Source organism: Nuphar pumila, chromosome 11 (assembly GCF_984573655.1).
Source record: "Nuphar pumila chromosome 11, dmNupPumi1.hap1.1, whole genome shotgun sequence".
In the NCBI taxonomy this organism is placed as follows: Eukaryota; Viridiplantae; Streptophyta; class Magnoliopsida; order Nymphaeales; family Nymphaeaceae; genus Nuphar; species Nuphar pumila.
The window spans coordinates 98,304,657-98,365,604 of NC_143259.1; the positions used below are offsets into that span (position 1 = coordinate 98,304,657).

The following is a 60,948-nucleotide window of genomic DNA, read 5'->3' on the forward strand; positions in this document are numbered from 1 at the left end:
AGGGTCAGCAACTCTCAGAAGTTTAATCATATCTTTGCTTAACATGTACTCCAGAACTTGCTCAAGGGATTGTTCCAGAGCAGTGAATTGGTGGTCATAACCCCATTCTTTATGCTTTATCTTCTCCTTCTGCTTGGTCGGAACTGGCTTGTCATTTTGTTTGAAGGGTTCCTCTCGCTGACCTGTTTGCTTGTTCTTGTTATCCTTGCTGCTACTGCCCCCAGAGTTAGCTGAGAAGGTATAGTTTGCCCTCTTTTTGAGGTCTTGACCGCTCTTGATGAGAGTGATGCCTTCATAATTCTCATTGGCCATCCCCATCTCGAGCCACTCAACTCGTTCAATAATCTCTATGAATGAGCTTGATGGGTAAGTGGAAATAAGGCTCTTGAGAGGTTGAGAGAAATTGTTCAAGATAACTTGGAGTGCGTGCTCTTCTGAAATGGGGGTTCTCATTTTATTACATGTGTCTCTCCATCTGCGAATGAAATCTACGGCCTTTTCTTTGTCCTCTTGTTTCAGGTTGTATAAGTGATTGAGGGTTGGCAGTGCCTCAGTGTTGAACATGAACCGCTCCACAAACAAGTTAACGTCCTTGTCAAAATCTTGCAGCTCAAGAGGGTTGATATGCTCTGCGTACCACTTAGCTGCTACACCTTCCAAACTGCGAGGAAAGAACAAGAAGAGGGCCCGATTGTCTTCACTGAACCTGGCACATTCTGCGAAAACCATGGCGAGATGAGCCTTTGGGTTGCTGAAACCATCAAACTTAATAAACTTTCGGGGGAGGTCTTCCAAGCTGTTGTCCCCATCTAGACCGAGGTAGAAATTTTGTCTAGTATATGTTTTCTTTCCCTTATCTCGAATCTGCAGATCTTTGACCATCTTAGTCAATACTTGAATCGAATCTTCTGCCGGGACCCCATCTTTAGGCTTGTTGACTGATTCAGGTTCTTCTGTCACCTTCTTGGGTTGTCGCAGATGTTTTGGGACGAACATGAACTGCTCTTCTTCGGAGTCCTCGTCTGCCAATTTTGTACCCTTTGAGGTGTTGTCCTGCTGAACTTTCTTCTTGTTGATCTTGACATGTTTCTTTACTGGCTTTCTCTTGATTTTGTTTTTAAAGGATGTTTTCTTTGAACCTGCCCCAGTTTGTTCGGACATCATTTTTGCCATCATCTTTTGAAAGATCTTATACATCGCCGGGTCAACATCATCTTCCTTTGAATCATGTTTTTGGGACAACCTGGAAGAGTTCATTTCTTCCACTTCGCTGTCATTGTGCTGCTGAGCTGCCCTTCTTCCTGCTCTCGTTTGAACCATGATGAAATGTTGATGCTTTCTGTAGAATAAAGGAAAGATTAAAACTCGAGGAGTTTTTGGGAAAAAAAGACTATGAAGGAGATATTTAAAAGGTTCTGAGAAGAGATCTCTTTGATAAAAAGGGATCTTGGATGGGAAGATAGAATTTAAAAGGACATATTTTTGAAAAATGAATGACAAGACCTGAATATTTTGAAAAAACAGACAGGATAAGAAGAATTGAATAAATCAGAAAAAGGAAAAAGAAAAATACGCCTGAACTTTGAAAGATAGAGAATGTCTAGGGTTTAAGAATTTTATGAAAGAATAAAGAAATAAGAAATATACAATCCTGGATTTTGAGAAAATAAAAGAATTTTTGTGAAATAAACATCCAGGGTTTTGAAAAATAAGAATTTTCAAGATAATATCTACAAAAGAATCAATTTATGCAAGCAATAATGCACAAAATAGCACTCCCTAGAAGCTGACTCTAAATGCAATATTTGAAAAGGCTCGTAGAACCTTAATCCTAACTCTAAGGTTTAGATCATCTGATTCCGATCAACATACGCCGATATACTCAAGCCGAAGCTCGAAGTACGTGGCATAGAAGTATTTCTCCAGTTCTAAGGTAATGGCTTCCCAACATCCTTGAGCACCTACCGATATACCTCGGACTATGGCCCTTAGGTACGTGGTAGGGGGGCGCGAACCCAAATAAGTGGTCCAGTTGTGAGGCTCTCTCTCAAACTATGGTTCAGTGAGACAGCCCAGCAACGTGAAGACCGGGACAATATAGGTAGGGAGGTTTTCAAAAATATGTTCAACATGCAAGAAATCAGATGGCTCTAATGCAAGTCCTAAAGAGATAGATTTAAAATGAAGAGAAGCATACACTTGCATACATTGTTTACATTCAATCCCTAAAATTGATGAGAGTTGTATTTCAGACCTAAGTCTAATGTGAACATGGAATAATCTCCTCAATATGGTCCTACCAAACCATACTTAGATCATATATGCAATGATGTCAGCTTAGGACCGAGTCTAGTCTCCTAAGGTTTGCATGGAAATGAAGCTGACATTTGTAGAATAAAGACTTAGATAATATCAAAGCAAAGCAAAAGGCAAAAATCCGACCGGACGAAGACGAGTCCTATCTCGATCGCAAAATCTGTGATCATCGCAAAATTTTTCTTCTCTCAGTTTCTCTCTCTTCCTTATATTTTCCTTTCCAACCTCTATTTTCCCCTTTTGAAGGGGAAAAATAAAAGACAAAAAGAAAGAGAGAAGAGAGAGGAACTCTTTTAAGGTCTCACTTGACCTTAATTTTGAAAATAGTTAAGAAAATAACTCGCCTCCGTTTTTGAAATATTTGCGGGAAAAATTGGGAGATGGGATTCGCTCGTCAGTACGAGGTTTGACCGTTCCTGGCGCCTTTACCATAGGTAATCAAACCAAGGGTCAAATTTGTGCCTTTTTGCTTTGCTAGCAGATTATCTAAGAATTTATTCTAAGTCTAAATGCACAAAGAATCATGCTTGTGCAATGCAAAGATGTTTGCTCTTTTGAAAAGAATGATTTTGGAAATCTGAGATTTTTCAAGTGATGATGGAATAAAGAAATGATTTCTGAATAGTTGAATCTAACTTTAGAACTTGAGATAGATCAGAAAAGATATTTTGAAGTTCTAAGTCTTTGAAATAATCAAAGTTTTGGGAAAATAAATTTTGTCTTTAAAAAGAATGATTTTGAAGCCGAGATAATAAGGTAAAGGAAGGAAGTTTCAACGTCAGAAATGGACTTTGGAATCTAGATTTAGGAGAGGAGATGAATTTTGGAATGGAATTGAATTCTATATTTGAAATTTGAGATCAGAATGAGATTTGAGAGATCCAAATTGAGTTTGAAGATAGAATTGGTTTCAAGAAGGCCAGATGTGTTTTGAATAGTGGATTTTTGGTTTCTGTGAATCAAAGAATAGGTTTGGATTTAAAATCGGGCATCCTAAATGGATTTGGATCTGAAGTCTGAGATCCAAAAGTGGAGATTGCATTTGGAAATCTGGATCCAAGTTGGGATTGGGTTCTAACTTTGGATTCGGATTTTGAAAGTCCAAATAGGACTTTTGAAGATGGGTCTGGGTTTTGAAAACCCAGATTGAATTTAAAACTTAGGAAGAATCGAATTTTGAGATTCAGAATCAATCTCAAACTTTGATTTTGAATTTGAAGATAAGAAAATAAACTTGATTTTGAATCAGAAGATGAATCAGAAACTTCAAAGTTAAATTGAACCTTGAAGTTTGAATTTTGATTTGGAAATTGAAGTTTTGAATATAACATGAATTGGAAATTTGAAAGTCAATTTGGACTTTGAATTTTGAAAATGAGATAGAATTTGAATGTGAATCTGTAAATAAGGATTGATTTGAAGAAGATACTCAAAACCAGTTGGAGTTTTGAAAGGGAATTTTTGAAAATATGATGCAATTCAATCCTATATGATGAATGAATTTAGAGAACTTAAAATTGGATTTTGAAAAAGCATATTTCATTCTTTAAATAAATGTAAATAAGATTGAGGATATAATACATTCCTGACTATGGTCATTGAGTGTATTATATAATAATCTATATTTAAATTCAGATGAAGAATGAAATATATTTTGGTGCTTTTATAAAGCTTAAAATGAAATTAACTCTCAATATATCCTGACTATGGCCATTGATATATATTTTGAGTTAATTTTAAATTAAACTCTAATAAAAGAAGAAAATATTTAAAAATATAATGATTTTTAGAAAGAGATCCAGTATGGATCCAATGTTATTCCATAAAAGATGAAAACCATAAGTTTTGTTCGCATCCTGACTATGGCCATTGATGTAAATCATCAACTTAGGATTTAATCGCCTTTTATTAGAATGGTGCACGCGCCATTCGTATTCCCATTTATGAATTTTCAGAAATAAAGGAGAATAATGAAACAAGCCATTTATGATATTTACAATACTCATTCACTTTATTTAATATAAGGAATGAAAAGAACTCTCATCATATCTGACTATTACAATTCTTAAGTTGAAATTGAAATGATAAAATCCTAATCTAAGAGAGGGAATTAGCATTTTTTACACATTTCCTGCGAGACATTGAATTAACAATAAAGCAAAAGAAAGTGTAACATACAAAAAATATCATGTAAGGTGTCCAAATGCTTATAATTAGGTAGGGTACTTATCTTAGATATATATGGAGTATCATATGGATACACAACTAGATGGAATATCTAAGTAAGCGCAAAGTTATATTAAATGCATGGGCAAGATTAATATCAATGAATAGTGCATTATGATAACCATAAGGGAAAAACTTTTTACAATAAATCTGCATAAATGAATTCACCAACGAATGATGCCTATTTTCCTAACTCCAGGAGACATATTATCTAACAGTTATATGGGTTCACACTTGATTTTTACATGCATGGGGGTCTAACTGCCTAATCCCTACTGTATGGTGTTCTCATGTTTGAACAGCAAATGTGATGGTGATGCAGAGATGGTATTATGTGACAGATGGAGGTTCTAAGTGTTGAAAAGGGGTGTAATGAAATGGAAGGCTGGTGCGGCTGTGCCATTAGCAGGTGGTGTTGGGGATGCTAGAGCAAGAGAGAAATAAGATCGACTGTGTATGGGCTGGAAATGGTGAAGTGCGGGAAGTAGTGGGATTCATACAGGAAATAACATGGATGTGATGGGACTGTGTAGATGCTATAAGTATCTAAGTACTGGAAGTATGAATGGCAAAGAGAAGGATATTGTGTAAAGGATGCCACAATGATATGAATGATATGGTATATATGCAGATAATGACTTGAAAAGAGGGTGAATATCCTATGATATGCAAGATATACAATATTGAATCAAAAACCTAATCAAGACATAAATCTTACAGTATCTTAAGATCTAATTTCAAACCGATAACTCAATATATTTTACAGTAAAATCAGGAATTGATATGTTCACATGGTAAATGAGCTGATACAAATACTTAAGGTATGAAATTACAAATCTCCTTAGGCTAAAACCTGATAAGAGAGAAAAATGAAAGAAATTACTTATATCTAGGGCATAGGAATGATATTATACCATAGGCAAGACACTTATGTGAAATCAAAACTTGAGGCTGGATCAACATTTTGCAGTAAACCGAGTTATGATTCTGAACAATCATGTCAGACTGTAGTTGAGTAGTTAGTTCTGACCAGATTAAGTCTTGTTAGTTCATCTCTAGACTAATTGCGATTTTTCCAAGATGGTTGATGGTTACGTCCATTGACTTTGAAGGGGAAGGTGTTGAAGGTGGGCCTTGGAATATGCTATACATAGTGAATGTTGTGCTACTAATAGTGTTCTGACTCCATAATTCTGGACAACGCAAAATAGGAACAACATCCTGATTTTAAGAGAGATAAAACCCCTCCTATATCATGGTCCAAGAGACCTAGCTGTAATGGGATTCCTATAGCAAGAGGGCCCCTGTATTTTCAGGTGATAAAATGCACATGACACAGGTTTCAATCTGAATATTGACAACAACTATACTATGATCTTAAACATCCAAATTTAGCACAGTAATTCAGATCAAACTGCCACAGCACAAAAAAAAACTTGATGAGCTACTCTCTGCAGCAGGTCGAACTCTGCAAATAGATCCATGTTGAGTAAAATGGTGAGTAATGAAATAAATACTTAAACATGGAACCTTCTCTGGCCTTAAAAATTTTGTTTCTACCTTCTATTGGGCTATAGCTCGAAGGCTTTGGTGTTTCTACTGATGTTGCAGCACCAAATAAATGTAATTGATTCTCTAAAGCTTGCAGTTACGTCATTCATGTGGAACATATATCACCATCAAAATTTTCTCCTCTTTTTTTTTAGGCATAAGTTGCTCACTGGAAATGTATTATAACAGAAAAATCCAGGCTAGATTTTGTGCTTCAATGGGTATTATTGATGGAACTTTAATAGCATATATAGATTGTTGGAGAACTTAGTAGGGCTTACACAAGCAGATTTCAAAGAAAAAAAATTACTGAATTATGTTGAAGAGTAGGTGATGTGTGTGCTGGAATGTGAACATGAATGACATGATGGTAAGCTGCTGCAAGTAATGCCTTATAAGCAAAATGAGATATAAATACTTAAACAGAATATGCAGACGCTACTCTATCTTGGTGTGCAGGGGATTTTCTCAGCATGATGTTCACTACATGAATTGCAGATGGATGATCTTAAATCAAACAGACACATGACTGGGGCAGAGACTCTAGCATATAAGGTAACTTGTCTCACATGGTAATTAACATAACTACATATGCGATAGGGAAATGACCTTTCTATAGTAAAACAACAAATGAAATTGTCAGGAAATATCTATGAAGAACTGTGATGAAGTGAGAATGTTGAACTACTTTGATTCTAAAAGAGGAGATGTTTGAGACAGTAAAATGGGACAATAAAGAAAAGAACAATTGCTTGAATGTACACGACAAATACCTCAAGCTGACATCATATAACCACCTCTCTTTTTTTTTTGGAGATCGACTTCAATATGTGATCTCAGCAAATTGAATCCCCTTTTCTAACACTAGCTATAAATGACCATCAACAGTCTGATGCAGGATTTTGATACAAACTTATTGATAAAAAAAAAGATATATAAAGTAAAAGGAAATGTTGGATCATACACCATGAGTTGGAGATTCAAAACAAACTACAAAAGAAGAAAAAGAGACCATCAATTGAAAGAGAAATTGAAATCACATAAAATGTAGCAAAACGTATGATGAAATATACCTTATGTCTTAACCTTGGTGATAGAACAATGTTGGTCAAAGGCGTTAAGGTTTTTTTCTTCTTCTTTTTTTTTCTTTTTCTCTTTTTTTTTTTTGCAACAAGTATCATCGAAGTCACTAAAAGATAGAGTGATGATACGAATATGTATTCAGGGAATAGGGGTTAAATCCACATCAGGACAGGGGTAATAGAGAGAGATATACAACGGAAAATAGAAAACCCAAAAGAAAACATACAATTACAGAAATAAAATGTGGAATCTGAAAGAATTCCATTCATTTTCGCACGATGTGTGGCCCGATAAAAATAATAATAAATGAGGAGCTCAAAATTTACAAAGGGGAAATGGAAGAAGCTCTTACCGGATTACTTGAAACTTTTGCAGCGAGATATACTCTTTTCCGTCGGTTGGGGAAAAGATCAGGGAAGAGATCAATATGCACAGAAAAGGGAGTGTAATCGTTCAGAAGCCGATTGCTACAGAGGGAGTGATAGACCTCCTTCTTTTGAGTAGGCATAACCAGAGGAAGACAGAAGAAGAGGGGGGAAACGAGGAGAAGAAACAGAAGAGGAAGAAGAAGGATCCAGAATATGCGTATGGAGGGGTGAAAACGGTTCAGTTTAGGGTTCCCCTACGTGATTCCTTTAAAGATGGAGGAGAAGGGTCTGGAGGATCGAAGTTTGTTAGAGATGAGTGGAGGAGGAAGTGGGTGCGCGATGGAGGATCGACAGGGCCTGCGAGAGGGTAAGCATATGAGAGAAAGAGGGAAGAGAGAAAGGGAGGGTTTGGAAGAAAAGGAAGATGGGTTTTGTGAAAGTTCGAGAAGGAGGGGAAGGAAACTTATTCGCCGAATTTTTTTCAAAATTCGAAAACGAGGCTTTTTTCAACATTTTTTTCTAAAAAGGGTTTTGAGTAAAACAAAAGGAGTTCAAGCCAACACACATTTTTTTTTTATTAAAAACTTATTTTGAGAGAAATTCTAAAGATATGAGAAAATACGAGAAAAACCTAAGGATTTTCAAAGGATGGGATCCAGACGGGTTTTTGAAGTATTTTTTACAAAATATTTGTTTTAAAATTGTAAGGATTTTCTGAAAATGAGGTTTTTGAGAAATACTGGGTTAAATTTGGGAATTGTTTTTCAGAAATGGATTTGGGTCCGGAAATTTTGACAAAACATTAGATTTCAGATTTTTAAATTGAGATTGGACCTTGAATTGAGAAAGACCTCTGAGAAAATATAAGGAATTCGATTTATTTTTTTGAAGAATAAGAGACTTGGATTCACAAATTGGATCCGAATATCAAATCTGGATCCAGAATTGGGTCAGATCCGGACATTGAGCATGGATTTCAGTGAATCTGAGAAATAAATGGAATTTTTGTTAAAAATTGACCCAATTATTCAGATAACGGAGGTCAGGGGTAAAGAAGGAATTTTTGGATTTTTTTGGAAAAATTGGGGTGTTCACAATCCTACTAGCGTAATAAATGATGTTAGACCTTTGTTCTATCTTCTGGCCAAGAATTGCTCCAACTGCATAATCAGACGCATCGCACATGATCTCAAATGGCACTACCAATCAGGAGAATGAAGGATGGGAGTTGTGGTCAAGGCCTCCTTTAGAGACATAAATGCTTTTAGATAGGCATCATAAAAAAACAAACGGTTGGTCTTTCGATAGCATGTTGCACAATGGTCTAGAAATCCTACTGAAATCTTTGATGAACCGTTGATAGAATCCTGCAAGCCCTAGGAATAAGTGCACCTGCTGCACAGAGGTAGGTGGAGATAATCTAGCAATGGACTCCACTTTGGCCTTGTCGACCTCAATCCCTTTCTCGGACACGATATGTCCAAGAACAATCCCCTGCTGAACCATGAAATGACTCTTCTCTCAACTAAGCACAAGATTTGTTTCCCTACAACTTTTTAGCACTCGGGATAGCTTTTGGAGACAATCATCAAAGGAAGAGCTATAGACCGAAAAATCATCCATAAAAATCTCAAGGACGTCATCCATCATATGCGAGAAGATCGCCATCATGCACAGCTAAAATATTGTCGGGGCATTGCAGATCCCGAACGGCATTCTTTTATAAGCAAAGGTGTCATGTGAGCAGATGAATGTCGTCTTCTCCTAGTCTTCAGGATGAATGGCCAACTGATTGTATTCTGAATAACCATCCAGGAAACAAAAATGTTGCTGGCCTGCGAGTCTCTCCAAGATTTGGTCGATGAACGGCAATGGGAAGTGATCCTTTCTAGTTGCATTGTTCAACTTCCTATAATTAATGCATACTCGTCATACTATGGTAGTCCTCATGGGGATGCTTTCTCCTTTCTTATTCAACTCCACGGTGAGCCCAGACTTCTTGGGGACAACCTGGGTGGGGCTCACCCACTGACTTTCGGAGTTGGGAGATATGATCCCTGCGTCCAACCATTTAACTACATCCTTCTTCACCACCTCATTCATGTGGGGATTCAGCCTCCTTTGTGCCTCTCTTGAGGGTTTAGCACCCTCATCCATGATAATTCTATGCATGCAAAAGGAAGGGTTTATCCCCTTCAGATTTGCCACTGACCATTCATTCACCTTTTTATGCCCATGCATGACCTGCAAAAGTTGACACTCTTGAGTGTTAGTCAGGTTTATGGAAATGATGATGGGGAGAGTTTGATCCTTGCCTAAAAAGGCATACTTGAGTGAGGTCGGTAAGGGCTTCAACTCTAGCTCGAGTGGACTCTCAATGAAAGGTCGGGTTGGCTTTCTACCAGCTCTAAAAGTGGTTCGAAATGCCATGTCCAACTCAGCTCACCTGGCTGACTATCCATCAATCTACCTCGAGTGATTCATCAACCTCCTCCTGAGATGGATCACTCAACGACCAAACATGCTCCGCTTCTACAAGGTCCTGAATGAAATCGACCTCGAAAGAAGCCTCATCGTCGGAAGGCTCCATCGCGGCATAAAAAATATTCAGCCTCATCTTTCTATTGCTGAATGAGACATCCATAGCGCCTATGCAGCAATTAATACATGCATTGGCGGTGGTCAGGAAGGGGCATCCTAAAATGATGGGGGTCTGTCGCATATCATCCACTCCCTCCATATCCAAGATAATGAAGTCAACAGAGAAGTAGAAGTCTTCCACCTTCACTAGAACATCTTCAAGAATCCCTTGCAGGACCTTGATTGATCTATTTGTAAGTTGCAGAGTCAGAGGTGTCGGCTTCATCTCTTTTAGTCTGAAATTGTCATAAAAGAAACTTGGCAAGATGTTGACACTTGCCCAAAGGTCAAGCAAAGCATGCTAGACAGTGATGTTTCCTATGACACACAAAATAATAGGAGTCCCTAGGTCCTTGAGTTTTGGTGGGGTTTGGTGCTGCAACACCGCACTCACCTGCTCCGTCAAATAAATCTTCTTTGGCACTTGGGACCTCAACTTTCTCTTCTTCATACAAATCTTTTTTAGGAACTTTGTGTATGCAGGGACTTGCTGGATGGCGGCAAGCAATGGGAGGTTTATCTGGACGTGCTTGAATATCTCAAGCATCTCTTACATGTTCACTTCCTATTTGCTCAACGACTTCGGTCTCTCTATCGCCTCAGAAAAGGGGGGCTTTGAGAATATAGGACTTTGAAAGCTCAGATGTGAGAGCCCTCTCACTTTTTTAAGGTAGGGCAATAGGGATCGGTTGCTTTTCACTTGGTCTATCGCTTTCTTCTGCAGCCTCCCTCGCTCTGTATTGCTTCTCATTCCTAAGGGTTATGACTACTTGAGTCTGCTCTTAATGGGCATCTATCATGTGCAGGCCATGCATCGGCTCCTTACCCCTAGGATTGACCACTGGTTGGCTAGGTAATGCCCCCTCACTCTGCCTGCTAAGCGCCTCGGTGAGTTATCACATTTGAGTCTCAAGTTTCGTAATGGAATGCGTATGAAAACTCAGGTTCGCCTTGAGATTCGAGAAGGCCTGCAACATCTTGTCCTCGAGGGACTGGCTAGAAGAAGGCTCCTGGGACTGGGGCTGACTATAGGAAGGCTGGGCTGAAGGGTAGCTCACTCTCTAAAAACTAGACACATAACCACCTTGACTGAGTTGGTTTTAGGAAGGGTTGGGGAGTTGGGTTTGTGGATCTCTCCACGAGAAATTGGGATGGTTTCGCCAACCTAAGTTATAGGTACTGAAATATGGATTGGGTGCAGGCCTATCAAAACTTTGTGCTATCTGAGCTTGTTCCTGGACAAACTCAGGATACTATGGTGCCATGAGGCAGTCAACAACATGGTGTGCAGGGCTAGCACACAACGCACACACCTGTAGGGCTGGAGAGGGACCCGACATCAGCTGATCCAATTTTTGGGACAGCTGGTCAACCTTGTTTTACAACTCAAGGTGCATCCTTGTCTCGAATATACCAGCCTTCTTCGTGCCATCCTGCATAGGTGTGGCCCTCTTGGATCGTGAAGCAGAAGCATGGTGCATCAAGTTCTCGCTTAGGGTCTCAAAAAGAGCCCATGCTTCATATTTACTCTTGAGCATAAAAGTGCCCCCACAAGCAACGTCAACCATTTGACGGTTCTTCTCACTGAGACCGTCATAAAAATATTGCACCAGTTGTCAGCGAGGCACCTGGTGGTAGAGACACTTCTAGAGAAGATCTTTTATTCTCTCCCACGTCTCATGAAACATCTCTCCCTCGATATGCGAAAAGCTGATGATGACTTTTCGATATTGGTTTATCTTACCAATTAAAAAATATTTCTTCAGGAAATCCCTTTACATATGTTCCCAAGTGGTAATTTAACTATATTGAGAGCCTTCAACCAGTGCTTGGCTTTATCCTTGAGGGAGAAGGGGAACAACGTTAACCTTAATGCATCATCGCCGAAATTATTGATCTGCACCGTAGAGTAGATCTCGAGGAATTCATTGAGACGATAGTATGGGTCTTCGTTGCTAAAGCCATAGAATGAGGGTAACATTTGGATGACACTAGCCTTTATCTCAAAATGGTTCGCTCCTACATCAGGTCTCGTGATGCAGGAAGCGGGAGTGTATGTGTTGGGCATGAAGTACTCCCTAAGAGGACGGATCAACTGTTGATCTTCAGCCATGGGGTCGAATCTGCGGGCTCTCCTAATAAGGGATTCTAAGTCCTTAATAAACTCAGCAAGCTCGAGGTCAAGTGAGTGTCGCCCGTGCATATATCAGAGGGTAGACCGATGCAACAACCGTCCTAAGATACTAGTTTTCTACCTACCTAACGTGTAAAGCGGCCAAACCACAGCAAACCATAAAATAGGTAAAAATAATAACTAGAAAGTAGTAAACAAGCACCACGCACTTGATAACTAGAAAGTAGTAAACAAGCACCACGCACTTGCACCCAACATATATTATGAAAAAAAAATAAACTATGAGCACGGTACCAATCGTGCGCAGTCACCTCTAAGGGTATCCTAATCGGTGGGCTATGCAGAAAAGGTAAGTTGGTATCTAGGGTTTGCAAACAACGTGGTTCTAAACCTAAATGCATAAAAGAAACTACACAATCCTAGTTAATGAATAGGGAAAAAGAAACTAAATAGTCCTAAGTAAAGACAAAAAAGAAACTAGCAACCTATCAAAACACGAACAAACACTTGGCAAAAAAGCGAATACTCGTATTAATTGTCGTTCCCCGCCAACGGCGCCAAAAATTTGGTGTGAGTTTTATGAAAACGCTTTTTAAAATAATATTTTTAATCAAAATCAAGTGAAAGCTAGACACCAGAAATATAAAAATTGGCTCGCACGAGTGGTGGAGTTCGAGTCGATCTCAGAGAACGGAAAATACTTTGTATTCAAGCAAACAATCTAACTACGCTTTGTTGCCTTGAAAAATAAAAAAGTTAATTAAATAAAATAACTAAGAGAGTGTTGCCCTACGCAGAGGGCTTAAACAAATAAATAAAGTGCCTTATTACAACCCCAAATGAATTGAATTGAATAAAATAAAGCCTAATCTAAAAATAAAAGAAAAGGTCTTCAGTGCTTTGAGTTTTGTTGTCCCTTCTTGATTGATTTGCTTCCCTTGATTCTTAAGTTGAACACTTTTGTATGGTTTGCTAAAGGGCTCTCTGACGGTTTGAGGGGACCTCAGAGGGTATTTTGAGGGCACAAAAGGGGCTCTACCGCACGTTCCAATGCTTCTATGCAAAACACAAAAACAAAACAAAGCAGTACGAATAGAAATCTATGAGAAAATCAAAGGTGAAAATGAAGAAAAATCATTAAAAAAAACATGAACCAATCAACATGAACTAAACTATTTTATGAACTAACTAATAACTAATTGAAAACAACTAACACTAAAAGACAAAATAGCTAAACAAACTTAACTAACTATAATTCAAGAAAGCAAACATAACAAACTAAGCTTAACTAATTCAAGAACTCAAGAACTTAAGAAACTAAGACAAACTAAAAAAATCAAGAAATTACCCAGCTGAACTAATTGATTAAACTATTGTTAACAAATTACTAAAGAAAGCAATTAACTAAAACAAAAAAAATCGGCTGATCAAGAATTAATTGGAACTAACTATCAATGAATTTGCATGATAAAAAAAACTAACTACTCATGCATGACACTAACCTACGTAAAGCAATGACTCACCTAAACACCAAAAAAATCTGTTGAAAGTCAACAGCAAGGATTCGGCTGATAAAAAAAACTAGCATGCAATTCTAATGCAAACATATAACACAAAAAAATTAATATTATAACTAAGGCTAAAAATGTTAATGGAAAGCAACTAATAAACAAGGCGCGGCTGGACTAATAGACAAAAGATAAAAATCAGCTAAGGCATATGTTGTTGCATTAAGATCAACAAAAGAAATTGAAACGTGGTGATTAAAAAAACTAACAAAGACTTTTCATTAAAGAACAAAAGTTGTTGAACCTAAATGTAAAAAAAATAAAAATGTTGAACCACTGATAAAACTGAATGGACAATTAATATCCTGTAGTGAACAGAACCCGACTAAAAAAAACTAATAAGAACACCTAAGAAAAAATGTTAGCTGCTAAACTGCTCTTTACTGAATTTTTTTTTTTTCTTTTGAATCTAATAGTTAATCTAGCTAGGCTAAACTAATCTAATCTAGTCAAGAATCAAGAAAGCAAAATACAAATCCTATATTAAAAATAACGATTTTCTCAAATCTAGATTTTTCTATTCATAAATCAAGAAACGTCTAGACTATCATAAATGAACTATATATATATATATATATATATATATATATATATATATATATATTATTTTTATTTATTTTCAGATGCAAACATGAAATAAACTAGATGAAATATGCAGTTGATGCGATGATCTACAAAACTATATGCGATGCAATGCTTTATGCGATGCAAAACCTAAGATCTATGGTGAAAAGAGAGAAAGAAATGACCTATCACGGATCGCCTCCGATGGAAGGGTTGAGAAGAGAAGATGGTCAATTCAGCTGCATTCACACTACCCTGACGAAGAGGAAGAAGTTTTCGATGATGAAAGAGTTCGAAGCTTGAAGAAAATGGGGAAGAAGAAGAAGGGAAGAACAAGGAGAGAAATAAATTGGCAAAAGAGCGAGAGAGGGCAAGGGAGAGAGAGAAGAGAAGGGCAAGAAAGAGTGGGCATGAACTCTAATCTGAAAAAAAGTTTTTCAGTCCTTGAACATAACTATTTATATTAAAATATTAGGTTAAACATATTTTTCAAAAAGAGTCTGATAGTTTTTCAATAATTTCTAAAAAGGGTCTTGAAAAACATGTTTCCTAAAACACACATTCCTAAACTAATTAAAACTTTTACTTAAACTTTTCTAAACTAATTCAAACATTAAGTAAAAATTCCTAAACTAAATAAAACATTGAAAAACGCAAGGCAAGCTTTGAAAAACATGATTTTCTGATAAATTCAATTTTAATGCAGTTTCTCAAAACTAACGATAAAAATGGGTTCTTAAAGCGATTTTAGCATGGATCATGTATAAAATAAGATGAATAAAATGCCAAATGTATGCATGATCAATGGGTTTTCGGTTCTGACTCAAAACATAAAAGTTATAGGGTTGTATCTCAACTTTCCAACGACTATAAAAACACAAGTTTTTTTAAACTATTCTGTAAAAAAATAGTCACATATTTGGGAGGAAGTTCGCATATAAAAGGAAGTCCATATGTGCGAAGGGTAAAAGGGGTTTTTTTAAATATAGATATTTGTGATTTTGGATATGGTGAGAATATCAAAAGTTTTATTGTTTTTAAGAAAATGCATCAAATTAGTTATACAGTATGGTCATTTTTCATTTAATTTATTTATTTGATACAAGGCTATTTAGAAAAGCATTCACACGAGGCTTAGTAACAACTTGTAATTTGTTTTTATCTATTTGCACTATATCAAATGAGAGAGCGAGAGAGAGCTCGATGTATGCAATATTTCCTATTTGGAAAGGTATTTATTAATTTTGTCCCAGAAAATTTATGTGTCATGTAACACATCCTTTTTTAATACATATATATATATATATGCCTAAAGAAATTTATAATTTCATTAAAGAAATGCATGATATTGTATCACCCCCAAAAATCTAACATTTAAAACTTGTCCATCTTTAAGAATTTAGAGAAAAAAAATTAATGTTATTTTGTTATATAAATAAAACATAACTTCCTAAAAGCAATGAGTTGACGAGATTATCAACGACTGTGTTTCAACTATACCAAATACTAGAGGCACCGCATGAGCACAAACGTGGGTGTATTATTATGCTACTAGCATCAGGTCCAGTACGATACCACTCATAGACATAACCCGATTGGATTTTATTATATAAGAGAAGTTATAATAAAAATAAAAAATTTTAATGCAAAAATGAATTTTCTCAAACTAGTTATGACCTTGGGCGAAGTCACAGAAGAATAATAAAGAAATGTAATTGTATGTGGAATCTTCAAACCGCATACATAATCAAGGAGTTAACATTCATAATGTTCTATCATTATAAAATATTAAAGTTTATCAGTTTTTATTTGTCCAAAAAAAATAAGTAACAAAGACTTAAGCTCCCAACATATCGTAATAGGTAATAGTGACATCCACGATGATACAGCTTGACCAGTCCTAGCTGTAAATATTGTTGGGCATTAATTCAACTTGCCCAGTAGAAACACCAATACCCAACTTGAAAAAAGCATATCAAGCATTCAAAAGTAAAGATATGATGTATCAATCAGCATTTATCAAGTGATGGTCAAAGGAAAAATGTCCCTTAATTCATACATTCAAGCATTCATATATTATGCACACAATAGGCATTTCATCACTAGTATGTCATTTAGCATGTGCATTTTTCATCATAAGAATCTTCAACATACACCATAAAGCTTATTTCATATGCATTCAAAACATACAAGTTCATAACATCTCATCTCATATGTAATCGAAATGTACAAGTTACTGCATTTTATATCATATGCATTCAAGACATACCAGTCATAGCTTCATCTCATACGCATTCAAGACATATCAGTCAGAGCATCGTCTCACATGCATTCATTTATTTCCATAGTAAGAAATAAGCCAATCTCATGACCAAAACAACGTGAATCCCATGCATATACATCTTAATGCATTCAGCCACTTCCTTGGCACAATAAACAAGTCAAACACATTACCAAACCAACATGTCTTTTTCATTCACATTTATGCTCATATGCAATAGTATTATTAAACATAAGCACACCACATGCCTATATCATATTATCCATGCATATGACAAAAGTGTTTCAAACTTGCTAATGCATTGTTTCTCTTTATTAAAATAAAACCCATCAAGTACAAATGCGGGTGTTCACAACCAATACAATTGTGAATACAAAGTGATAACACACCCTTGGCTGGGAGAAGTGCATATAGTTACTGTATCCTTTCAGGACCAAACCCAGATACATTGCAGGGTGACAAACAAATCGGTATGCATGCCTAACTCTGTAGATATTATGGCACTACCACCTAGGACACATTGATAGTCCAATCCCCTAACCTACATAAGATAGAGACAAAGACCCCTCTAACCCTCATCAATTCCAAGAAGCTTCTTTTGAGTTAGATGGCTACGATATTGACTCCTACCTTCCAAAGATACTTGCCAATCTTTCCATTATTGAGCTCATGCTTATTTCAACCATGCATCAAGAGGTGGTGGACTATAACTTGAGGAAAGCTAAGCCTCTTACCACAACAAAGATTGACAGCTTTGTGGGGGGTTTCTTTCACTAGAAAAGTAGTCCTCGCATTCACACTTGGTTCAAGGAATCTATCAATAAAACAAGAATTTTCAGCTCTATCCTATTTATGTAGCAAAAACATTGATGACTAAGTAAAGCACAGTCAAGGCCCATGTGATCATGGTTTTGAAAGAAGAAGAAATCCTTTTTGCTGAAAGAATTTCAAGTAGAGAGATTCAAAAAAAGACTAATGCAATACTTAAAGCAACAGTTTAATTTATTGTGTTGAATACAAGCAATTTTTTTATAAAACTATAAAATGGCATTTTCCTTTCAACTTATCTTTTTTCACTCCTCGTTTGGAAAAGACAAGAAAAATTTAAACATCGTCTAGAATTTCTTTTAGACTTGAACCCAACAAGAATGGATTGCTTTATTGTTCAATGGCTTTGGACTTGTGCCTTATAGCCGGTCTATCATATAGACAAAAAAAATACTAATATTACCACAGTTAGAATGGAGATAGCTTCCAATCTACCTATAGTAGAAAACCTTTTCTCTAAAACCTCGTTTTCAATGAAAGAAGGGTGTAGAAGAAAGGCCACGAGAGTGAAGGTCCCAACACGTCCTGTTAGAATCAGGGTTGAGGCATATGTTAGGTTACTTAGAAAAGGATAGGTGGGTAGGTCACGTAATCTGCTTTTAATAGTTTTGTCATTCGAGTTTGAACTTCATTATTCATTATTTTTCTTTGATTTTGAGCTATTAGTAAGGTGGGGGGGTTCATGGTTGGGGTAACCAATGGAGTCTAGCCGGGTAATTGGAGGTACCAAACTAGATATGTTTCCTGCCATGGAGATGACCCCTCTGAAGACTTAGGGGTCTAAGTAAGTAGACCAATGGGTATAATTAGGGGTGTTGGATCGGGTTTGGTTCAGACCCAGGTGGAACCAGACTTGGACCAGATTTTCGGGTATGGTATTGGGTTCGGTCGGGTCTACTATAAGAGAAACCATACCCGGACCCGATAAGAACTAGATGAACCAGACCCGGACCATACCTGGTAAAATAATATTTTTTATCATTTTTACATTGAAAACTGTGGGTCTTAATCGGAACTCAGGTCGATCCTGGATCTAGTATAAAATTTCACAAACTATACCTAGGTCCATGTATTAATCGGACCTTCAGGTCTGGCCCAGGTCTTAATCTGGTTTTATTATTTGTCACCATATCCGGACCCTATAGGTTTTGGTATGGATCAGGTCTGGGTAAACCCGACCCGTTGACACCCCTAGGTATAATGGCTCAAAAGAGTGAAAGGGAATTTTTTTTGTCATGACCATTCAATACTTAATTGGAACTATTCCAACTAAGAACTAGCAGGATAACGTTTTTTACTGACCTGATATTACCAAATAAGAATGAAATAGTGCCTGATGCAGGAAAGGGCTTGCTTATGAGTGGATCATTGATTCCTCTAGAAAAAAAATCCTAACTATTTACCTCACTATTATCTATCTGTTACTGGAATGTAATTTAATGAGTATAAGAAATGGGGTACTAATAAATCGGAACTCAATATATCGAGGTGGAAACCAAGTGAGTTTAAAGAGCACCTTGATTCTGAGAATCCAAATTGTAAGATAGACGGATGGGTTAGCCTTTACCTAGCTGAGTTATATTAAGAAAATTTTCAATAAGATTAATCACCTCATTTTGTACCTACTCCAACTCTATTTAGTCCCAAAGTCCCAAAAAAATAGTTATTGAGCCAAAAGAAAATCAAGATGGTGGTTGATGAAGGAGAGTAGGAAGCATTCTTTCTACCTGGATGCAATGTAGGCTTGTTCAAACCAACAAAGGAATATATGGAACTAGAGCAACAATGAAGAGTACCCAACTGGAAGGAGAGAACCATTAATTACCTATAGCAATAGGGGATGACTTATTTTTAATGACAAAGAGGAACAAGGCCTAAGCCAGTCCCCCAACAAACAAGAGCTTAGAAGAATGGATTGAGACATATAAATGGAGAATTCAGTATGCAATTTGTGCAAGATAAAGAGATCTTACTAATTAGTAATTGAATTCCCCATGCCTTGCCAGATAAAAAAAATGAGATAAGGATCCTTCCATGGGGAATTAGATCCTACTCTTTGTCTTCCCCTCTTTGCAGGAGGTTGAGAGATGAATCAATATCATCCAAGCATTCCCTAATGGTTCTATTCCCAATTGGGGCTAGGACCCTAAAAAATAAATGCCAAAATAGATATAGCACTTAATATCATGTTTGTGAAGCCAAAATAATGAAATTTATAACATTTTTAATTTAAAGTATATATGTATAAAATGTTTATTTTAGCCTTTATAAAATAAAAAGTTTCGCTGTGTTATTTTACAATTAGTTTAGTAATTTTATGCAAATTTTTTTGTTTTAAAACTAATGCTATAGGATTTGGCTCCCTCAAGTTATACTGAAGAGCCAAACGTCATGTTATTTAAGGATAAATCGAGACCTCTAAGATCAATTCTACAAGAACTTAATTTTATAAATGTGTGGGAATTAGTAATCATAGAGAAATGATACCAACCTGTGTGAAATGGTTGATATGGACTGCCATCCAACATGTTTGGAAAGGTGGAAATGGTAAATTCGTGGAAGTAGGGAGCCGGCCATTGTCCGCCATTTCCTCCTTTTTCTCTATTTTGATTTCTTTTACAAAGAGAAGGTATTTGTCAACTTCTTTTCTATGAAAGATTTCAGCTGAAATGGAAACAGCCAGTAAATAAGGGCATAAATCTTGCTATTTACCGACACTCTTGTTAATCTATTTGCTATATATATATATATATAGAGAGAGAGAGAGATATTATTCTATATGAACAAAGAGATGTCTCCAAACAAGATGGAGAATCGAAGAGAATTCTGTTAAGGATTCAAGCTATCCAACTTTCTTTGATTTCCCTATCTTGTTTGGAGGCAACTTTGTATTCATATAAAATGAGAGGAAGAATAGTGATAAAAATATGTAAGGTAAGATACTAGTGAAAAGTTTCTCATTTTCAATCGAAATCCTTCTCTGAGAAAGATTTGACTAATACTTCCTCTCGAGGAGTCAAAAATAGGAAAAAAAATAAATAAATCGTGGATGTGGATCCAGTCTTTACTTTTGCAAGTCTGTTTGTTCCTCCTTCCTAAACAGGGTTGGATGGTAATTCATGTCAGCCATTTGTCTTTGATTGTCATGTTTTTTTTAATGCAAAAACATGATTTAGTAACAGTCACGACCACAACTAAAGCTTATTTTTGCATGTCTTTTGCACAAATTGTATGCTCGAATGTTACAACCTTTCATGTATATATATATATAGAGAGAGAGAGAGAGAGATTGGCAGCTGCTCACACGCTAAGTGCTAAATGAGCATGCTACATGGGTTTTCCAGTCTTTTTTATTTTATTTATAAATTCTGACCCTACAGATATGATGTATGTACTTGATTTTATAGGGATCAGCTGTTGAAGAGTTCTATTGGGACACATGGGTGGATTTTTATAAGGTTCGAAAAATCAATGGTCCAAAGTTTCCAAATATCATTTTTTTCCTCAAAAAGACATGATCCAGGTGTATATATATATATATATACAAAGAGAGAGAAACAAGTAACAGTGGAGATGCTTCTCTGCTGCTGATCACGCAAATATCAACGGCATAGCATTGTTGTTTTGCAAAAAAACACATTTATATCACCACTGCTAAATGTGTGTTTTTCTGCCCAACACATTAGCGGCAATTGTGACCGCCGCTAATGTGCCTATTTTTCGCAAAATAGATGTGCAAGGCATGTCCAATGTGTTGTTCGAAGCTACTCGTTTCTCTTTTTATGTGTGTGTGTGCATGCTAATCTCGTGTGTTCCAAACCCTTTATTGAAACGCTTTTTTTTAGCTTTTTTTTTTTTTGCATATACAACCCTTCATATATCATTTACATGTTTTGTTATTGACCCTTTGATCATGTTTTTTCAATGTGTATGTAGGATCAACATCCTACAATATACTAAATTTTGAATCATCAGAAAATGCATTTGTACATCAAAACATATATTCCAAATATGATTTCTATTATTTTGATCATGTTAAACACATCCATGGGGTCAGATTTGTTCAAAATGGCCTTCTGTATGACTTTCAACTGAGGAATTTGTAACCTATAAAGGAAGCGTCTGGCCCCCTATCTCTTTTGTATATATATATATATGAAAAATGATCATATTACTCTTGAGAATAATGGTATTTTATAGTGTCCATAAGTTATAGCAATAATCTTAACATACCCACCCACTCATTTGTGAGTAGATTTGTAAGCTTCGTGAAGATTTTACCTTTTCAGTGGAAACAGTTTTGCGACTGTTGATATAGCATATCTAGCAACATTCTTTTGTGGAAGTAACATTCCTCTTTCAGGAATGCATCAGCAACATTTCTTTTTTTTAAGCAATAATTCATTTTTGAAAGCAATGTTCTTTTTTTTTTAACAATGACGTCATCAGTGACTTTTTTTAAAGTGATACTCTCAAATAAAAGTTTATAATAGTCAATTTAAGGCTTCCAAATAGAACCTTTGGTGAGTGATGCGTCTCTTTAGGTCATCGTCGTTAAAAAGTTAAACCATTTAGTAGTTAGCATCTCTTGTAATGACATTGTCAGTGACACTCATTTCTAAGGACTTAACCATGATTTTGATGTTAGCCATCACCAATGGTGACGACCATCGATGATAATTGTTATACGACACTTCTCTTTAGGTCATCCTTAATTAGGTTGCTAGCAAAAAGGAAGTATCCTTGTTGAAAAGAAGTGTCATTGACAGTGTTGTTGTAAGAGGAGTGTCACCTACCAATTACTAGTGACAGTAACCACCAATAGTGATGGTGAGTATTGAGGACATTGAAAATTCCTTCAAAAACGAGTGTCACTTTTAGAAAAGGAGTGTCGCTGGTAGTTATTGCCGAAAAAAGAGTATCACTTTCAAAGAGTGTCACTAAAAAACTGTCATTGATAGTGTTTTTAAAAAAAGTGTCACATCCAAAAATAAAATAGCTTCTAAAAAAATAATGTCGCTAATGATGTTATTCCTTAAAGATGAGTGTTGCTTCCAGAAAAGAAGTGTTGCTTACAACGACAGTCATAAAGCAGTATCCAACAGAAGGGTAAAATGTTACAAAACCTACTAATCCACCCATAATGGAGCAAGTGAGCATGCGAGAAATATTGCTAATATTGTGGACACACTATAGAATATCATTGTTTTCAAGGATAGTACAATCAAAGAATATATATATATATAGTCACTAAAATATTAGAAGTAAAAATATAAGAACTAATATGTGAACCATAATTTTCATGGACTTTTTTTATTTTCTCTTAATCTAACCATGCTGACGTAATAAAATTTTAAGAACCTGATTGAATCATCCGATTTTGATGCACGAGATTTTTTTAAGGCTTTAAAATCACTGGCTCATAATCTTCATAAATATTCAAGCATTCAAAAATAATATTTTTCATCAAAAATACACAATCCAATGATTGATTCCAAGCAAATTCACCGTGCCAATCCCATCCACATGGTTGGATTTGCTAAAAAAAGTGTTGAAAATGCCCATATTTTTAGTTCTGATATATATATATATATACCCTTATTGCCTCTTTTTGTTAGGTTACTGTCAGGATCATTAAAACCTCATAGTTTTTGGGTTTATTTACTGAAAACAAGTTTTGTTTTAAATTGATCTAATGTAAAAATGTGATTATATATATATATGGGCACTTTTATGGTGGTACAGAATTGATTTACCTAAATCTAAGCTCCAAAAGCAAAATATCACCATTGGATCATTTTTAGCATATTCTATTTATTATTTTCATGTGTTAAAGTGGACTCAAATATAATGAATCGTAACATTTTTAAACCACCCTTGTTTTCATAAATTATAAGCTGATGATTTTTTACCCACTAAAAATGAAATTTTATGGTTTATATTATACATGATAAAACATCATGATACAAAAGCTATATATAGTGGAATGCTTAGGTGATGTCCCTTCAACTTTGGTGACATTCACAAGTTGATCCTACCAATGAACCGAGCCCTTGTGGGCCGTAGGTGCATTTCCTCTCACATGAAAAAAAAGACTAAAAGATGAGACCTTACATAAAAATTTCTCCCTCAAAACCGCAGTGTTCCAGCAACAGTTGGATCCAACTCCGAGGCAACACGAGTCCACCCGCATCAAACGTTCTAACCCCATCCACGCGCATAGGCCCTTCGGAATTCCGATCTCCCCCCTCCTCCTCATCCTCTGCATTCAATGCCGGCGGTGTCGATGCTCAACAACGTTTCCATCTCCATCTCTGACGACGATTCCGGCGAAGATGCCGGAAAGATGAAGGTCCGAGTGAAGAGGAAGCGGAAGAAACCCGGCGCCCGTGGAGGGATCGTCCGGCGAACGCTAGCGAAGATCTTCCGGTGGAAGATGGCGATCCTCCTCTCCTTGATCGTCTCGTTGCTCCTCTTCGAATGGTGGAGGATGGCGGAGGCGCCGGACGTAACGGAGCCGAGATCAGAAGTCTCCTCCTTCTCCTCGTCCTCCGTGGAGAAAGAGTCGGCGGGAAACCTCAATCGGATGGACATGCCGACGCGATCCGTCAACGGAACCAGAGAGCGTAACTCTTTCTCTCTCTCTCTCTCAATTGCTTGTTTTCTAAGAATTGTTGATGAAATTTTTTCTCAATTGCTTCTTTTAAGTATTTATACCAAATCTTTAGAGAGTTTCATCGTCGCAACTTAAGTGCAGCTTTCATCCCAAATTGCATCTTTTTAAGAAATTTTAATGGACCTCGGTCGAAATTTGCTTATTTTATAAGAAACTTTGATGAAAATCTGTAGAATGTTTCAATCTTTGTCGGGAAAGAAACCGACTTGTGGAAAATTGGTCTTATTTAGAAAGTTAAAATGTTGATTCTTTTGCTGTATTTCATGTGAGACAGGATTAGAGTTCTTGTTTTTCGATTTGTCTTTTTGTCTAATTGGCTTGAGGTTCTGCATTTAGCATGTAATCGGAGTTTCCGAAGCTTTTGATTTTTTAAGTACTTGATGTGAATCGGTATACCAAATGCTTGATGCATGTTCTGTTATTTAGCTGGATCAGTAAATTTAGGTGCTTCGGTGTTTCACCAATGGTGGTTTTCCGTGTTGAATCACGTCTAAGATGTGTATACTTCGTTCTTCTTGTAGCCAGGTTGATAAATGTGTCTACTCTTTGATCATAACTGTTGTCCCGCTTGTAGTGACTTTTTATCAATGGATCACATGACCCTCCTAACTTGAGGGGTTTGAAGGCCTAGCTTTATACACCTTATTGCTTAGCTGCCTCAGACAATGTAGGTCATGCTTGTACCTACTCCTAGAAGCATATGATATTCAGAGCTTAGTGTACTTAAAGAGGGAAATGTGAGCTAATCATTGTAACCACGAATATTATCTTTGGATTGCATAAATGGGCTATTATCCTGATGGTTTGGGAGCATAGTTGCCTGCATGGGTTTTTCTGGCTTACTGGTTTGGTACCTTGATGTATCTCATCCTTTTGCTTACTCTTGCATTTATAAGGTCTACCTAGTCATAGTATTGCGTATTGTTGCCAACATTACCAGACGAAATAGGTTCCTAATTTCATTTATGAAGTCAAAGTAGGAAGTAGGGTTGCCCTTGTGTTACATTAGCAATCAAGTTTCTTATTTGTTACGAATACGGATGACAGATAGAATACACATACACATAATATTTGAATTCAAGTGGTTGACTGCCACTTTTTGTGTGGGCTTATCAAATTTTAGGAAACTATTATTTATATTTGTAAGATCAGAAGTACTTGATACAATAGAATATTAAAGAAGTGCTTTATGAATAAGATGATACAAGTATTTCCCTAGCAGTCTTCTTCGAGTTGTGCATGAGGTATCATCGTGGAAAACTTTAGTAACATGTTTTGCTTTTGCTCTATGACCATAGAAATGGAATACTTGAATTTGGTTTTGAGCCTTAAAATGTCTAGTGTCAGGTTATGTTTTTTATCATCAACAGTTTCTCTCACTAGGTGTTAATTGATTTAGGATGCTATAAAAGGCTGCATGTGTGCAAAATAATAATAACAATAACAACTAATGCAAGTTTGACAAAAAAAAATTGCATAAACATAAGTATACACAACTTGTATGGTTAGGCAAGTCTTAAATGACTTGCACATGTGCAAGTTCACATATGTGCAAGTGATAATTTATAATTTAAAAAAAAGATGTCTTGTCAACTTTTGCATTTTATGCAAGTAAAGGATAAAATTAAAGTCTTTTTTCACTTTAACTTGACCATGCAAGTCCCAAGCCCAGCTTCAAATATAAGAGTAAAAGTAAAAGTTTTTATTGGCAGGTTGCACTTAAAATCAGCCTCAGCTTGAAAGTTCATGCACGTGAAAGTAAAAATAGAAGTATTTACTAGCATTTGAAACATTCAAATATCCAAACTAACTCTCAACTCGCACTGTCTATGTAAGTTGTAGTTGAAGTAAATGGGCAAATGGTTTTTACTTGCACCTACATTGTGCAAAACTCAAATTTAACCTACTTGCACATTCCATGCAAGTTGCACGAGAAGTAAATGGGTAAATGTTTTTTACTTTCATCTACATTGTGCAAAACTCAAATTTAACCTACTTGCACATTCCATGAAAGTTGCACGCAAACATAACTTCCAACTTTTAAGTATCTACCCATTCTTCTGTAACAATGTCCACATCCCAGGAAGTTCTTATAAGTCAAACACATAAGTGATAAAAGCAGCTTCACATTTTAAATGGCAATCTCTTAAGTCACAGGGACTCGGCAAACTGGGTGCTGCACCCGCGTCGACGCGCCGTGGGTGCAGCACCCGATGAGGTCAATGGGACCCTAGGTGCGGTCAATGCACCCAGGGTCATTTGTGTCCATTTTTTGAACAAAAAAAAATGCTCCCAAGTTTGTCGGCAAGCAGGGTACCCGCAGGAGGGTCGAGAGAGAAGGAGAAGAGAGAAGAAGACTCGGGAGAAGGGGGGTTTACCTGAGAAGGTCGTGGAGGGCGCTGAAGTCGTCGGCAAACAAGGTGCCCGCGGGAGGGCGGTTGGCTATCGAAAAAATGTCGTGAGAGAGAGAGGGAGAAACGAGCGGTGGGGCTCGTCGGGGTTTCGGTGGCTGAGGGATCTCGAGGCGTAGGGAAACCGAGGGGGAGGAGAGGGTAACAGAGAGAGGGAGAGGGACGAGCACAGGGGGGGGATAAGCTATCAGTCGGCGCTCCGGCGAGCCGTCAGCCGGTGGCTGGAGGTCGGACGGGAGGAGAGACCAGGGCAAGCGGCGGAGGTGGGGAGGGTTTTCTCGAATGAGAAAACCCTAACCCCTTTGTTGCTTTACAAAAGCACGGGGATGGGGTATCCAGTTTGGGTCGGGTCCAGACCCGACCCGGATCCGACTCAATTTTTTTTAATTCATGGGTTTTACAGGGGTAGGGTTTTCCGAAACATCACGATCACTTGGATTTATTTTTTATTTCAAATTAATCTGATGGTTTGATTAGAGAATGAGGGAGATAAAAGAATTCATAAAAAATATGATGGGGTAAGTTAACTATTAAAACATAAAAAATTTATCTATATATATATATATATATAATTTTTTATATTTTTGCCGCACCCCCGCACCCAAGTTTTTTGAAAGTGCCGCACCCGCACCCATGTGACATAGACAATCTCACAATGAAGTAGCACCCATTATAGAAGATATTTCATCATGGCGAAGTTCTAAATTTGAGGATCACATAGTCGTAATTTCTATAAATATAAGCGGTATGAAGCACCAAAATCAATATAAAAATTAGGAAAAGGGAGAAAGTCTGCTAAAAAGAATTTGTGAATGCAAGGGAGATGAAGATACAAGTTTAGATACTCAAAAAATCCTCTTTTCCTACTCTCCCTCTCTTTCTCTTTCTCTTTCTCTTTCTCTTCTCGCTTTGTAGAAGAGAAAGTTATAATTGTAGGCCTTGAGAATCAGAGGCATTTGCAAAGGCACGTCAAGATTAAAAAATTTCAAAGTTGCATTTTATCTCTAGTCTTTTCTTTAGTAGAGATAAAAAAATTTAACAACCTTCTTAGACTCTCTTAGTTGGAAACCATCAGTCTCTCATCTCTTTAAGAGCTTCAAGTATGATGTGAAAAATCAAATGTCCAAAAGTCATGTTTGTGTTGATAAACCAACTAAATGTCATCTACACTTCTCATGCTTTGACTTATGAGGGTTCTTCTACTCATGGTAGAGCAAAAGCTACATCAACAATTTTTTGGCAGCAAAGAAGGTTTGTTTTTAAAACCAACCACTTCTTTAAGGAAAATAATGCCAAAAAGCCCTTTTCCTTATCCAAAGAAAGGGATGTCAAAAGACTTCCATGAAAGCAGGATTTGTACATGCTCCTTCTCCAAACAAAACATTGCCAAAGGTCTGCCATGAGAGTGGGATGCCAAAAAGACTCCTCTCTTTCTCTAAAGAAAGGGATGCCAAAAGATTCTCATAAAAACAATATACTTAAAGACTTTTCTCACTCACCAAATAATTGGCTCTTATAAGTGTGAGATATTGAAAGACTACATGATGCAAGTATCAATAAAAGTCTTCTACTTATGCTTTTACTTGCATAGAACATACATGTTGAGGTTGGATTTAGGTGGAAGTGTCAGTGAAAGGTTTCTACTTTTATTTTCACTTGCATTTGAAGTTGGGCTTCAGACTTTCACAATGTAAGTTGAAGTAAAAAAAGATTTTACTTTTATCCATACTTGCATGGGACACGCATATTGGCAAGATTTTTTTTGTCATTATGAATTTCTCACTTGCCCATGCGCAAGTTAATTTGAAGTTGCATATGTGTAACTGTGTGAGTGATTTAGAACTTGTTCGACCGTGCAAGTTGTTTATACTTGCGTTTATTAAAATAAATTCTGATCATACTTGCATTTGTACATGTAAACCTTTATCAAGTTAATTTAAAGTTTATTAATTGTTTTTACTTTAATCGGAACTTTTTATTCATACAGTTATTAGCTATTGTCATAGAACCACCGAACTTTCCTGTTATTACATTCAACCATCTGCTTTTTCTTATGCATTTTGATACCTGCTTAAGGCATAAAGTTAACTTTTTATCCTTTTTTGATAAAAGATCTCATCTTATATTATTTTGTTAAACCTAAATATTGAGCATGCAGTGTGTCTTTGGAACTAGGGATGTCAATGGATCAGATTTTTCTGATATCAAATCTAATATCATTTAGTCAGATCTGGTAAGCTGAAACCATATACGGTTATAACTGGATGCAGAATGTTTTTTATTTTTTTCTACCGAATCCAACAGATATCCGGATTTGATGGATATCCGAATCCGATTACATGTAAAAATGTGGATTTGGTATGAGTTTTTCACCACCCGAGATTGAATCCAAATCCAATTCTGTTTAGGCAACATCCTATTAGTTGGGTTTGGTGTTGGCCACATCCAACCCAAAACTGAACCTTTACTCACCTATTTGGAACAAAGATGAATGCAACAAAGTTAATGTAGATCTGCAAGTGCAGATATCTTACCAGCCATCATTTGTGAAGCAAGACCATAAGTGAATTGTCTTGTTCATTTTGTGGATGCCATTTCTCTTTTAAAAAGAAAAAAAGAGGGGTATTTTCGAGAACCCCTTACCCCTTCATAAATGAAAACGGGTGGGGCCAAGGGGTTCTTGAAAATACCACCTCTCTCTCTTTCTCTCTCTTTAAAAGGAAAGGAGAGGGGTAATTTCAAGAACCTGGCACCTTCATAAATGAAAAAGGTAGGTAAAGGTAGGTCTCTCTGAAAAAACTTTTCATTTCCCCTCATTTTTTTTTGAAAATTACACAAACACCAAAAATATGGTTTTTAAAATTTTTCATTCCCCTCCTCTTTTTTTTGAAAATTACATATAGACCTTAATATGGATCCACATATGATCCAGACCCAAACCTTATATAATATATATATATATAGATGTGTCCCCGTACCTTTATTTTTTGAAATTGCTATGCTGTACGCTCCGTACCCATACCCGGACCCAGACCTGCACCCAGGTGACATAGCCTTTTCCCATCTGACTCCAAATCCACAACAAACAACAACAACAACTACGCCTTCATCCCAAAACAATTGGGGTCAGCGATATGAACCAAAAAAGAAATTCATTTAGGGTCTTCCACATGAATCCTTTTCCTCCAATCATTTCTATCCAATGCCATGTCCTCGGTGAGGTTCAAAGCATTCATATCCTTTCCTATCATCTCCATCCAAGTCTTCCTAGGCCTACCCCGACCTCTTTTAACTAATATATTTTTCCATTTCTCCAACCTTCTAAGTGGAGCATCATTAGGCCTTCGCCGAATATGTCCAAACCACCGTAAACGATTCTCTCGCATCTTATTTTCAATGGGTGCAACACCTACCTTCTTATGTATCTCCTCGTTCCGAATCTTATCTTTTATAGTATTTCCACACATCCATCTAAGCATCTGCATCTCAGCTACACTCATTTTTTGAATATGATGTCTCTTGGCAGCCCAACATTCCGTACCATATAGTAAAGCGGGTCTAATAGTCGTCCTATAAAACTTTCCCTTCAATCGCAATGGCATTCTACGATCGCACAGCACTCCAGTTGCACTTTTTCATTTCATCCACCCAACCTTTATCCTATGATTTACATCTTCATCAATTTCTCCATACTTTTGAATGATAAATCCCAAATATTTGAAACAATCATCCACAGGTATTTCTTGCTCACCAAGCTTCACTACACTCTCATCACTACTTCGTTGCTTACTAAACCGACATTCCATATATTCTGTCTTACTCTTACTCAACTTACAACGTCTTGCTTCCAATGTCTGTCTCCATAATTCTAACTTAGCATTAACCCCAGCTCTAGACTCATCAATCAAAACAATATCATCAGCAAACAACATACACCACGGTACATTTTCTTGAATTGATCTCGTAAGCTCATCCATCACTATCGCAAATAGGAAAGGGCTTAAAGCAGATCCTTGATGTAACCCAACCGTTATTGGAAAATTGGTTGTCACCCCTCCACAAGTGCGGACATTGGTTACTACTCCTTCATACATATCTTTAATTATACTAATGTACTTGAGAGAAACACCTTTCTTCATCATTGTCCACCAGAGAACGTCCCTAGGTACTCTATCGTATGCCTTCTCTAAATCAATAAAAACCATATGCAAATCTTTGTTCCTCTCTCTATATCTTTCACTAAGTTGTCTAAGAAGATGTATAGCTTCCATAGTTGATCTTCCAGGCATAAAACCAAATTGATTCTCCGATATCATGACAACCTTCCTCAACCTAGACTCAATCACCCTCTCCCAAAGTTTCATAGTATGACTCATGAGTTTTATACCACGATAGTTTGTGCAATCTTGTATATCACCCTTATTCTTATATAAAGGCACCAAAGTACTCTTCCTCCACTCATTAGGCATCTTATTTGTTCGCCAAATCAAGTTAAAAAGATTTGTCAACCATTCTAAACCTTTCTCTCCCAAGCATTTCCAAGCCTCGATAGGTATACCATCTGGGCCAACTGCCCTTCTTGATTTCATTTTCTTCAAAGCCTCTGCAATTTCTTTCTTTTGAATCTTGCGCATGAAGTCACGATTAATCTCATGAAAAGGAATGGAGAAGTCTCCAAGATCTTGAGCATGACTATCATTAAATAGCTTATCAAAATAATCTTTCCATCTCTCCTTAATCTCCTCATCTTTGACTAAAACCCTTTGTGTTTCATCTTTGATACATCTAACCATACCCAAATCCTTCGATTTCCTATCTCTCATCTTTGCAAGCCTATAAATATCCTTCTCGCCTTCTTTGGTATCCAACTTGTCATAAACCTCCTTATATACCTTAGCCCTCGCGTTTCGAACTACTTTTTTAGCTTCCTTCTTTGCTATCATATACTTCTCCAAATTCTCATTATCCCGACTCTTACTTAGATTTCTATAACACTCTCTTTTAACCTTAATAGCTAATTTGACATCCTCGTTCCACCATGATGTATCCTTACCTAGTGGTGCACCGCCTTTAGACTCACCCAATACCTCCTTAGCCACTTTTCTCATGTCACCCGCTATCTTATTCCACATTGATTCTGAATCCTCCTCGAGACACCAATCAGCTTCCTTAACTACCTGCTCTGCAAACATTCCTTGTTTAGCTCCTTTCAGTGCCCACCACTTAATTCTAGGATCTATCCTATGTCTATCCCTTTTGCGGTATTGTCTAATTCTAAGATCTAAAATTAAGACTCTATGTTGTGCAGCTACACTTTCTTCCGGTATAACCTTACAATCGATGCAACAACCCCTATCTCTCTTTCTAAGTAGGAAAAAATCTATCTGACTCGTATTAACCCCACTTTTAAATGTTACTAGGTGAGACTCCCTCTTCCTAAACCAAGTGTTTGCTAAGATCATATCATAGGACAAACAAAAATCTAAAATCCTTTCTCCACTTTCATTTCTTTCTCCTATACCATAGCCTCCATGGATACTCTCAAATCCATCCCTACTAATGCCTACATGTCCATTAAGGTCACCGCCGATGAAAAGCTTTTCTCCATAAGATATCCCTTGTACTACTCCATCTAAATCTTCCCAAAATTGATGCTTAATGGAATCATCTAAACCTACTTGAGGTGCATAAACCAGAGTTACCAGTCAAGGAAGCGGGAGCGGGAAGCGATACGGGAAGCGGGAAGCGAGGCACTTTCAAAAATTTAGGAAGCGGGGAAGCGTGGGACCACTTAGAAGAAAATTCTGAACCGTCTCGGAAACGACCTAGGAAGCGAACCGGAAGCGAGGGGAAGCGAAAAAAAATGAAAAAAATGGGGGAAGCGAGGGGGAAGCGAGGGGGAAGCGTGGGGGAAACGTGGGGGAAGCGCGCTTCCCATTTATGGGAAGCGCGTTTCCCATAAAAGGGGGACGCGCTTCCCATAAAAGGGAAGCGCGCTTCCCAAAAAAGGGGGACGCTTCCCCTCACGCTTCGGAAGCGCGACGTTTCGCGCTTCCGAACCGCGCTTCGGGGAAGCGCGCTTCCCCTTTTGCCTAGGCGCTTCCGGTAACTCTGGCATAAACACTAATAATATTAATAATATCCGTACCTAACACTAATTTAATAAGTAAAATTCTATCACCCTTTCTACGGACCTCAACTACATTATCTATAAACTGACGACTCATAACAATCCCTACGCCATTCCTATTCCTATTTATTCCTGTATACCAAATCTTATATCCCCAAGGTTCTATCACTTTAGCTTTCTCACCTACCCATTTGGTCTCTTGAAGACATAAAATATCAATCTTTCTCCTACACATAACATCTACTAACTCTACCAACTTACCAGTTAAAGACCCTATGTTCCAAGTGGCTAACCTAATTTTATGGTCTTGGACTAACTTCTTTACCCCCACCCGTCCAACAAAGTGAGGGAACCCTTGCCTATTTGACACCACACCCGGGCGCCGGTGTGACGCGTCGCTTCTGGGCGACGACCTAGCAACCCTTGCCCATTTATCACTGCCTCCGGGCCTAGAGAGTACAGCGCGTCGCTCAGTAGGGAACGCCCCAACGAAATTCTCATATTGGTTCATTTTCATAGGATATGACAAAGTTTTTATGCTGGCTGTCACAGGCCTACCGCAACCCTCCTCCTTTATTCGGGCTTGGGACCGGCAGTGTATAACTAAACAGTTATACACAGGTGGAGTTATCTGACTCCAAATCCAAATAGGTAATATTCTCGGTAAGATTCAGTAATGCCTACATCTAATCTAAACTAAATCTTACCTGTTTGCATGCCTATTTTTAAAAGAATCATGTAGTAAGTCCTCTGGCTGGAGTTTGAAGTGTACACAACTGGGAAACATTGATTTGCAGAAAACCATTTACATATACAGAGATCAATGAAAAATCTTGTGCATATGTTTGGACTGTCATGATGTCTTTCTTTTTTATTTTTTCACTTTAAATGAAGGTTTTTGATTGCCCTTCATGCAATATTGGACATTTCAAATGTCCTTAATAGACGGGCTCACAGATGTGGTGTTCTTCATCCAGTTATGAAAAGGCATGTTGCTGATCATCCGTTTTAGTGTTTGTTCTTAGAGAGAAACTGGAAATAAACTATTGACACTAAGAATGATAGTGCTACTAACTATTGTTTTAGTAACAAGATGCCTTGGAGTTCGTACTGGTTGTGTGTTGTGAATGCAAGAGAGACAGAGGGCCAAGAAAGAGAGGACATCCCATCAGATTAGGGTTCTCGTTCTTATATATTAAGGTATTTTACTTTGTACAAAAATGCCCTTAGCATACATAACTTATACAAACATATCCTGTTATAACTTGAATAACTGAAATACCCTTACACAATTACATATTGCCTATTCTTAACACTCCCTCTCAAACTGTACATGGTTTTGAACCATGGACAGTTTGCCCTTCAAGAACTAATGCCTTTGAACCAAAAGTGACTTGGTAAATAAATCATCCATTTGCTTTGCACTAGTGACAAATACACGCTGAATATCTTTATCCTCAACCTTCTCACGAACAAAATATTGGTCCAGCTTCACATGCTTTATCTGAACCATGGACAGTTTGGCCTTCAATTACCAATGCCTTTGAACCGATAGTGGCTTTGTGAATTAATCAACAATTTGTTTCTCACTAGTGACAAATACGAGCTGAATCTCTTTATCCTCTACCTTCTCATGAAAAAAATGTTGGTTCAGCTCCACATGCTTCATCTTTTCATGTTGAATAAGGTTAGTGGAAATAGTTATAGCACTTCCATTATCACAAAGATATAAGACGATACCCCAGATATACCTAGTAACCTATCACCGACCTTCTGGTATTAAGGTCTCCTGCCCATTCAGCATCAGAGTATGTCACAATAATAATTTGTGCATGTTTGGGAATATGACTCCCTCTATTATACACTATACACTAAGCCATCTGACATAATACCTTTAATGTACTCCAGAATCCTTTTAACTGCTTTCATATGACTTTGCCTGGGTGTGTGCATATACTAGGATACCTGATTGACTGTGTAGAGAAGATCAGGTTTGGTGAAAGTCATATACTGCGGAGCTCCCGCTATACTTGTGAACTTCTCAGGCTGCGTAAGCAATGAGTCGTCATCTTGTTTCTCTTGTAATTTTACGCTTTGGACCATAGGAATTTTGGCAGGTTTACATTGTAATATTCCACTTCGCCGGAGAAGATCACGAGCATATTTGCACTGTATGAGACACAGAGAATCACTCCTTTGGTCAACCTGAACTCCTAAGAAATATCTTAGAAATCCTAGGTCCTTCATGTGAAACGATCATGCAAAATCTTTTTCAGCTGTTGTATTCCGGATACATCGCTCTCTGTTGTGGTGATGTCATCTACATAAACCAACATAATAGTCATACCTCTATTATCATGGTGAAAAAATAATGAATAATCACAATGGATTCTTGTGAACCCTAGAGATTTAATCCCATTGTTGAAAGTCTCAAACCATGCTTTGGATGCATGCTTTAAACCATAAATAGCCTTGTTCAATTTCAGGATTGTACTTCAGGTGTTCCCTTTTGGATAATCAGGAGGGTGCTCAATGTAAACCTCTTCATATAGATCTTTGTGAAGAAATGCATTCTTCACATCAAGCAGATACGGAGGCCATCTGTGAGCAGCTGTAAGAGATAGCACCACTCTTATAGTACCCATTCAAACAACAAGACTGAGTTTCATCAAACTTCAACCCATGTTCCTGTGTACATCTTTTAGCAACTAAATGTGCCTTGAACCTTTCTACACTCCCATCAGATTTGTGCTTGATTTCGTATGCTCATCTACAACCCACAATATTCTTTTTTGGAGGCCTATCTACTAGTATCCAAGTGTTTCACTCATGCAATACCTTGATCTCCTCATTCATAGCTTCTACCCATCACAGATTTTGACTGGATTCTCTGTAACTCGTAGGTTCTTTTTCATTCTCAATGGTTGTATCAAACACATTAAAATCTAATGAGAAAGTTTCATAACTAACAAACTGATCCAGTGAATGTTTCACTGTTGATGACTTTGTTATCTGTGCGAGAAGGTCAGCTGCAACAATGCCTGGGTTTTCTGGTGTACTAGGCTGCATATTTTCAGCCAAAGGAGGTATAGCAACACACATATCAGTCTCTCTAATTGTTGCCTTGTGACGTCTACTATACACGAGTTCAAATTAAGGGGATGTAGTAGACTTTGGTGGCTGCATATGAAAAGAATCAGATTCAGCTTGAGGCACTTCAAATGCATTGACCTGTCCTGCTAGAGAAACCATATTATGCTGCATGAAAGTAGACCTACTGGTCCTGAAATATTGTCTCTGGTAGCATGAGTAGATAGCAAAAAAAAGTATGAACAATTTCCGGGCGAATGTGATCTGAATTGCTACTGCAGCCTGCTGCCTTGTTCTTATCAAAAACATCTCGGGATTTGACATGCCTTTGAGAATCATGATCAAAACACCTATATCCCTTATGCTCATCATCATAATCAACAAATTGACACATTTGAGCTTTTGGAGACATCTCAAAGAGTTTTAAGAACAAGAGCATCACACACAGCCAAAAACTCTCATGCGACAGTAGTCTGGATTCTCCCCAAATAACAAAAAATGTAGAGTACAATGTTGTCAGAATCGTATCGTACCCTGAATGATTTTCGAGACGATTCAGGGAATCAACCAATTCTGATTTTGAACCAAATTGAGCTGAATCGGCTAATTTTTAACCAGAAGATGATGCATGTTAATAAACAAAAAATTTTAACCCTTTTTTAAAAAATTAAAAGATAAACCGATTCAGCTCGTTTGGTATCATTTTTTACCGATGTGGTATAACCCATCCAATTCAGGCTGATTCGCTACGATACTGACAACATTGGTGGTGTATACTCATTTAAGCTCGTTAGAAGCATGTGGTTGATGGGAAAAACCATAGTATGAAATGCCTTTGTCCACAGGACAGTTCTAAGATTCTGCCATCATTGTGAGAAGTGGTGTTTGCATTCCACAACACCATTTTGTTCAGGTGTCCTTGGGCAGGACATCTCATGCTAGATTCCATTATCATGAAGATATTGTTTCAATACATGGATGCGTATTTACTACCACCATCACTCTTGAGGGTAAGAATCTTACAAAAAAAAAAGATTTTCAACATAATTATTGGAACGTTGGAAAATAGAAAATACCTTATCTTTATATTTAAGAAAAAAAATCCAAGTATATTTGCTGAAATCATCTATAAAAGTAACATAACACCAAGATTTAGAAAGGAGAGAACGGGCGCAGGACCCCAAAAGATCAGTATGAATCAACTCAAAAGGGAACGAAGATTTTTTATTAGATGTTCCAAAAGAGAGCTCATGGCTCTTACAAATATAACAGAAAGAAAAAAGAAAGGGTTTTTTTGGAAATCATGTTCTTTAGATAAACAAGATTCTTACTACACAAGACACTAAGAAAATTACAATTGCAATGACCAAGTTTTTTAAGTGACAACTCGGTCTCTTTATTCTGACTCTCCACACTAGAGATCAAAACTGGACTGAAAGACAATGACGGATGTTGGAATCCATTGATGACATAGAGGTTCCAACATCTCTTTTCCTCAATGAAAATCTGATTGATGTGAAGTTCCTTCACAGAAACAGAAGATGGGGTGAAAGAAATGTAAGACTTAGACTGATCACATAACCAGAAAACCAAAATGAGATTACGTTGAATACCAAGAACAAGAAAAGTATTGGAAAGATATATTTTTTCTGAATTTGTGTGAACAACAGTTGTTCTTGCATGAGTGAAGGGGGTATATTTTTCATCACCAGTGACTATTCTACCCATGCCATGATAAGGAACAACATTGAGAAGTTTACCTTAATCACTTGTCACGATGTACCATGCATTAGAGTGTTGCCCACTGGTTCCCCATTGCATGTTGTTTTGTGCTGGCAATGGGGTATGAATGTTAACTAGAGCTGCCTAAGGATCTACAAGATGGTTCTGATTTAAATTCATATGCGAGAAGCCAGTACTCAGAGTATCAACATCTTATGTTCATGCGTGAGAAAGAGCATATGAGGCATAAGAGACTGCCTGGGAGTCTGGGACCAAGGGTGAGAATAATTAGGGCCCATAGGAGTAGGACCATGTGGTCCCTGAAAAGTAGGAAAACTACTAGTAGCTAGCGACCCGAAGTGTGCCAGAATAGGAACTGTAGATGGACAATAAGAAGGCACATATCTCCAATAGTTATCTGAACTGGTGTGCCCACACTTCCCGCACATCTGACATGTAATATTTCCTGGTCTCTATCCCATTGAGTAGGCAAAATACTTGATTCACGTCCATATTGCTTGCCTTTGCCTCTTTCTGAGCCCTATGGTCCAGGTGGAGCATTCCCAGGAAACAAAACTTCATGTTGTAGTCTGATAGATTCCTTCTTGCTAGACCCTGATATATTAAACATGGCTTCATGCTCAAGAAGTCTACTTCCAAAGATGATCAAAGGTCGGTCGTGGACTCAGGTCAGCATACATGGTAACAAACATGTCATATTCAGACCCCAATCCTCTAGTTGTTTTCATGCAAATATCTTCATCAGATATGGGAGTGCCAACTGGAGCAAGTTGATCCATCATGGATTTGATATGGTTCAGATATTCAATAACATTGGAATCTCCTCATTTCAGTTCAGCAAGCTCCCCTTTCAAATAGTAGATTTTCAGGGTGGAAATTTGCTCGAACTGATGATGCAGTGTTAACCACAGCTCCCTCGCAGGAACACCTGTAGATACTTGAAGCAAAACTTCTCTTGAGAGCGTGGCCGTAATGAAGACAACCACAGATTGATCGTTCTTCTTTCAAGAGGTGTACTTTTGGTTTCTTGGTGGTAGTTGTCTTGGTAGGTTGCCCTTCTTTCGCATCATGAGACACAATGAACTCGGCAGGCACCGGAAGAGCCCCGTCAAGATAGCCCATCAAATTGAGGCTGCTAATGAACAAAGTAATATACTTTTTACAGCTTATAAACTTGGAGGAATCCAACTTATCAATGACAAGTGGGTTCAAAAAAGAAAATTCATTCTAGGATTCGAAAAAGACATATTGGCAGGACAGAAAGAAATAAGATTCAAAAGGGAAAACAATGTAAATATCCAAATTAATAAGCAAAGACCAGGGAATTAATCTGAACAAACAAAAGGAATAGTAATTTTTTTGGGAAGCAAACAACCAAACATACAAAGAAGGATGTAAGACAATTAATGGATCTTGAAGCAAGAAACCAAGAAACTTTCAACGAAGAAAACACAAACAGAAAATTTGGAGAGAATCAAGAAGACATCTGCAGAAAAGATATTTGCAGCAATGATGACATCAACAATGACATCAGCTCTATTCCTTTTTTTTACTTCCTTTTTCTTTTGAAATCAATGGGACTGCTTTTTAAAGGAAACAGAATAACGACTTGATAAGGAATAAAAGGACGACTTGATGAGAAGCCAAAAAGCAATATGCAAGAAGTATAACAATGAATAAATAAAAGAAGAAACATAAAGACGAAGAGAAGGAAGGAGAAAACTCGACTTATCTTGTAGAAGAAAAGATGTTTGTCAGCAGCCTTTGGAGATTTGAGGTCTTATACTTGCCCCTACTCTGATACCATAACAAGATGCCTTGGAGTTCATGCTGGTTGTGTGTTGTGGATGCAAGAGAGAGAGAGAGAGAGAGAGAGAGAGAGAGAGAGAGAGAGAGGCAGCCAAGAAAGAGAGGACATCCCATCAGATCAGGGTTTTTGTCTTTATATATTAAGATATTTTACTTTGTGCATAAATGCCCTCAGCATACATAACTTATACAAACATATCATGTTATAACTTGAATGACTGAAATACCCTCAATAATACATACTGTGACCCTACTCTTAACATACAGTACTTTGTTACCTGTATGTACAGAATATTCTATATTTTCCTGTTAATTTTATATTGGTACTTGCACTTCACATTCTTCATATTTCTCTTGATGGCATAAATGCCAAATTGGATAACATCCATGCCTGTTATCCAAGATTTCATTGCCACCAAGAATGATTTACATTTGCCAATTACTGGCTAACTTACTCTATCATGGTATCATCTGTGTTCCAGGAAATGTGTCTAATTGATGCATGAAATATGTTCATTTATTTCCACTTTCCCTGAGTTTGTTGTATTTCACTAGTAATTCTGTCGTTCATAAGATTTTATGTGAAATTAGTTGCTAATGCTTTTCAGCAATATCTTGTATTCAATGGGAACTTATTGACTACAAATTCCTCAGCTTGCTTGAAGATCTTACCATTAGAAGAAATTGAGCAGTTGGAGCTCCCACTTGTTTCATTGAAAAAAGGCCCTGTGAGAAAAGTGATATATAAATCACATGTGGATGTGAATCACAATGGAGGTATTAATGATGTATCACACCAAGATATGGAGGCTACCAGATTTAATCTTTTCACTGGCTTCCAGACCCTCTCTGAGAGGGCGGATAGCTTTAAGGTTAATATCAGAACTCAATATTAGAAAAAAAGGAGAATTTCCCTTGCCTGATCTTACAGAACCTTGCTTATGCATGTATATTCTCATAATTGTATATGTTATTGGCTTATGTTCTTATTCTTTTTTTCTCTATTTTTCTCTGGTATATTAATGATTGTTTCAGGTAAATGAAACAGCTGTAGTACACTGTGGTTTCTATAGTGAAAGTGGTGGATTTAAAATATCTGATGAAGACATAGGTTTTATGAGATCATGCAAAGCTGTTGTGTCTACATGTGCATTTGGTGGTGGAGATGATCTCTATCAGCCTATTGGAATGTCACAGGCATCACTTAGAAAGGTTTCTTTTTGGCTCAAAATAATCTTCTTAAACTAATGCATGCAGTCTCCGTAAGCTAATCCAGTTGTTTTTTACTTCAGGTATGCTATGTAGCTTTTTGGGATGAAGTCACTCGCTCAACTCAAGAATCAGAAATGAAGGTGATTGGTGATGATCATATGATTGGTAAATGGAGAATTGTGGTTGTTAGGGACCTCCCATTCTCTGACCAACGACTCAATGGAAAAATTCCCAAGGTGTGTGGTCCTTTTCTCGGACATTTTTCTTTTCATTGCTTCATTGGGAGTAAATTTACTTGTGATTCTAACTGAAAATATTCTGAAAAAATTTTGTTTTGTTTTCTTGATTTCTCTTCAGAAGAATATCTGATGAAAAGAAATAGTGTGATTTAATAGATAAATTATAAATCTTGAAAACTAGAAAAAAATCTTAAGAATTTGAGGAGATATTATGTCTTAAAATTGTGGAAAATTTTCTCTCAGTAAAATTCTGAGAAATCTATTTTTTAGTATTAACAGTCTGAGAGATGCTAGTCAAGATCTCTCTCTCTCTCTCTCTCTCTCTCTCTCTCTCTCTCTCTCTCTCTCTCTCTGAAGTATTGTAATGTCTTGGCTGCGGAATTTTGTACATAATCACATTGTATGGAAATTCCTCATATCAAGCATGTGGGCTTGACCCTGGGATATAAGGTAATCAGGTGCAGTTGACCAATAAAGAAGAAAGATTACACTGTTTAATGTGTGTGTAATTTCTCCTTAGGTGCTAGATAATTAAGGTAAGGGATGTAAGTTATTTGAACATTGAAATGAATTAATTGTTCATTTTGGGCATCTGAAATTAGATGTTAAGCCATCGCCTCTTCCCTGAAGCAAGATATTCAATTTGGGTGGATTCCAAGTCTCAATTTCGAAGAGATCCAATTGGTGTTTTTGAGGCACTTCTTTGGCGTACACATTCTTTACTTGCAATTTCAGAGCATGGAGCTCGAAGTAATGTTTATGATGAGGGGAAGGCAATTGTTAAGAAGCATAAAGCAACCCCAGAAGAAGTTGAAGTACAACTCACACAGTACCACCTTGATGGATTTCCTGAAGACAAGCGGTTCAATGGCAAGAAAGGTAACATTCAACTCCATCTATTTTAGATGCACCAAGACAAAAATATGCATTAGCTGAAAAAGTCTAGCTGTTCAGAGGGGAATTGCTTGTTGAATTTTCTTAATAAATAGCTTTGTCAGGTCCACACGTGCTAAACTCCATATGTTTTTTAGTGAAACACAAGATTTTTAAATGAACATATCCCTTGGGTAGGTTCATGGCAAATTTAACCGGAAAAAAAAGGAGGTTTTGTTCACCTTAAGAGTCATTCAGCCTTAGTCATATGTAAATGGAAGCCCATTTCAAGTTGCCTTAAAGTCACTTAGCTCATGAAATATGAATAAATTATTTTTAACTCTGCAAATGAAGGGCTTTCTTAATTTGTTCAGAAATGTCCTGCTCTTGGTTGTCATACAAATACAACTATAAATACAAGGATACAACTAATTTTGTGTTGTTATCTATTAAGAATAGTATACCAGGTGACAATGTCATTAAGGCATGAATATGGATATGGGCTCACTGGTTCTGATCCAATTTTACTCATTGTAATTTATGTTGTATTGGTTTAATATCCCTTCTTATGTGTTTGTTTGTTATTCTATAACAGGGTTATTTCAGTCCATGTAATATTAAGACAGTTTGGTATATATGGAAAGATTTAGGTCGCAACCCACATTAGGAATCATCCCATTCAACAGCATCTTCTCTCTGCCGCATCTCTTCTTCTTCTTTGCTGGGATATTTTGGTGTCATTTGCAGATTTATCAAATGTATGGGGATAAAAGAATGTCCCTGTGACATAGGCTTTGGGTTATATCATTTGGTTGGTTAAAGGACAAGTATTGATTTCTATTCAAATATTTAGAATAAAAATAATATTCATTCTCTCTTGTTTCCTGTTTTTAGCATGCACTTAATTTGATCTGATGATCCATTTAAATCTTCTCACCTTTCACATATTGTGTATGGCTTTTTGTGCATGCCTTGAAGCATCTTTAATTGTAATATAATTGCCACATCTTTTTATACTGATAATAGCAAAATTTCACATGGATACCTTATATCCTGTTTAGGAGAAGGATGATTTGCTATGAGACAATTAATCATCTTCCTGCAAAGAGGGATGACCCCTACAAAAAAAATTAGGGCAACACGTGTAGTTGAAATTCACGCTTTGCTTCCGTCACCAAGTGTTGTGAATCACAACATCAATACTAAAGAATACTCAGGTTAAGATTTAAAAATATGACAAATAGAACTAAGTAATTGTGTTTTATAGTGTGGAGCCAACTCTTGTCATAGCTTCATCATCATAATCGTTATTTTCTTTGAGAGGGCCATAATCATTATTCACTAGAACAACTTCCTTTCTTCAAGAATGCATGCTTTGTTCATAAATTCTACAGGCTACGATTTCAAGTTCAATCCCACTGTCTTTGGGAGTAGGATGTATTCATAGAGGTGTAAGGGGTTAATTTGGAGGTAGCTAGAATTCAAACTCTAAATTTCTTGATGAAAACTAGAAGTGATGGATTTGACTGGATAGCCACCTTGGAGGTTAAGCTACAACTTGCTGGTGGTTTGAGTTACAAAATTTTCTGACCCTTTTCCATGTTTAATAATTTTACATTTGCTTAGCTTTATTTCCTGAGATCCATCTGTATAGCTATCTATTCCTTGAATATTTATAGGTGAGGATGTGAAAGAGGTTGAACACAGTTCAGTCATTCGAGGATCGAAGTGGTTGTGCCAACTGCTGAAGCATGTGTATTGCTAACCTGATTAACTTTTTGGCCGATATAGATATTCTTTTGTTTTGGCATGGGCATTCCCATCTGACTCCTTGTTTGAATGGATATCTAATGTTTTGTTCTTTGTGAGTTTTGCTATAATGGCTGAGTATAAAAATTGTGGTTCTGTCAAGCTGGGCATGCAAAATGCATCTTTACTTGAGATTTCTGGCTGGAAGCGAGTGGCAAAATTTCGGAATGGCTATTAATAATGACATTGCCATATAATGTCACAAGCTATGTTTTTTGTTTTATTTTACTTAAGAATATACCCCCTTTAATATAAGAGAAAGATATCAATCTAGCCAACAAATGTATCAGACCTTTTTGTTGTATTGGTGCAGTGTTTTGATGAATATGTTGCATGTTCTTTGAGATTCATGTCTCTGAACTTAGATGAAATGTTGACCTTGATAGGTATCGAGCTATGTCACCTGGGTACGGGTGTGGGTACGGAGATTATGACATGGCAATTCCAAAAAATGTGGGTATGGGGACACGGCTATATATATAAATATAAAATAAACTGAATATAACCTAAATATATATAATATATTTAAAATATATATTATATACTAAAAATATAAGGTTATAAACTGAAAATATAATTAGAAATTATAAATTGAATACAAACTTGTATGTATGGAGGGTATAATAGCGTGTCCGGGTACCATAGGTATCAAGTTGCTTGTTAATATTAATGAATATGCTGTATATGATGTCAAATACTTGTGCATAACATGAAAGTTTTTCCTAATGCAGCTCTGGCTGAAGCTTCTGTAATAGTGAGGGAGCACAACCCCATGACAAATTTGTTTATGTGCCTTTGGTTCAATGAGGTGGTTCGATTCACATCCAGAGATCAACTTAGTTTCCCGTATGTCCTCAGGCAATTGAAGGGAATGAAGATCAATATGTTTCCTGTCTGTACTCGGAAAGCTCTGGTGAACAGTATCGGCCACAAGCGCAAAGTAAGGCCACTGAATATCTAGTATCTTGAGCTTAAGAATATGTGCTTGCCAGTGGTGAAAAGTCAGATTTAACTGGCACGCTTTCTGGGCAACTGATTTAGCAGCAGCAACATCACTGTTGGGTGCAATTTTTAGTAATCCATTAATTTTGACTGATTCATTTGTACCATAAATGTAATAGTCAACAAAAATTTTGTAACATGTTGCCAACTCTGTATCGAGTAATGATAAATGTACAAAATGATTTTAGACCTGACTATCAACTATTGGCATCAAGTCTGGATCCCGAAGATTATATAAGGAGCTATTCTTGAGGTCATCGATCTTGTAGAAAACCTTCAATCTTCTCATGATTGGATCTTTTGAAGTATTTCCTCCAGCATTTTTTCCCTTGTTTTAACATCTATATGCAAAAATCAAATTAACCATATTACATGAGATTCGCAGTTCTTTCAATTCACTAGGTGAATCGTTTTCCTAAAAAAAACCCTGAATCAAACCGATTGTGAATCGGCAACTTTTTACCATCAGATGACATGGCATGCATTATTCAACAACAAAAAATATTATAAAGTATAAAATAAATTTTTAACCTTTTAAAAATATTTAACAAATAGAATTGAATAACAGGTGAATAGGGCCTTGAGTCAACCAATGGCCAATTCAATCTGAATCGGCTGATTCAGGCTAATTCTGACATTGGTTTAAGGGTCTCAACTTGGGCTATCCCACAGCTTGACTATGGAAAAGAAAATTTGGGTTTTGTGGAGAGACTGGAGTCCCTGAACCATACCTAGGCATACTGATCGAAAGCTTATTGCAACTAGTATTTGATCTTAGAACCATACCTAGGCATGGTGCTCAAGCTTGTTAAACTAACAAACCAAATCTCAAGTGACAAATTTGGATCAAGTTCATGACTGAATCATTTAATACGATCATGTACAGAATTCATTCAAGTAAAAAGGAAATCATGTATCCAATATTTTTTGTGTTTTTTTTTATAGGAAAGCTAGGGGTTGTACAACTCTAGCCAGTCTAGCTTCTTATTTGACCCAATCCAACATTTGAGATGCTTTCCCCAATTTCCAACTCCCTTCCCAAAAACTCTCCTCTCAAACAGGGCATCATTGTGGTATTGATTCAAATGCATCTCCAGCGCCCCAACCAAATCATGCCAAAGCCCCTCCACCAAAAAGAGCAAGTTTCCTGGATATGATAAAAAAAATGATGAATCTAACAAAAGCCATCACATTGTAGGCATTATCGCTGTTCCGGACCGCACATTCTTTGTGATTATTCATCGAAATTGCAGCACAGTGTCAAATCCTTGAAATGCTGCGCGGAGGGTTTGCTTATTTACTGAAAATAATAGCATAATAAAATTCTCTCTCTCTCTCTCTCTCTCTCTCTCTCTCTCTCTCTCTCTCTCTCTCTCTCTCTCAAGGCCAAATCCTTGAAATGTTGCGTGGAGGGTTGCTTGTTTACCGAAAATAATAGCATAATAAAATTAATGGTGCTCTCTCTCTCTCTCTCTCTCTCTCTCTCTCTCTCTATATATATATATATATATATATATATATATATATATATATATATATATATAGTGCATTGTAGACCGTACATTGTTTGAAGCCGTTCAAAAACCTGCTTATCTCTTAGACTCATATGATTCAAAACTCATTTTTCACTAAACAAAGATTGTAGATCACATCCATAAGATTTAATTTAAAAAAAAAAAAAACTAAAGCCTATGATTTTCAGCTCAATAGTTCCATATAATTTGATGCCTCTAAAGGCACCAAATATTAACGATATATAATATATAGTAAGAGAGAGAGAGTATGTGGTAGCTGCCTAAAGTAGTGTACCACCAACGGACGCTTAGCGCGTGGCATAGTAGCCAAACTTGTCCTCGGCAACTCATCGAGAAATCAGGATTAATCAGTCAACCTCAGCATGCAATCTCTTTGCCAAATCGTGATTATTGATCAACAAAATCATAAATTGTGATTGATCAGCAAAAGCGCGCACACACTTAAATAATTATATTCTGCTGAATTTTAAACCATGTAAATAAACAAAAGCTTATCAATTTATTAAATAATTTTAAGTTGACATTATTGAATGTGCAAAATTAAGATTGCCATATAAAAATCAAATATGCATGAAACATTTTCAATGTTCTACATTTTTTGTTTGCACTTTTAAAATTATATTTTTTGATATTATTCATTAATAGATTATTAATAATTGTGAATTTTATAACAATTACGTCCCACCACAGATGCTCTCTCTCTCTCTCTCTCTCTCTCTCTCTCTCTCTCTCTCTCTCTCTCTCTCTCTCTCTCTCTCTCTCTCTCTCTCCCCTGTGTTGGCGATATATTGCCCTTTGCATTGCCGGTTTAATTGGGGAATTGGCTATCTGATGCCAAATCATTGACGACAGTTGGAATTCATCGACAATTTTGTAGATGAATCGTGGACGACGGCTACACTGGTATGCCCCTTGTAGAAAGGGTGCTTATACATACAGCTTGACGTCAGCGATGGCGACCCAGGTTAACTGGGGGTTAGCGAGAAAGTGTTTATATATATATATATAGAGAGAGAGAGAGAGAGAGAGTGCTAAAACTGTGTGCTAAATAGGTTTTTCGGGCTTTTTTCATTTTATTTTTAAATTCTGACCGTACACGTGATTTATGTACTTGATTTTACAGGGATTCCAACAAGTGTGAGTTCAAAAAATCAAGGGTTCAAAATCGTTCTAACTTTTTTAGGCTCCAAACAACATTTTTTTCATTTAAAACACATGATCCAGGTGTGCAATCTTAGTAGATTGACCATGCCCAACACATTTATAGGGCGTGAATCGCATAAAAAACACCTGAGAAGCTGAAAAAACCCATTTAGCACACAGTTTAGCAAAGACCCATTTTCGTGTATATATATATATATATATATATATATATATATATATATATAGAGAGAGAGAGAGAGAGAGAGAGAGAGAGCTGCTCACACTTAAGAGTGAAATAAATGTGTTAAACGAGTTTTTCTGCCTTTTTTCATTTTATTTTTAAATTTGGATCGTACAGATGTGATGTATGTATTTGATTTTACAGGGATCAATTCTTAAAGCGTTCGATTCTGACACATTGGTGGGTTTTTATAAGGTTCAAAAAATCAATGATCTAAAATCTTTGTAAATTTTTGAGGCTCCAAATATCATTTTTTCATCCAAAACACATGATCCAGGTGTGGATTCCTTGTAAATCAACCACGCTCGACACATTTATGGGGTCAAAACTGCAAAAAAAATACCAAAAGAACAAAAAAACCCATTTAGCATGCATCATTTCACACCTAACGTGAGAGCAGCTCTCTCTCTCTCTATATATATATATATATATATATATACACTGGCGGAGCCAGGGGTGGGCATGGGTGGGCGGTCGCCCACCCCAGAATTAGAAACCGGAAAAAAAAAATTCTTCTGACGATGTTAAAGAAAGAATATGCGTCCATGTGTGTTTTCTTCTGACGATGGTAGTGCTAATCTTTTCCTTTAATTTTTTTTACCTTATTGAACTGTGTAAAAACTGCAGAAGAGACAGGTTATTAGTTCGTGGGAGTTGGAGTTCTCTCTTGTGAATATTCAACTAAGATCTGTCTGCTTTTCCCCAGCTTCTTTTGTCATTTGTTCTTTGTGAAACCGTGTAACCTACGTTTATGGGGAACCCGGCTCCACTCATCCCTGTATCATCCTCTGTGGTCATAACTCCCCCTGGGATCTCATTGGTACTAAGTTGTTTTGATCAATCTGGCCCTATCGATGGGTTCAGCACGATTGATTTAATAGAAATCAATCTTTTGATAGTGTTCTTTAACAAAAAAAACATGATTTTCAATTTATTTTGACAGTGTTCTTTAACAAAAAAACCATATTTTTATTAATGGTTATTGATTTTTGAATCAACAAAAAGTCCTGCACATAAGTCGGATTCTGTCTATTCAAATGTCGATCTTCACTAAATGGATGATGTAGATCACATACACAGGGTCCAATTTGATGAAAACAACTTGCATCGGTGAGGTCCTAATCACAGGAATGACGATATGGATGACTGGAACCTAAATCTGGTTATGGGTGCCATGCAAAACACTATGCTTGCTTCACTAAATGGAGGAAAAGAGGGATTGAAAGTGTGTTGTAGCCTGACCACGGGCAGGCCGATGACATGAAGGCCCTCAGAATGATGAAACCAGATGGTACCATCAACTTGATGGCCATCGCCTTTTTCGGCCAGGGAGGCTGCTTCTGGAAGAGCATGTCAGATCTATCACGCACAACCAAAATTTCTTCTGACGATGGGTGGGCAAAAAATTTCTGGCTCCGCCACTGGTCCGGATAAATGGATCGTCCTTTAAGACCATAGCATTGTCCCCGAGACCCCAAGTCTGCCCACCCAACGAAAAACTTCTAACTCCGCCACTGTATATATATATATATATATATATATATATATATATATTAGTGAAATGGGTTTGTGCTAAACCCATTTATTGCTAAAGCACAATGATTGTCCATCACGTGCGTGCATCAGTAAAGGTCTCGCAAAAGGTCCAGGACCTTTACTGGCACTTTTTAGAGTGCCACTAAAGACCTTTTTTCAAAAATGTGTTTGCTTTTAATGTACCACTAAAGGTCTTTTTGCACAAAAATCACGTCTTGATGCAATTTTTGTGTTTTTTCTGTGTTGATCATCCATCAACATGCGTAATGGATGATAGATGCTTTAGCTTTAATTTAACACCAATGTGGTTTAGCACGGACCCATTACTCTCTATATATAGAGAGAGTGTGGTAGGTGGACAAACAAAAAAGATGTTAATACCTAGGGCACCCCACTAAGACATTTTGGCGCTTCAAAAGTGTGCTAAATGTCATCTTTATGTAGAACATGTGTTGAATGTCAATCATGCACATTTGTGTTTTCATTAAGCAGAGATGGGATTAGGCAGCTACCACTTTTTCTCTATATTTAATACAATTTGGCTTTTAGCAGTGGTTCTCGACCATTGCTAAAAGTTGATTTCCACCCATGACCGCCGCTAAAGATAAATAATCCCAAAAAATGAAATCAAACATATAAGCACACCCGACGTTTTGTTTGACGAAAGGGCATCTATTGTTTTGCCTTTTCATATATATTAGCAATGATATGGAGCTCCCTGAGCACCTACTCCCTTTTAACAGTCATAGGGATGAGGTTTTTTCATCTTTTTTAGTTTTCAGATTTGGCATATCTTGGTATGAAAGTGATCGGGAGTTGCCTAGTGCTATTAGAACTAAATTTTTATATGCTTGTAGCCATAGGGCAATTTTTCAGCAAAAATTTTGAATAAATTCATGAGGCATTTTTATGTGAAAATAGCATATGAACCCGAAATACGAAATGAATAGATTTCAACGAACTAGTTATACTTAGGATGTATGTATCTTCGCAAATATATGCTCAAACAGTAAGGGTGCCATAACTTTTTCTGTGAGTAAAATTAGGAGATTTGTACAAGTTGACTTTCTTAGTTTCGTCGATACAAAGAGAATGGTGTATTTAGAAATTTTCAAGAAAAAATTACCAAAATCCCCAAAAATTCACAGGACCCACAAAAATGTTCACGGGCCTTGCGAAAAGATTTCTTAGAAAATATCTTATGGGACCCATAAAATATTCTATAAAATATTTTAAGTGGGCCCCACCCAAAAGGAACCTCCTAACATTTTCCAGAATGAGAGGGGCAAAATGGTAAAAAAGGGCATGATTGTCTTTTAAGAAAGTCAAAGAGGAGGCCTTCCCCTTTTCAAAAATTGTGAATCCCTTCTCTCTACCTTACTTCTCTCTCTAAAACCTGCTCTACCTAGCCTAGCTCCCCTAAGCCTACTTGATTTGATCCTGACTTGGCCTGAGCCTACCTAACCTAGCATGAGCCTGCTTGACCTAGCTTGAGCCCAATAGGGTCTAGTCAAGCTTAATCAAGTCAAACTCTTTTGGTCCTAGCCTAGGTTTGACCTACCTAACCTAGACCTAGCCTACTTGAGCTAAGTCTGAACCCACCTGACTCAGTTGACTTGAACTGAACCCAGTTTGGTCCAAACCACTTTGTCTTAGCAACTTGACATGCTTTTCCTTTTAAACAACTAGATCTAACCCGTCTAATCTACTTTAGCCTCTCGAAAGAATGTTTGAACCTAGTTTAGCCGAAACTCGGTTTGAAACGGGCTAAAGCACAATCAAAACCATTTTTTTACCTATTGGAGAGTAAGTTTGCTCGTCGATCTCTCTCTATCAGGTTTTTGCTAACTGTTGTGGTATGATATATGTTGTATATGTTTCTAAAAAAGGTATTTGACCCTAATTCTTGGTTTATGCCCTCTAGGACACTTTGGTGTTCACGCGTGTACCTTACGACTATCGTTAGATATTTATGTTGAATACACAATATATGAATTCTTAAAAATGGTGTCTAACCCTAGTTCTTGGTTTACACTCTCTAGGACACTTCAGTGTTCACACGTGTGCCTTGCGACTATCGTTAGATATTAGTTACTGCATATATATGATTTTGCTTATGCATTTAAGATTGTCGTCGCATTGAACGATGCCAAGGCTCCTACTTTCTACAATTTACTTTATGCATTTAAGATTGTTGTCATGTTGAATAATGACAAGTCTCCTGCTTTTTGTAATTTACTTTATACATTTAAGATTGTCATCGTATCGAACGATGTTAAGGCTCCTGCTTTCTGCAAATATATATATATATATATATATATATATATATATATATATATATATATATATATATATATATATATATATATATATATATATATGTGTGTGTGTGTGTGTGTGTGTGTGTTTGCTTTCTATAAGTTATTGGGTTTAGTTTTCTTTGCCGAACATTAAATATGCTTTCGTTTACGTCGTCACACTATAAAGCACAAGCTTTTGCTTATATTACATATAGTTGCGCACAAATGAGCGTTCAAATGGAAATCAACTCTAAATCGCCAATATGATTCTGTATGCCGCTCTTCGATCAAGATTCTGATTGACGAAAGAAGACCTATTGAAAAGGCTTTGCTCTCGCGCAAAACTGTTTTTTCATAAAAACTTAGGTCACTTGCGCATGAGCTAGCTAAGGCCCAAGGTTCCAACGAACTTCAATGGATACGAAGTACACATAACGATACACATTCATCCCTAAGTTAAGCGTAGCGTTCCTTCGTCAAAGAGAGAAAGTGCTACCAAAATTTCTAAAGAAGCTCAACAAAACGTAACATGTTACTCTGTCATACAGAGGAGGTGCTGCCAAAATTTTGACAAAATACTTTCTATGGGTATAAAGGGTCATCACGCTTCCTCCATCAAGTAGAAGAAGTGTTGCCAAAATGTTTGGCAGAAGACTTGCCTAAATAACATAATGATGCCCTATTGTAGATATCCTGTCAGCATGGCTTGTTTGACCTTCGCCTGTAAGGACACCCTACTCGTAAGGGCCGGTGTGCCAGAGTAGTGATTGCGCCTTGACTAGGCAAGTGCTCATTGCGGCTATATGCATTGAGCAATCGATCTGAAGTGATCGTGTCATATATATGCTCATGTAAAATATTATTATACAACTTGACTTGCAAGGTTCAGAGTGCCGAAGTTCGTTGCCCACCCGAAAGAGGTGAAGTGTTCGTGATTGTTGTAGATGCCGAGAGCAAAGTGAGACATACATATGAATAAAACTTAATGATAGCTTTTGGACCACACGGTTGGACCGTGCTTTGGAATATTGAACGGGGTTGGGGTACATATATCCTTAGTGCAGAATTCACTAGTTTGCCCAAGTGGTATTCGAATATCTCATAATGGTTAGACCGCCAAACCCCTTCAAGTCCATTATTCACTATGGAAGACGGTGATGATACAACCGCGAGTGACATGTATTATTCATGAACCAAAGATTTCAAGAGACCTCCCATCATTCAGGAGGTTTAGAGGTCAAATTATCCTTAAGATCTGAGAATTGAACCCAACTACTATTGTAGAAGATGCATCCGAAATGACCTGATAGGGTTATCCTGGTATGAGTTCTACAACCCTATCATAGACAGTGTCAATAGGCCTCTGAGGTATCTAAAATATATATAATAATAAACCCTCATAACATCGCATTGATGCTGGAGTTCAAGCGTCTCTCATGTACCAGGGGGTGAACGGTTAGTATCAAAACAATGCATTAGTTCTAGGTTCAGCGATGTACGAATGTATGAATGAATTTACATTATTTTGACAAGTCCTGCATAACTGGTTGATCTTTTTGCAATAGTATTTTTCAAAGATATTTTTCAATAAGATTTTGGAAAATCGTCAACCAAATATTAAAAACCGACTTTCCACAAGTGTGGCGAGTATGGGTCGAATCCACAGGGTACGGGATAATATTCAAATTAATTCTAAAAATTCCAATTCATTAATATCATAAACATTTACAACTAAGTTCAAACAACTACAATTAAGTTACAAAATAAAATTTAAACAAAACAAATCCTAAAGTAAGTTGATCAAGCTTCTCCAGATTGCCAGGGGCATTTTTGTCATTTCACCACTTCTACATTTGCACTCTCAGTATGCAAACACCTTTTGACATGTAGTGACTTATCAACCTAAACAAAATAAAATACAAAGTTAGTAAGTAAGTATGATAATTAAATCTAAAAATTACACTAGAACTAATTCTACAATTAATTGCTAAATTTAAATTGCAATTAAGCTAGAAATAAAATAAAATATAATATTTAATTAAACTAACTAATTAATTTAAACCTAACTAAGCTAATTATTATAAATACACTAACTAATATGCAAAAAAACAGGAAAAACTGTCGACCACTAACTAACAAAATTATTGTTATGCCTTCAATGTAGTAAATGAACCAATTCCTGACAGGGTTTAAAAAATAGAGAGTTTGAAATCCCAAACAAAGTCCGAATTGTATGATTTTTATTTTGTTCTCTTCATAACATGTGCAAAAATCTGGCAGATTTTGCAGATCTCAAAAATTCATCCGGAAGCTCCCGATATAAGCGTTTTAAGTTCAAAAAATTTCTAAAAACATGTATGTCCTAAAATTGAAATTTCTAAAAATTCAATTTTTGCAAAACACTTAAAACTCTGACCAAATCAAATCCAATTGAGCTGATTTTTTGTCTGTTGATAGTTAACACTCCAATGAAGATAATAGAGCAATTTTTTAAAAAAAAACTCAAAAAAAAATGCACATAAAATGACAGTGCAAAATCTGGTTCAGAAATTCAATGCACTATTCACTTGTAATAATTCAATGCATGCACTATTGAAGTTAAGCTTATGCTATAACAGAGTTAACACTTCTAGACTCAGCTAAAATAATCAGAAACAAAGCTTAATGATGCTAAAAATTAAAACTATAATTAAAACCTAACTTAACATAAAAAAAACTAAATCTTAATCTAACAAGTGAGTGATTAAGCAATTAGTTCAAATGAACAAACCCAACCTAATGTTAATGGTAGCTCATCATGAACACATATCAAAGTTAGCCATCCCCTATATGGGACTTACCTAAAATTCAACAAAAATACATGACATGAACTAAAGATGTTAGCATAAGCACATCACTTAACCAAGATGAACACTATCTAATGTGAGTCATCCCTTATGTGGGACCTACTGAACATTTAAATAAAAATGAAATGAATCATGAAACATACATACCTAACTAACATAAATAATATGCATAGATAATTGTGACATGATATGCACTAAAAACTGTCAAGTTAAACTTACCTAAAGAATTAATAGAATATGCACTTAAATATAATATGATATATGCTACATGAAAGGGGCATTAATGCATATTGGCTGGATTGGAATTGAGTGGGTCCCATGCACTATTTTCTTAGAGAAGTCACTTACCTTTTAGAGAGAAAATTGCCAACCCTTTAATGTGCCCACTCACTTTGACTTTCTCTCTTAATTACCAAAAACTAAAATATCTAATCAATAATGTATCACCTATGGATTTCATTGAATGTGATTTTAGGAAAGAGGTTTGATTCTCAAATCTCTTTACCTAAATTAAAAATCGTATGCAATCCCTTTGGTTTGACTCTTGAAGAAGAATCAAGACCTTTCCAATTGCAATCCACGAATTTGAAGTCACACTAAGTTTCCAAAAGTCGTCTAGCCTTTGAATTCCCACAAATACCCTTCATGACAACTTTGAAAATCAAATTTCTATTAAGATTAAGTAACTAATACTAAACTAACCTACTAATACCTAAGTTAAATGTAAGGGTGACTTTGGAATGAAATAAAAAAATTGTGAACTCTTTTTATAATAAAATTCAAAAATCAAATTAGCTAGACTGCTACACAACTTACCAAAACATAGAATGCAATGAACCTAGACTGCTACACGACCTTCCTAACCCTAACCTACAGCTCTAAGCTTCAACCATGGATACTAGACCTGTGAAGAAGATGACAGCTGCAAACATAAAAACAAATTCCCTAAGTCGCACACACAAAAATGATTCTCACCCAAAGGAAATTTTTGAACTATACTAAACCAAATTTTAATCTATACTAATCATGATTCACTCCAGACCTTACAACTGACAAAACACAATTAGATCTACTGGAACATAAAAAAAAATTAGAACCTTAAGATGCTAAATTGTCAAAATCGGTTAGATGTAATCTGACCAATTTTTACAATTCAGCAAAGATCAAACCTAATGACACAAAACAACACTTCTAACCACACTAAACTCGATCTTAGACATTACAAAACATGTTTTTTTCCTATGCATTAAACTACAGTGACAATTCAGATTTAAAACTTGTAAAACACAACAAAGTCGGCTAGAATATATCTAGTCGATTTTCACCATTAGATTAAATGCAATACACGAAATGCTTTGAAATCCAAAACTAAATTAAAACTAAACCTTAAAACTATAAGGAAACGTGAATTGCATACATAACTGTGACTGTAAACAAAATCAGGAAATAAAGAATGTAATTGGGTATGACATAACTTGACAAGAGTAGACTCTATCTACACTAAAAGAAGGATGTGAAGACGACCAACCTCAAGGGTGATCCAACGAGGAAGGGGGTGAGGTAGAGTGGTTGATGGAGCTTATAAAACATGCCCAACACATTCTTTAATGGTCAGAGAGGTACGACCAGCCCATGTTGGCGTAGACAGCACACCACCGAGGCAGACTTCCACACGATCTACGATCTGCAACACCTACAAAAGAGAAAACAAACAGCAAATAAAAGAATACACAAAAACAAGAAATAAGGAGAAGAAGAGAGGAAGACATGCTCGTAGAGAGGGGCGTGTGGGAGATAGAGGGAGAGAAAAGAGAGAAGAAAGAGAGGAGGAGAGAAGGGCAAGTTTTTTCAAGCATCCAAAAATGTCCTCTCCTTTTTTTTAAAACTTTTTATATCCCCTACCCTATCTAATTCATAAAACTACCTACTTAAAAAGTTATTTTCAGTTAAAAACCGAAACTACTTGTTAATTGCATCTAACTACCAAAACGAGTTAGAAAGAGGTGGTTTTAAAAAAATATTATTGAAAAACTCTTTAAATCACATGGGTTTGGACTATTAAAGGTTTAGATCCAGTCTAAAATCCAAATTGAAGCTCTTAAGTCAGAACTGGATCCAATCTAACTCGAGATCCGATCCAAAACCCTAAAAATGTGATATTTTTCTTAATTTAACTCTGATTCAAGTGAAATTCAAATCGAGATCTCTTTGTATTTAAATACATCTATTCATGGGTTCTAAACCATTAAAATATGTAAAAATGCATGAATTTGATATGAAAATGATGTGCATTTCATGCATCATCAATAACCTTATGAAAGGTGACAAGATCGGTATACTATTGGACTAATAGGGCAAAGACTCATGTTATATCTGCACGACTAAGCCAAGCACGAGGAGCTCACCCTTGGATTCATGGGATATGGATGTGCCAAGTCTTGAAGACTTGAACTCGATATTCCAATCGAGACCCTAAAGAGGCTCACGTGATATATGCCAAATTTTAGAGACTTGAGCAAAATGTTCAAATCATGGCTCTGAGGAGACTTTTGTGATATACACTAAGTCATGGAGACTTGAGCATCGTTGTTGCGAACTGTGACTCTGAGTGGTTTATGCATTTTCATGAGTTGATACTTGATGTGATTGAATGCTTTCTTACCATACTAGCAATGGTTCTGACCCCGTTTAATGGAGAATACAGGTGTTGAACCTATGATGCAATATGTGGAGCAAGGTGGCATCGAGTTTCAGGGTTTCTTCAGATAATGTTGCATCACTTCCTTTATAAAACTAGTATTGCTTTTCTAAGCAGTGATATTTGTAATAAACAACTTGTTTTGATAAATTGAATACCTTGGTGGTCAATGAATGCTTGGCCACATACCTGTGACTTGCTTGGTATTTTCTAAAATCGATAACACATTATCGTCCATTTTCGTTGCTAAAACCTTTTCTAAGTTCTGCTGCAAAAAAAAAATCCATAAATTTTCAACTTAGTATTGTTTTGGAAATATGAGGTATTACACTATGCATACCCTACAAAAACTTATGGTAGTATCCGATAAGGCCAAGGAAACACCAGAGTCCCTTGGTAGTCTGAGAAAGTGGTTAGCTCTACATGGCCTCAATCTTATTGTGATTAACCTCCACCCCCTTACTTGAGATGATGTGTTTACTTGAGATGATGTGTCCTAAATACTAGATGCATGTCTGACTGAAACTATACTTGGAGTGTCGGGTGTATAAGTGGTGCTTAGCGTGTCCAAAGCAATCCACAAGTGTTGCAGGTGGTCTTCTGTAAACACCCCAAATTTTTTAGGTCCATTCCACACACATCCTTTCACAAATGCCAATCTTTTGCAGGTCAATGTAGAGTCTTACCCCTAGGTTTATCCGAGTCTAGAGACTAATTTACCCCCATTTTGTTAATAAAATTACTATTTTACCCTTAAGTCACCTTTAGCCCTTCGCCAAACAGACTTAGCCAAACTCATCTTAACTTCAGAAGAGTTAGAATGTCAGCTCCCTTCAGCTCATGATGAACAGTGTCAATCCATTAGGGCTAAATTTGGTTCACTTCAGGCGAAATGAGCTCATTTCTTGAGTAAGTCAAATCCAGTAAATTCTATCCCCATGAGTCTAATTTGAGCTCATCAGAAGTTCAAATGGTCCAGTTTTAGTTTTAAGTCACTTTCCACACTCTCGAACCTCCATTTCAGCTCATTTTAGCTCAATTCAGTCAAAATTGAGTTAACCCCAGTCAGTTGAGGTAGTGTTTTAGCTCTGAATTTAGTTCATCTCAGTATAACTGACTTTTAATTCAGTTCATTTCAATTCTATCCAGTTTAAGTCAGTTCAAACCAGTCCAGTATCATGTTATGCTACCCCTAAAGGGAAAAAACAAAAAAATATATATAAATTTCTTCAGAACAACATTTTTATCAATTTTCAAACTGAGACAAGTCCCAATTCGAACTCGGATCAATTCTTTTATCTGATATTTTATCAATATTTGAGATCCAATCCACATTTCAATTCAGATATTAGATCTGATGTCCATTTTCTATCCTAGACCTGGATTCTTCATCCAATTCATTCTATTATCCATGTCCAGAGTCCAATTTACTTTCTGAACCTGAAATGTCTCATTGGATATCCAAGATGCAATTCTATTTCTGAAATAGATCCAATATCAAATCTAGGATCCAAATCCAATTTCTATCAAGGGCCTAGAATTTTCATCTGAATCCATTTCACAAATTCATATTCAGGGTCTCGACATTATTTCAGACCAATTTTCTTCATTTTTATCTTCCATCAAGATCTAGATCTACTTTATTCAAAATTTCATATCTAGATCCAAATTTAAAATCTAATTTTTATCCAATTTTCAAAATTAATTCTTGAATTTCAAATCCAAATTCATTATTTTTACAAAATCTTTTGAAAATTAATCTGGATCTAATTTTTAATTCAATTTGGATTTCGAAAAAATCAAAATAGATCTTGGATCCATTTAAGATCCATTATTTTTAGTTTCAATTCCCCTTTATTTTTCCCCTTTTATTTCATTTTTACTTTTAAGATCTTTTATTTTTAGTTTTAAAATAAAAAAGTACAAAAAATATATATTTTCTAAAGGGGGCACCACTTGGCATTTTTCTAGTTTTAAATGGATTTCATTTAAAAAACCCTTTTCTTAATAAAAAACCTTGTTTTTAAAATTCCCTTTGTTTTAAAAACCCACATGGGCACTCACTTGCAAAGTGGTACCATGTGTCATGTTTTCCCTAAAGTACCCACTTTGCCCCTTTTAGCAAATCAAAAAATGCACACATGGGGGTTTCGACCCCTTCTTGTGTGCTCCCAAGGTGACATGGAGGACCCTTCTAGAGGCCCCTCCACATCAGCCATATTCTAACAAACTCATATTTTGGGCATGCACCCCCCCCCCCCTTCAAGTTATAAACAGACCCCTTAGGATGGTCAATTTACTCAAGTTGAAAAGAAGTGGGATCTGCCATGGAGTTGGCGCCAATTTGGGAATAGGAGCTCCCTCCTCTTCACAAAGGTATTCTTCTAATCCTCTTTTCTCATTTTATTTTCCTTTGCTTTAATTGATTTGTATTTTACAATTTTTTTTTCTATCAAAAGCCACCATTAAGATGGAATTTGATCTTTTATAGATCAAATTCCTCTTCAATTGGCCAGATCAAATTGATCTATGCCTTGTTTTATTTAATTTTTGTTTTGTTAATTCTATGCTAGATTATATTTTACTGTTTTCTTTCTTCTAAAATTCAAAAATATAGCATCCATACTTATATTTGTATTTTATATATTTATAGATTAAATGTTTTCATTCTCTTTTCTATCCTACATGCATTTTGATTTTGGTGTCATGTTAGCATCTTAGTTTCAGTTGTTTTTCCTTGCATTTTCAATTTGAATTTTTTATAAATGATTCATGGCTGTATCTCCATGAATTTGTGAATTTTTCATAATTTTTGGGGATCTGTGGATCCACTTTATAAATTAAGATTCAGACCCTGTCATTCTGCACCGTCAGGATTTTACAAGAATCAGGACTGACTTGCCGGAGTGATTTCTCTCTAACCAGAGATGATATCTCCAATCCGTAAAAAGTGGTGTCTTAAAGATTAAATTTGATTTATTCATGCTAATTTTTTGCAATTTTATGGTAATTTCATACCTGATTTGGATCGAAAACTACAACCTTGTCACTTTGTGTCATTTTTATTATTCAGGTTTTAGCCCACTCTGTCAGAGTCATATATCTCTAATGGGAGATCATTTTCTAGAACTGTAAAATGGGTTTTTTTATTTGCATGTCTAATTCATTCTTGAAAATTTTTAGCAATTTATATTATCGACTTATATTTCATTTATATTTAAAGCCGAAGACCTATCTGTCTACAACCTCAGGCGTTACTGAGATCCAGGATCAAATTGTTGCAGTCATATCTCCCCAATGGAAGATCCTTTTCTAGATTTGTAAAAAGGAATTTATTTATCAAAATATCTAGTTTATGTATTAAAATTTTTATTACCATTTCATATTTTATTCTGATAAAAAATCAAAACCCTATCATTTTGCATTGTCAGGTCTTGCTCAGGTTTTGAGCCATCTTGCAAATCAAATCTCCATAATGGGAGATCAATTTTAAGATATATAAAAAGGTTATTTTTTTCTTTGTATGTCTAGTTTATATCTACAAATTTTTAGCAATTTCTATGAATATTTCATATTTGAATTTAGTCAAAAATTAGAACCCTATTATTTTGCATTATTAAGCATTGCTTAAATCTTATCTCATCTTGTCTGGATCAGATCTCTCTAACTAGAAATGGTTTTTGAGATCTGTAAAAAAAGTTTTTTTTCATTATGTCTCTAGTATATTTCAGTCAATTTTTATAAATTTTCCTGCTTATTTGTTATTTTAATTATGTTGGAAATCAGGATTAGTTATAGAACTTCATGTTCTGTAACAGGTTCATTCCCTAAGATCGAACAGTGACTTCTTTAAGTCACAATTTTCAAACCAGAATTGATTTTCTATTTTTGTAAATTGAAGTAGTTTTTTTTATTATGTTAAAAAATGTCCCCCATAAATTTTGGAGAAATTGAGTTGGTTTAGCCTCTGAAACACCCAAATTATAGAAACTTGTCTCTTAAAGTTCAATCTCCTACTTCTAAAATTAATTATCTAATGTTTCATCAATATCTCAAGCTTCAGAATTGATTTTGATGTTCTGTAAAAAGTGGATGT

The 60,948-nt window shown here is 36.4% G+C and overlaps 1 protein-coding gene across 1 annotated transcript; it reads left to right on the plus strand.

The window, feature by feature from the left end:
* Window positions 1-23,701: 23,701 nt before the first annotated feature.
* LOC149822578 (putative hexosyltransferase MUCI70) lies at window positions 23,702-44,807 on the plus strand. Its single transcript, XM_089981660.1, has 6 exons — window positions 23,702-24,185; window positions 40,073-40,290; window positions 40,454-40,630; window positions 40,711-40,866; window positions 41,472-41,748; window positions 44,283-44,807. Exons 1-6 carry the CDS (start codon window positions 23,831-23,833, stop codon window positions 44,510-44,512), a joined length of 1,413 nt encoding a protein of 470 aa, XP_089837786.1. The 5' UTR covers window positions 23,702-23,830; the 3' UTR covers window positions 44,513-44,807.
* Window positions 44,808-60,948: the final 16,141 nt, after the last annotated feature.

Excerpts from the sequence above, each read along its gene's own strand:
- LOC149822578 (XM_089981660.1), top strand. The coding sequence starts at position 23,831 with ATGCCGGCGGTGTCGATGCTCAACAACGTTTCCATCTCCATCTCTGAC. Across the intron at positions 40,631-40,710 it reads CACAGGCATCACTTAGAAAG|GTATGCTATGTAGCTTTTTG; the intron begins GTTTCTTTTTGG and ends TTTTTACTTCAG. Across the intron at positions 40,867-41,471 it reads TCAATGGAAAAATTCCCAAG|ATGTTAAGCCATCGCCTCTT; the intron begins GTGTGTGGTCCT and ends ATCTGAAATTAG.